Raw genomic sequence first — 72,089 nt, forward strand, 5'->3', positions numbered from 1 at the left:
AGTACACTGAAAGAAGCTAAGAAGCTGGGCGTGGTGGTGCACACTCGTAACCCAGCATTCGGGAGGCCAAGACAGGAGGATCACGGTTCACAGCCAGCCTCAACTACATAGTGAGAACCTTTGCAACTCAGTGAGACCCTGTTTCAAAATAAAGAATAAAGAATAGGGCTGGGGGTGTAGCTTGGAGGTAGATTAACCCTGGGTTCATACCCAGTACTGAAAATAAAAAAAAGAAGAAGAGAAATAAAGAAAGAACAAAAGAAAGAAAGGAAGAAAGAAAGAAAAAAAGGAGGAATGAAGAAAGAAACTAAGAAAATATATGTTAGAAATGAAGTCTAGTTTTAACCTAATCTCAATGAAATGTATGGGATACAAGATACAAAGTATGCCCCCTCGATTGCCTCTCGGTTGTGGTTAATTGTATATGTAAACTTCATTGGGCTGAGTAATCACCAGGAAGCTGGTAAAACAGTACATCTGATGAAACTGTTAACATGTTTCTAGAAAAGATTATCATTTGAATAGGTAGTCTCAGTAAACATCCCTCACCAATGTGAATGGGCTTAATCTGCTCTATACTAAGTTTCTAAAAAGAACAAAAAGCAGAAAGACAAATCCAGTCCCTGCTTGACCTAGAATATTTATCTTCTTCTACCCTTAGACATCAGCCCTCCTGGCTGTTAGACATTTCGTCTCAGGTTGGGACTCTCAACATTGGCTCTGGTGACCCTCGGGCTTTATTTATTTATTTATTTATTTATTTATTTATTGGTACTGGGATGGGATCCAGGGGCATTCTACACCTGAGCTACACCCCCAGACCTATATTTTATTCTTTATTTTGAAACAGGGTCTCACTGAAATGCAAGGGACCTCACTAAGTACCTGAGGCTGTCCATTAACCGTGATCCCCCTAGCTCAGTCTTCTGAATTCTGAGATTACAAGCATGAGTCGCTATGCCTGGCTCAGGCCTTGATGTTTGAATTAAATTCCACACTGGCTTTCCTGACTTTCTGGCTTTTACATGGTGAATAGTGGGTCTTTCTCATTCTTCCATATTCATCTGAGCCAATCACTCATGGTAAATATTCTGCTTACCACTAAATATATTCTATTTGTTCTTTTTGTTGTTGTTGTTGTTGTTTTTTAGATAAGCTAAATCTTATTTACTCAGTCAGTTTTACAATGAAAATAGGTAACCAGAGACTGGTCTTAAATGTCCACAACTGTACAAAACTCCTGTTGCAGGCAGTTGTGATAAGTGAGGCCTCCATGTCCATGTCCATCTCTCTCTCACATTTCCTGGCTACTGCCTGGTCACCTCAACCTCAAGGCAGAGGGGGTTTGCACTAGCATAAAAAGTCCTCACTCTGAATCAGTGGAATTTAAGAAAAAATTAAGAAGAGAAGAGCCAGGCATGGTGGCACATGCTTGTAATTCCAGTGTTTGGGAGGCTGAGACAGGAGGATCACGGTTCATGGACGGCCTCAGCAAATTAGGGAGGAGGTCCTTTGCAACTCAGTGAGACCCATTTCAAAATAAAAAATGAAAAATAGGGATGGGGGTGTAGCTCGGAGGTAGGATAACCCTGAGATTCTGTTCCCAATAAAGCAAAAGTCAATCAATCAATCAAAGTAAATAAATAAAAAGATAAAAGTCTAACAGGCTCTAAAATTAGGAAATTATAACTTTTTTGGTTAGCTTTACACTCAGAAATGTAATCCAAAAAGTACCTTAAACTGCATAAAAAGTAACCCATATTAACATATAAAAACTAAGCCCAAAACACCCCACAGAAATGATCTAAAAGTTAAACAGGCTTGAGCTCAGCACAGCATGTGGGCAGTCAGGGTCTGGGACCTCGCCTTGCCCTTGTCTTCTTTCTGGTTGCTCAGCTAAGCCAGCAGTGCCGTTTGTCCTTGGAGCCCCACAAGGTCAGGCTCAGCTGCAGAGGAGGGCAGCCCTTAGGACACCTTGGTCATGGGCTTGTACTTCTTGAAGCGTGTCCACTGGGTCATGGCATAGTTCATCTTGAATAGGGTATCCACCAGCATGGTGGTCCTGCCCTGGTCATCTGCATTGGGTAGGTCCTCTGTGTGCCCTTGAGCTTGATCTGGGTCACATCTCCCTGCTCCTGGCATGGGTTCCCTTGGGAGCCAGCCATGAAGCCCAGGATGAGGGCTTTCTCCAGCAGTGTCACTCTGTTGGGGGTCTTGTGCATCTCCTGGGCAGTGAACATCTGCTCTCTCTCTTGAGGGACAGACAGGTTCTTAGACTGTTGCTGGGCAGCAGGAGCTATGGTGGCCTCTGGGAGCATGGTGGGCATCAGTGGTGAGGTGGGTACAGCAGGCCTCTTCATGGCGGGGCTCAGACTGCTACTGTACATGGGCGCCCTCTGCTTAAACTGTGCTGGCAGCATGGGTCTTGGCGCGCTGGGCTCCTCCCTGGGCCGGAGAGCCCTGATCATATACTCCTTGAGGCTAGGGATTTGGGTTTTCATACCCCCCTATCCAATACTCTGGTTATTAAACATTCTTCATTGGGTCAGGGTGTAATTTTCTATGTATTGGAGGGGTACAGCTCTTGTTAGCTAAATGTTATGCTCTGAGGATGGCAGGAAATAGATGCTCCTTCTAGAAAAGAGGGACCGCACTGTGCTCAGCCTCATCTCTTCTACTAACGAATCCTTGCTGTATTTTCTGCCTTGTATACTGACTGTGAGTGAAAACTCTCCACATTCTTATCTCTAACTCAGGCCATTAACTCATTAATGAACCTCTTTATCTCACACCTCTGAGTCAAATCCAATATCAGCTGCTGCTGATGCTATTTAAAATATATATCTTAAAAGTATATTGTGAGATGTAATATTTAAGTCCATTCTCAAGATCCACTTTGGAGATTATATATATATATATATATATATATATATATATATATATATATATATGCCCCCATATATATCCACTGCCATATTGGATTTCCTGCTAAAGCCCATCTTAAACTTCACCTGTTATAAGCTAAATATAGTTATGGCTCTCCCAGAAATGAGACATTGAAATCCTAATACCCAATGTTACGTTATATAGGGTACACATTTGGGGAGCAATTAGTTTATTAAAGTGGATCGTTCATGAATGAGATTGGTGTCTTTTTAAAAAGGTACCCCCAGAAGACTGGGCTTCGTGGCACATGCTTATAATCCCTGCACTTGGGAGGCTAAGACAGGAGGATCACGGTTTGCGGACAGCCTCAGCTACTTAATGAAGCTCTTTGAAACTCAGTGAGACCCTGTTTGAAAAAAAAGTAGAATAAAAATAGGGCTGAGGGTATAGCTCGGATGTAGAATGCCCCTGAGTTTTATCCCCAGTACCGCAAAATAAATAAATAAATAAATAAATAAATAAATAAATAAATAAATAGTATCCCAGAAAGCCCTTTTGCTCACCTATTACTCTGTGGGGATAGAATAAGAGTGTAGTCTACAATCAGGAAAACCCTCACTAGAACCCAGCCAAGTTGGTACCCTCATCTTGAACTTCCAGCCTCCATTCCTATGGAAAAGACACTTCTGTTGTTTATAAGCCACCCAGTTTCTGGTACTTTGCTGTATAGCAACCTGCAGAGATTGAGACTTTACACCTAGCAGACAAACTTTTTTTAAAATAGAGATGTAACGACAGGGAGTAGGTATAAGGTTCAGGAGAACTTAATCTGTATTTTTGCTTCTGCTGTGTCACCAATTTTAAAATGGTGTCTACCACCTGATGGGTGCTCAAGAAATCTCTTTTTGAATAAAAAAAAATAAGTGTAGGATCATTACTCTGTGGTGCCACGGAGCATAGCCTGATGTGACCCATTCCTAATATGATATTTATTTATTTATTTTTAATTTTTTATTGGTGCATTGTAGTCATTCATTTTGCCTGAGTACAAGAAGGTAGAGGCATATGTGCACAAATCTCTCATTTAGCCCTACCCCAGTTCCCACTCCATTCCCTACCCCACCCCTCCTTCTCATGCTTGGCTTAGTGATTGACTTGGGTATATTTGTGAATGTACCTCATGTACTTTAGGGACTTTCCCTCTTCCTCTTTCTTTCCCCCACTCTTAGATCACCTTACTTGCTCATATATGGTTTCTTCTTCCTTCTTTAGAGTTCCAGCTATAACCCTTTTTCTTCTTAGCTTCCTCAAATTAGGGAGAACAGTTGATTTCTTATTTCTTGTGACTGACTAATCTCACTTAGCATAATGGTCTACGGTTCATTCCATTTCCCCACAAATGATGTAATTTTATTCCTTTTTTATGGCTGAGTAAAATTCCACTGTGTACATATCCCATAGGTTCTTAATTCATTCATGTGTTGATGAACATCCTGGCTGGTTCTATAGTTTGGCAATTGTCAATTGTGTGACTATGAACATAAATATGCGTGCATTAGCTTGGTAGTTTGGTTTTAATTCTTTTGGGCAGATACCAAGAAATGATATTGCTGGATCATATGGTAGAATGATATTTATAGAAATTTTTTATGCAAGCAATCTGTAGGCAACTTTTTATTTTTCTTGTGCTTAGCATTTAGGAAGTTTGTGTTTACTATAAATAGTTGCTATTCGTTGGAGATCATGGGAGCATGTAATGGATCACTTGGGGATTTTTAAATCTGAGCAAAAATACTTCCTTGAGTTTTCACAACATCATTAACCTCAAGGAAATACAAATCAAATCCATAATGAGGTAGCACTTTACTGCAGTTTAAATGACTATTACTAAATTGACGACATATTTATTGTTGAGAGTGTGGAGAAAGAAGAAAACTTATATGCTATTGATGATAATGTAAATTAGTACAGATGTTAGGGGAATAGTTTGGAGGTTTCTGCAAAAACTAATCATAGATCTAACATATGATCCAGCAATTTTATTTTGGGGTATGTGTCCAAAAGAGTTAAAATAAGTATGTTAAATTGATAACTGGCATGCCAGGATGTATTTTAAGAACTCTAAATAAAAAGGTAGCACCATTGATAAATAATAAAAATAACATTCTCTCACTAAGTTCAGAAAACTATTTCATCCAACTGAATGCTAGGAGAGTGCAAACATTTTTAGGAATATGATAATGCAATTAGGTAGAAAGTTGGTGCTTTAACAATTTGTAGTGCAATTTTGTGAAAGTTGCTGTCTAGTGTTTTAGAAAAAAATACAAAAATATATTTGTAATACTGCAATACTATGGACTGTGAAACAGCATATTTTAGGGAATGAGAGAGAAACACTAAGGGAAAACAAAATTATTAACTTCTATTATGATTTTGAGGCAGTTTATAATTTATTTTCTTAAAGTAGATCTAAATATGCACCAGATCATTATTTACTGAAATACAGTTAGACTGCCCGGGTACTGACATGGGAGTAATTGCCTTGGTTATGAGGTAATAGACATCTAGACCGAGAACAAGGGAGACATTCTAACTATGTAAAACAAAACTTGAGGCACTCCTGATGGTTCATTGTCTGATGTGGCAGAGTTATTAATGGACATCAAGAATTAGGCAAAGACATCTAGTTACAGAGTAAAATATGCCATTTACCTAATTAATGTAACACATCAATGGAGAAACCAGTATTAACACGAGCAGAACCTGTCTATGTGTGACATAACAGCTCAGGTATGGAAGCACATTGCCAAAGCATGCACAAGGACATTTCAGTGGCTGATCATCTGTCTTTGTGCCTGTCAGTCTTGGGGAGCCCGGAACAGTGCTTAATATACACATTAAAGTAATAAACTGGGTAAATATATTTTTTGGAGTAGAAAGAGTAGTGAGTTTACCCCCAGCTATAAGTTAAAAATAATTTCATTACATAATTAGTTCTTTTTAGCTAATGGGGTCAGAGAGAAGGTACTAGAATCCCCTAGGGGGGGAAAAGTGAAATCTCTAGGAGATTCTTAGAAAGTGTAAATTACCGTGAGAAAATGATCTGGTTGTAAAGTCTCTTCATCTTGTACTCTCATTTTTAGGGTTCATGGGGTATATTGAGAACAAATCTGTCTCTCAGGGACTGACTTCCCTCAACAGCTTCGGGTTGGTCATCTATAAAAAATAACATCAATTTATTAATACGCAATAAAAACCATTGTTGCAGGAACTGCAACCTTGGTATTTTGCTTGATATTTGAATTATCCTCATAGTTAACCTACATGACCATCCAAATTATAATCAGATTACTTTATTAATTTGCAAAAGCAAATTGCTGTCACAGGGCAATGGAAATGCTCAGAACCTATCTTGTCAGCATGTCATGTCTATTTGATATGGGAAATGAAATAACAATCAGAGGACAATTTATTAATTTATCCTGATAAATCACTATCCAGGGTGAAGAAAGGCCAAGCTCAATGTAATCAGCTTGCTCTTTTCCAGTAAGGAAAGATGAAGCTCATAATCAGAAAGTTGTATGCTGGGCCAAGAATCAGAACATGGAAGTTTGCTTTAACTGAATGTTTTATGAGATCAGGCTGAGAAAACTTAATATATCTGTTTTTTGATTCATTTAATCATCTCAATGTAACCAGAAGTACTTGAAGTTTTATATTAATGTCACTTTCACCCTGAAAACTATTTGTGTCTACCAGTGTAAAGCCAACATTCTTCAAACCTCACTGACATCTTGATATTGACTTTTCCAGTCAATATTTTGACCCCACTAAATAAACGTTTTGCACTATAGACCTAGGAAACTAGGCTTTCTTGACTGACTAGAGTTGTACTGAATAAAGTTTCATTCCTAAAGAGAACAGGAGAGAGAGAGAGAGAGAGAGAGAGAGAGAGAGAGAGAGAGAGAGAGAGGGAGAGGTTTCTTTTTCAATAATAATGATTTAGGTTTTTAAATGACTGGTCAATGCACTTATTTCTGGAAGTAATTACATATCTCAAAAATTGGCTGTTAAAATATGTATGAGGGTAAGAAAATCGGAAATAGGAAAATTAATGCATTTTTCTATTTAAAATCCTTCAGTCTCAGATTTTTAGTGATTTGGGCATCACATGGTAGTCATTAAGAATGACAACTGGTCTATAAAATCATCTAACTTAATTTTTACTAACTTCATGTAAATATATATCTTACGATTATATGTAAAATGCCATGAGCATATTTTTTCTGAGACTATCCATGGTTTTCAATGATTCAGCTCACCGAATGAATGATATGACCCCCATAATGTAGGACACTGCTTAAGGCATCATTGTTCTGGATGTAATGTGTATTTAATTAGTAATAAGTCTAATCACTAAGATAATGAGTTCATGTCTTGAAGCTATGTCCTCTAAGGTTTAAGAGTGGTCATTTACTGTAAACACACATAGGAAGTTCAATGATCAAAGATGTACAAGGCAAAAGAAAATGAAAACAAGTACAAGAAAAGTTCTATGAAGCGAGTATGAATGAAAAATATTTTATAGCTCAAATTATAGTTTTACATTTCTAAGAATGTTCTGGTAATAAGGTTACAACAGCACTTATCAACAATAAGCCAATAAAAGGAGCCTGAAATAAACAGAGCTTGAAGTAATTGGAGGAAATATATTAGAAATAAGAAAATACATAGAAATACAATTAATGTTATATATTTTATGACAGAACTATGAAGTTTGGAGAGATTGTGTGTAGAAAAATCATAGATTTCTTGGCATGAAAAATCAATGCTATAGAAAAGTGTTTTTAAACATGAATCACTCTAACAATTTGTATATTTAGAAAAACATCAAACATATTGTATATTATAGAAGTTTAATGATTTATGTACAATTTAAACATACTTGTATTATCAATCCATGAAGCTGTAAAACTGGGATTTGTTTTAATAACACTATATTGAGAAATGCATCTTAGCTAAGGAGAGAGTGGAAGAAAAGAGTATAAAACAAACTATAAAATAAAAATAAGGACACTGCATACTAATGTTTGATTTTCATCTCAACATGAAAATCAAAATGTATCCAAACTTAAAAATATTTATCATTTAACAACTAAAAGTATGAAATTGAAGATTTATTTATGAAACCCAGAAGAGTCAAAAAGGCAATTACAAAATATATATAAATAGAAAATAGTAAAATGTAAAACAAACACCAAAAGTTTCTAATAAAAAGTAGAAATAATAAATTGACCAGTTTGTTGGAGGAATCATGACAAGAGACATTTTGTGATGCAACTTGTATGTGTGTGTGTGTATGTGTGTGTGTGTGTGTGTGTGTGTGTGTGTGTGCATGTGTGTGTGTGTGTGAGAGAGAGAGAGAGAGAGAGAGAGAGAGAGAGAGAGAGAGAGAGAGGAGAAATAGATATAAAACAAAACAAAAATATGAGATTTACAAAAGATTTTTAAAAAAATTGTATAACATCAGATTGTACGCAAAGATATTAAAAATGTCTGAAAAAAATCATTCATTATTTTGACACTTTAAACTACCTTAAATGTTTCAAGAATGAATGGAATATATTATTAAAGCAGTAATAAGGGAGTAAGTTAAAGTATTTTAATAAATCTTTCCAATGTAAATTTTTCTAGATTTTCAACAATAAACAGATCAATATGGAAATACATTTTACAAAAGTGAGCATTATTCCTGTACTTAGATTTAGAACGAACAGATAAATTGAAACTAAACTGCCTCTGTGTATTTGTAAATTTTTAAAATAAAAGTATAGTAAATAAGCAAACATTATGACAAAATGGACTTAATATGTTTAGTAATTTTAAACAATAATATAATGCTATTTTCTTTTACTATATTTTAGTATCTTATGTAGAATATTTAGAAAGATATGAGAATATTATACATTTCAAATATTAAACTGTGATCTTGATTCAAATTCTATTATATTTATGAATTGAAATGAGATTATGATTATTACAGTTTAATCATTTTAAAACAATAAAACAGATGGCATAACTCTTCATTAAACTCTTTATATTTCAAAAATATTTTTCTCAATGCTAGACAAAGTTTCTGGTAACAATAATTACTCTATTTGGCTTTATCATTAAAAATAGAATAAGCTATTATTCAATTATATTTTCTGAAGGGGTTTTTTTTTTTTAGTATTGCATGAAAGCCTTTAACTTAGTAATGATTATATAATAATTGTACATCTATTTGTATTTCTTTGTTACCTGCACTGGTAGTTGAGTAGATTTTCTTGTGTTTTCTAAGTTTGTGAGAATTAATTTTTTTAATATTTAAATCTTTTATTCAGTAATTTTATACAGAATTACTGTATAAAAATACATAAAAGAAAAAGAATACATAAAAATATACTTTATATGTACATCTTTTTTTTTATTGGTGCATTGTATTCATACATCATAATGGTATAAAGAAAATACTTTTGTAGACATACATGCACACATCGCCCAGTTAGCCCCTACCCGATCCCCACCCCGTTCCCTCCCCATCCCTCCTTCCCATGCTTGGCTTAGTGGTTGACATCTAGTTTTATAGCAATTTATCCAATATGAACGATGGTACTCTCATAAAACAGTTTCATTTGTCTGATACCAAGCTTTTGATAACTAAAAGATAACAGTTCAATATTTCTTTTTGCTTTCTTTCTTAGCAGAGAATATTTTTTTCTTTTTTTTTTTAGGTGAAGCTATCATACATTTATTTATTTATTTTTCAGAAAAAAATCTATCCTGATATGGAATATGGACTCTAGATACCCAAAACAATCTCGAAGAGGAACAAAGCTAGAAGATGTGTATTTTCTGATTTCAAACCATATAAAGCTACAATAATTGAAACAGTGTAGTACTGTTCTAAAGGCAGATATATAAACCATTGGAGTTAAATAAAAGCCTAGAGCTAAATTCTTCCATATATTGTCAAGTTATTTTTGACAAGGTTTCCACGAACATTTGGTGGAGGAAATAATAATCTTTTAACTAAATATTGTTGAAAAAGAATAATTACATGGAAGAGAATAAAATTGGACCCTTACCTAACACATATACAAATATTAACTCAAAATAGATAAAAGACCTAAATATAAATCTTAATACTATAAACTTTTAGAAGAAAATCTGGGTCATAAAATCTCACAACATTGAAATTGGCAGTGATTTATTGGATATGATCTCAATGGCACAGGCAACAGAAGAGTATACAAACTCCCTAAAAAATAAAAAAAATATTGTATATCCAAAGACAATGTAAACAGAGTTAAAAGTTACTGATAGAATGGGATAAAATATTTCCAAATGCTATATCTGAAGGTATATTAATATTCCAACTAAAAATCCTAAAAATTAGCAATAATAAAAGCAAACAATACAATTTAGAGGTAGGTAAAAGACTAACATAAATAATGAATCTCCACAGATAATCAATCTTAGTTGTGTGTTGGATGGAAAATCTTATTTTTGGCCCCTTTGTAAAATATCAATTGGCTGTAAGTGTGTGGATTTGTTTCTGACTTCTCTTCTGTTCCAATGGTCTATGTATCTGTTTTCGTGCCAGTGCTATGCTGCTTTTATTAATGGCTTTGTAGTATAGTTTAAAATCAGGTATTGTGATACCTCCTGCATGGTTCTTGTTGCTGAAATCTATTTTGGTTATTCTGGTTTTTGTTGTTGTTGTTGTTGTTCCAAATGAATTTAAGGGCTGATTTTTCTATTTTCAAGAAAAAAGCAAAAACAAACAAAAGCAATAATTAGTTGAACACAAGAGAAACATAAATCAAGAAATGTTGACTTTAACACAATAAGTCCTCTTAATCTTACTCATAATACCCTAGAATTTATGTACTTTAAATCTTCAGAGGAAAAATGTTATTATTTTAAGGCAAGATTACATAATATGTGTGGCTTCCATGCTGTGCAAACTCACAAAACTTGGTTACAAACATTGAATAGGAAAGAAAACCCTTTTTAAAAAAATGTTATTAATCGCATGTGGTGGTATAACATAAGGACTTTGGAAATAGCAAAAAAGGCATTTTTAGAATTAAAAGTTTGGGGGACTCTCCTCCAAATGAACAGATGCTTATGAAATATTTTTCATGCATGTTGGTTGATAAAATGCAAGGCTTTATTTGCTTATGGTTTGCCATTATCTCTTTAGGGGGTAGATAACAGGTGCCTTGAGAGCAGACCAGTTCATATTCCCAATCAAATACTTTCAACTATATCTCCAGTGCTTTTAACAGGAGCTATTACTATGGCAACTACTATGGCGGGCTGGGCTACGGCCTTGGAGGTCTGGGCTGTGGCCATGGCTCTGGCTTTGGTGGTTATGGGTAGGGATGCTCCTACCCGTGTTACTATGGAAGATATTGTTTGTCTGGATTCTACTGAGGAACCTGCATGGGGCTGAGGACATCCTGCTAATTTTCCTGCAGCTGAGTCTTTATTACATTAGAGCACCTTTTGAATTTAATGATGATTAGTCAATCCTAGGTTACTCTGATGGGACGTCAGATTGTAGCATGCAGGATCTGACTTGAAGAAAGCTGCCTAAACCTGAATCTTTAGTTTTGGGGAAATTTGTAGTTTGAGGAACGATGCTTTCTTCGGATACATATTTTGGCACAACTCCACTTTCAAACTGATCGCCTGAGAAATGCGGAACATCAGTTTACAGTAAACTTACTTTGGCACTGTAAGTGTGTCATGGTTATCTTTTCTACCCCTCTTAAGTAGCCCTTTCACAGGCGCATGTTCTGTGTGTGAGTTCATGCAAGTCTCTGCTTGCGACCTATGTCTGTGTGCTTTGAGGAAATCTCCTGATAGCGGTGTTATTTATATCAGTGGTCCTGAGTAACCAGGAGAGTGAAGCACAGCAGTTCTTTTCTCACTAAGCCAAGCCAGGAGTATACTGAGGTAGCTGCAGTCATTCTTTACTAGTCTCATCTGCCCAGTGGGATTGCTAGGCCAGGCTATTGCACCATTTACCATTGTGTACTCAAAGGCGTGCTGGCTTTTGCTGTTTTTAAGTGGGAAGCAATGCTGCTCTGTGCTTTCAGAAGTGGTGTTCTTAATGGATTTCTTTCACTGTCCTGGCCCTTTTGGTCTCTCAAAAATGACAACTGAAGGAACTCGGATGCCCTGCAGAAACAGTAGCTGGTTAACTAAGTGGCCATTTTCTTTTCCTCATGTCTTAAGTTCTACACTAACACTTACATGTTTAACTCCTATATCCTTACATTGAGTGCCCAGATAGATATGTGTCACGATGAACATTTTTAGTGTACTTTTATTGGCACATTATAGTCTCGCATCATAATATAAATCATGTTGATAGTAACAGACATGCATATAGCACTTGGTGGACTTGTTTTAAAATGTCTGATTTGATTAGCTTACCCCATTGATAATCAAACTGATTATATATATTTAACCTAGTTTATGAGTCTGTGCCAAAGTCACAACTCCTAGGCTTTGTCCATAACTTTTATAGCCTCTTGGCTTTGAGAAATGACTGCATTGTCTTGGTGGCTCAGTTGACCTATTGTTTGAACTTCCAATTGGAATTTTCACCTTTTATTCAACTTTTAGTATTATGTACTTACTTCACTGATGATAAAACTCTGTACACACGGAGATTTATGGAACTCTCCTGTCTTCTCAGAGTACATTTATCTTTCAGTTGTCAAGAGGAACATTCTCTTAAGATGCCTTTCCAATGAGTGACAGGTTTTAAAAGACAACTGCACTCTGGCTGTCACCACAAAATAGGCCAATGTTTGTCCTACTTCCATATTAATTTATGAGAGTGATGTCCTTGGATTCTAAAATGCAAACTGATCAAAAATAGAAGCACATGAAATCCAGAGAAAAGGAGGAAACTAGTCCCTGAAAGATGCCACATTTTAAAATTTCATATAAAACTTTATGATCATGGGATGATCATAAGTGAGGTAGTAGCTCTGCTTATAATGCTCAACCTATTGGCAAAAATGACAGCCTTCAACTGTACACTCATAAAATGATTACATGTAAATATAAGACATAGTATGTCTCAAGCAGGGGAAAGAACATCAAACTTTCTATGAACTTTACAAAATAATTGTATATTTGTCCTCCTTTCATGAAATACCATATTGTCTGACAGATTGGATGTGGGCAGAATCTAAGAAAAATAACTAAGTGTGTTAGCAGGAGGCTCAGCCTCCTCAGTTTTGCTGTGCTTGGTAACACCAGTGTGGGTGACACCTCCTCAGATAAATTATATTATGTGCTTATTCAACCATACACATAGGAGCAATATATTATCACCATGTGCCCAATCTGTAGTAGGTATCAGAGGTTAAAAGACACAAACCACTGCCTTGGATCTTCATGAGCTTACAAGCCAGATGGAAACCCAGAAGTTTCTTTGTTTACTTTTAAGTAAGATTCATGTATCACGTAAGACAGGATTTTATAAGAGGGACATCTAATGAAGCCTATTGTGGTCAGTGTTACACCCCCCTCAAAGATGCTGTCTGAGCTGGGTATTAAAGAAAAGGAGCGGAAGGGAGAAATGAGAAAATGTTGGTTATAATGCCTGTTTTAGTCTGAGGGCTCTAGACAGTCCATTTCCTCATAACCTAAAAGTAGATGCAGGTTTCTCTAGAACATATGTACTAATTCAGGATTTTCCACAGAGACCTATTTAGAGGCTATAAATCAAGTAAATGCACTTGAATTTCCTGGGAAGTTTTTACAACATCATAGGTGATAACTGCCATTAATCAATCATTAAATGTTGGCCATTATCCCATACTTATTGGAAAAAGGGAGGTGAAGTTAGAAGTATCCATGCCCTGGTTTACTATTAGAACTCTAAAGAAGATTAATTTTATAGGACCAATTTTATCAGAAGAACAGTATGTATTCCTGAAGGTTTTCATTGTGGTCTCTTTAAATAAAACTTACTTAAGAATGTTTGTGTGTGTATTATACACACACAAAGAATGATATGTTTAATGATAAATATTAAAGATTTTTTAAAACAAAACATCACTTTAGGATTTTGTGTGTGTGTGTGTGTGTATGTGTGTGTGTGTGTGTGTGTGTGTAATCGAATCCAGAAGCATTCTATCTCCAATCTATACCCCAGCATTTTTACTTGTTAGGTTGTTGTCTCACTAAATTGGTGAAGCTGGCCTAGAAACTAGATCTTCCTCAGCCTTCTAAATATTAGGATTACAGGCATGTGCCACTACACCCATCGGGGCATTTTTATCTGATAAAAATATTATGCATTTTTTACTATTTCTAAAACATTCATATATATATTTAAAAAAATAAATTAAATGGGTGAGAAAAGGGAAAGATGGTGCCCACTGAATAGGACATGCATTTCTCTGATAAGCCCTGGATACCAGATTTTGGTTTAATATCTGACTGGGACAACTTAAGGAGACATTTCCAGCCATGACTTCCTATCTAGAATATAAGAGAGAAAATGGATAATGGTGGAATTAGAAGCAAGATGACAACAAGGCACCCAACATACAAGAAAAGTGATTTTTGGAAGAACATCCCAGAAGAGATTAGAGAAAAGACCACTTCAGCCATGCATGCTGGGGAACTCTTAACAACATACCTTGTAAGAAAAATGATCTGGGTATATTGAAGGAAGCCAAGCAGTGCCAGGCAGGAAGCCCAGCTGTGTATCCTGGGAAACTCGGTGCCTGGCTGCTGTGCTCCTCTGTGCTGTGCTGGGGGCCATGGAAGGCTCCGAACAGCAGATCCTGCTCTATGCGGTGAGGCTGTGGGCCTCTGCTTTTGGAGGGGAGATAAAATTCATTGCTCCTGAGTGCTCAACCTCACAACCTCTTCAAAATACACATATTGTCTTCTTTTATTAAAAAATACTGAAGAGGGGTCAACACGGCGGCAGCGGCGGCCAGTATTCAGGAAATACAGACAAATCCTATTCAATCCACCTTGAACTTTTGAAAAAAATCTCTGCAAAGGGGGACTGCTCCTGCCGCACATGCTTAGGAATTCTGGACATCATACCATGTAAGAAAGGTGCTCAGGGGAGAACCAGGAGGACAGCGAAAGGGGCGGCAGCGGCCAGTATTTGGGAGAGGCAGAGATCCAAACCAATCCACCTTGAACTTTTGAAGAAATCACCCCAAAAGTAGATGGTTACCACTGTGCATGCTTGGGAATTCTAGATAATATGCTGTGTTGGAAAGTTGTTTGGGAGAGAATCCAGATGGTGGCAGCAGCCAGTAGTTGGGAGAGGCAGAGATCTGATCCAATACACCTTGAACTTTTGAAGAAATATCCTCAAAGGTATATGGTTACCGCCCCACATGCTCAGGAATTCTGGGCAACATGTTGTGTGGGAAAAGTGTTTGGGAGAGAACGGAGATGGTGTTGGCAGCGGGAATGGCAGCAGCCAGTATGTGCGAGAGGCAGAGAGAGATCTGATCAAATCCACCTGGATCTTTTGAAGAAATCTCCCCAAATGTAGAATGCTATCACCACACATACTAGGGAACTTGGGATAACATGCTGTGTAGGAAAGGTGCAAGGAAGAGAACCAAGATGGCCGTGGCAGTGGCAGTGGTGGCCAGTATTTGAGAGAGGCAGAGATGCAATACAATCCACCTTAAACTTTTGAAGAAATCTCCTCAAAGGTAGACTGCTATTCCTGCACATGCTCAGAAATCCTGGAACACATACTATGTGGGAAAGGTGTTCAGGAGAGAACCGAGATGGTGGTGGTGGTGCCGGTGGTGGCATAGGTGGTAACCAGTGTTTGGAGGGGCAGACAGATCCAGTCCAATCCACCTTGTACTTTTGAGGAAATCTTTCCAAAAGTAGACTGCTCCTGCCCCACATGCTTGGGAATTCTGGACAACATGCTAAATGGTAAAAGTGTTTGGGGCATATCAGAGGGAGCCCCATATAGTCAGGTTGGGCCACCACACTGTGTGTTCTGGGAGACATCATCTCTCATGGCCCATGCTCCTCTGTGCACTGCAGGGGGCCAGGGTGCACCTGGAGCAGCAGAGCCTGCTCTCTGTAGTGAAGCTGTGGACCTCTGCCTTCAGAGGGGAGACAAAATTTATTGCCACTAGGTATTCAGGGTCTCAGCTTTTGCAAAAGACACATACTGCTTTCTCATATTTAAAAATAAATAAAAGAAAAAAGGTAACATCTGTAGACAACCTGATCACAGTGACAGAGACCAGAGCCTGATGCACAGTGCAGCTGGTGCTGGGCCCTCTGAGGTCAGGATAGGAGCCTGCAATGAGGCAAGGCTGGTGCCAAGGCCAATGAGGCTGGGATCAGAGCCTGTCATGTGGCAAGGACAGTTCTGGGGCCTTAGAGGCTAGGATCAGAACCTGCCCTGAGGCAAGGCCGGTGTCAGGGCTTGCAAGGCTGGGATCAAAGCCTGTCAGTAGTGAGGCTGGTGCCAGAGCCAGGGAGGCCGGGGTCGAAGCCTGTCATGAGGCAAGGCCGGTGTCAGGGCCTCGGAAGCCAGAATCAGAGCCTGCCGTGTGGCAAGGCCAGTGCCCGGGCCAGTGAGGCCAGGATCAGAGCATGCCATGCAGCGAGGCCAGTATCGGGGTCTGTGAGGCAAGGATAGAAGTCTGCCATTTGGCGAAGTTGGTGCTGGGGCCAGCGAGGCCAGGATCAGAGCCTGCTATGAGGCAAGGCTGTTGCTGGGGCCTTAAAGGCTGAGATTTCAGCCTGCCTTGGGGTGAGTCTGGTGCTGGGGCCTCTGAGGCCAGGATAGGAAAATGCTGGGTGGTGAGGCTGGTGCCAAGGCCAGCAAGGACAGGATCAAAGCCTGTCATGCAGTGAGGCCAGTTTTAGGGCCAGTGAGCTCAGGATTGGAGCCTGCAGTGTGGTGAGGATGGTGATGGGGCCTGCGAGGACAGGATTGGAGCCTGCCGAGTGGCGAGGCCGGTGCCGGGGCCTTCAAGAGTGGGATCGGAATCTGCAATGCAGCATCCACCGGGACGTATCACAGAAAATAAAAAGTCAGATGCTTTCCCTAATATGCAAAAACTAGGAAGAAATGGGTAATAGGAGGAAATCTAGTTGAAGAAAGGGTCCTATGGAGGAGCAATTAGGGTGACCAATCAGAGGGGATCAGAGGGGGAAGATGGAATCTCTTTAAAATACATCATGTACTTAAACAAATATATCAAAGTTAATCACTAAATCAAGCATGGGATCGAGGGAGGGGGAAGGAATGGGATGGGGATCAGATAAAGGCTAACTGGGTGATGTGTGCTTGTATATCCTCATAAGTCTTGTATTCCATTGAGATGTTTGGCTACAATGCACCAATAAAAATATATTTAAATAATAAACAATAAATAAAATAAATAAAAATCCAATGGATTTTTTAATTACAGAAAATTTATTTTTATACTTTTTGTAAGATGAGGCTAAACATAATGACCTGTTCCATGTCACATTAATGACATATTCAGAACCAGAAGATGAATTGCTTACCTCTCTTTTTCTGATGTGTTTGGAGAAGATGTGTTTAGATAAAGAGCAGCATGCCTCTTTGAAAGGGTACAAGTGAGGTATGGCATTAAAGTAGCATCCCTATGTCCATGTGAAAGGTTCATCCAGCAATCTAGAAAAGTTTAGCCTTTTCTATATTTACTTCTGAGATGAATATCAACCTTGTGTTCTGCATTGAATGTTGAGATCAGTTTATCAATTCTCCTTGGACCCCACCTAAACTGTAATTGTGTGACATTATATGACAAAGTTTAGTAATATTACCAGAGATTGAATTTTATGAATTTTAGTGGTGAGAATATTCAGGATAGAAAGGATAAGAGACTCTATTCATTTTCTATTGCTGTATAAGAAATTACCATAAATATATTAGGTTAAAATACACATACTCTCATAGCTCATTCTTCTTTAGGTCATAGGTCTATCAAAGTATAATTGGCTGCCTGCTCAGAGTATCCTAGGCCTTAAACCAAGGTTTCAGCTGGTTTGAGATCTGCAGAAAAAATTTCTTATTATTGGTCAATTCTGGTCATGGGCAGAATTCAGGTTCTGGTTACTCCACCAAGTGTATATGAGGGAGAAGGGCAATCCTGAGGAGTATCTTTGCATGTTGTGTAGCACAGACACATTCTAGGACTCCAAATGACAACTTTCCATCTGATTCAGAGGAAACTCAAAGCCCTTTCTGTGACATGGTAGTTTATGTAGTGAAACGGTTTGTATGAATAGTCCTGCCGAGAGGAAAAATGCTCATGACAGAACTACATGCTTTTTTGTGCCTGGTGAAATCTTCCTTTCCTCTCTGCCGGCTCATTCTACTAGAGGGAAATTGGCCCTGCGGGGACACTAGTACACCCTTCAAAGTCTCTGTGCCTTCTGTTCCTCTGTCTGACCTACTCTTTCTTCAGGGAACCTCATGGGCATGACGTCACCTTCCAGGTCTTTACCCACCTGTCCCATTTTTAAGGAGGTACTTCCTATCCATCCATCTACAATCTCAACACCTTCCAGAAGTGATCAAGTGTCTCTCATTTGTGCTTCGTATTTTCAATTTTCTTCCTTTTATCTCTATATAACATACTTTTGGGTTAATTAAATGTCCATCCTTCCTATTAGAGTAGGGGAGACAGGTTTCTTTCTTTTTCTGTTATCTTTTTCTTTTTTTTCTTGCTTCACTACCTTGAGTTATTATCACAATGTCTTGAGAAATTTGTAGCCCTTATTTGCCATTCAGTAAATATTTAATTTGTTGAATAGCTGAGTTAGGTTTGTATTGGTTTATGATCTGTCTCCTCAACTAACATGTTAGTCCTGTGGGACTGGGGGTTTGTTTTTCTTTTTAATAATTTATTTCCAGGTAAAATAGACAAATGTTTTTATTACTTATTAATAAATACATCAGAATAAACTTGAAGTTCAGGGGAGGGGAAAAAAGAACCTTGACTCAGTTGTGAATCCACATTCATGCTTTGAATAACCAGTGATTTTTTTAAGCTCTTTGCCACAAAGGGAATTTTAGGGACAACAAAATTGTTAGGTGTTGGTGGGATAAAGTCAAAAAATAAAGGTAGTTTTTTAAAAACATTTTTTTAAGTCGGGTGTGTTGGCACACACCTATAATCCCAATACTTGAGACTGACAGGAGGCTGACAGAAGGAGTGTAGGTTTGAGGACAGCCTCAGCAATTTAGCAAGGCACTCCAGAATCTAGTGGGATCATGTTTTAAAATAAAAAATAAAATATAGCTGGAGTGTAGCTTGGAGGCAGAGTGCCTCTGGGTTTAATCCCAAGAATTACAAAAATAAGATAAACTAAAATTAAATAAAAATACAAAAATTAAAAAATGCACACTGAAATTGAAATAAATCTCAGAACAAGTACATATGCAGGAGAGAGAGAGAGAGAGAGAGAGAGAGAGAGAGAGAGAGAAAGAAAGAGTGAGTGAGAGAGAAATAGAGAAAGAAAGAAAGAAAGAAAGAAAGAGTGAGAGAGAGAGAAATTAAGAGTTACCAGTATTGTTGTTGCCTGGTGGTTCCTATTTTCTGTTAGAATCAAAATTGAGAGAATGGCAAATAATCCTTTGTTCATATATGAAGCCATCTGTACTAAGGTAAATATTATCTATGGAGGGAGGGAACGGGAAGGGACCCAGAGTGAAAGACAACAAATTATGTGTACCTGCATATTTTATCATTCTGAAACTTACTATGATGTATAATTACAATGCACAAATAATATTAATAGTAACAATAATAATAATAATAATGGCAAACTAGTGGAATGACTGTGGGAGATAGGGTAAAGAAGTAACTTAGGGGAAACTGTGGGTTTATGGGTAATGTGGAAGGCTCAATTATCATGGAAGGCAGTGTATTTTGAGGGGTTCAATCCTCAGTTTTATGAGTATCTTTTGTTTTTTCATTTATGCAGAATATTTCCAGTATGGTTAATTTGCAGGTGCATTTTATATTTACCAATATGACTTTTTCTTTAAGTGCTACTTATTAAGAATGTGTGTGAAACTTTAAAAAAAAATTTAGCCAAGGGTAAGACAACAACTCCCTCTGAGGTTAAATCTAGTAATTGATACAGAAATTCCAAAAATTATTGTGTAGTCTCTAAAGGGATGATATTTTGAAAGGTTCATGGCAAGCAGTTCTTAAAGCACAGCAGAAAATGGTTTCCTTCACTGGTAGAAGCCCCAGCGTCTAGACCATATTAGGCACTCAGTGAATGTTTCTACAAGACAAACATACAAGTTGATTAGATCAAATGTATACCCGAAAAAGGATGTACATTTTTTGGACTGGTCATATCTGAGGGGAAAGATTAGCAAAGTCAAAAAGAAAAGGAACTGAGGATTTTCAATGGGGATATGGGTGGAAAAAAATTTGCCAAGAACAAAAGTTTGAAGAAGTAATCAAATCCTTTAGAAGTGTGACTAAAAGACAACGAAATTGCAGTGTATTCTTGAGAGAAGTAGAAACATATGGCATTTCATAAATTTCAGCTGAAGGATAACCCTATCTTTCTACAAGTCAATGCCCCATGATGATTTCATAAGGTACAGTACAGATATACTACAGGTGAGACAATCATCAAGAACTCCAAGCAGATTTTTTCATTTTATTTTCAATCTATTTTTCATATACATTTCGTAGTTATATGTTACTTATATACTATTATGAAACCTCTGCAAAGTTCATGACTTAGCACTGAATACCTGAAATACAGTAATAATAGTATTGCCTGAAATACAGCAATCATTCAGTAAATTCTTGTTGAATTAGTGAGTACACAAATGCATTCACTGCTAAAAATTTTTTTAATGTTAGAATAAATGCAATCCACTTTATTCATACTTGTTAAAATAGTGAACTATTAATTCACTGTTAACCCAGAAAAATAAGACAGTAATGATTGCCTTTTCTATAGAAACCAGCATGTGTCCTGGGATGACCAGGAGAGTCTAGTCTTTTCTGTCTTGGAAATGAGGTTGTATGGGCTGAGAACAAGAAGATGCAGATGACTTTATGTTTCATACACAGGGAGAGAAACTTAGTGAGAATCTCTGCAACTTAGTAAGATCCTGTTTCAAAATAAAGAATAAAAGAGGACTGGGTATGTAGCTCAGAGGTAGAACTTTCCGGGGTCTAATCCCCAGCACCACACACAAACAAGCCTTTAGATTTTTTCAAGTGTCTTTAATTCTGTATTTATACTGTCATATGATCTTACAAAACTTATAATATAAAATAAGAATAAATTTATGGGCAGGGAGGAATTTGACTTTTTTAGTGCAAACTTTCATGCTATTTACTAACAATGCTGTATTTACAGGAAATATGTTACTTGGGAAATTCCTTTGACATGGTTGCGTGGCTCTTTTAATAATGGCATTGCAAAATGTGATTCTCAGCCGACTTTAATAAAAGCATATTGCATTAAGAGGCCCATCATAGTTCAGTGCCATTTTTAAATAGGGGTAGCACCATGGGGAACAATCATGGTTCAATTTATATGAATTTTCCACAGGACAAAGGTAACACACTTGGCTTAGCAAAGAATCAACAACCGCAACCATCAAAGCAGAGAGTGCAATTAGAGGCAAAAGTAATCTTGTGATACCATGTGAATACAAGACAAGATCAGGATTTGTTTATGGGTTTTGAAACTCAACTCAGAAACTCAAAGAATGTAAATACCATCATGCTATATTAGAGGCAAAACTGTTTTTCGAGGAATTCAAATAAAGAACATCAAACATGTTGCACGACTTTTAAGTACCCAGTTGCATAAACAGGTGGAATATGTTTGGTTGTTAGAAAACAAATAGTTGGCATAGCTTTCAAGTAATTTTCTCTAAGGGATGGTATTTACAGGTGTGGCTTTCCACACCTTCCAGAGTATATAAGGAACTCCCTGTGCAGTTAGAATCACAAAACTACCTTACAACACCAAACCAAACTCACCTCTCCTAACACCATGTGTCACTGCGGCAGCTACTACGGAGGCCTGGGCTACGGCTACGGAGGCCTGGGTGGCCTGGGCTACGGCTACGGCTGTGGGTGCGGCAGCTTCCGCAGGCTGGGCTGCGGCTGTGGTTACGGAGGCTACGGCTACGGCTCCGGCTTTGGAGGCTACGGAGGATACGGCTATGGCTGCTGCCGCCCATCTTGCTACGGAGGATACTGGTCTGGCTTCTACTGAATAAATGCTTGAAAATATCAAAGCAGGGATTAGTCTCCTGTAAGACCTTGAGTCTCTATGAATAATGTGAAGAAAACTAGATAAACTGGGTATGGGAATTTGGTCAGTGATGTTCTTCAGGGATCAGCTTTTGTACTGGATGGAAAATTGCTGAAGTCCTGCAAATGTCTGCCTTATAATATCTGATATCTAATAATAAACTTTTTTCATACGTAATAACTTTGTTATGAACTTCACTTCTTTTTATCACAATACATTATCTGTGATAAATTAATATGATCACCAACCATGGAAAGATTTTCTTATTCTATATAAAAAATAAAGTGTCTCATAATTATCTAGTCCTCTTTCTTTCCTTCTTTCCATTATTTTTTTCTCCTCCATCTTTTTCTCTTTTTACTTTTTATTCTCTTTTCTTATTCATATCCCCTTTTTATTTCTCACTTTCTTCTTTTCGTTATTCACATCTATATTTTCTCCTCCAGAAAGGTAAAAATTTTATATCTAAAAGCTCAAAGGCTTTTAAAGTGATAATATAATGTTGCTTAAATCTTTATTTTTCTATAAACAAACAAGGAGATATACACGTTTTTACCATCTTAGTTCTTTTTATGTATATTTAAAATATTTTGCTATAAGAAACTAAAACATTTATTAAAAACATTTCATTGTGCTCTCAAAAATATGACTCTTTAAGTTAAATTCATTAAAATGATCCAAGATGAAATAAATACTTAAATAGTTTTATTAATCACATACAAAATAGAATCCAAATTTACTAACGTACTGGGACAAAAAAGGGCTAAGAATTTCAGGATGCAGAGAGCACCGCAGCAAGCCACACATCCATGTATGTATGATTGGGAATTTCAGTGTCATGTATCATTACAATGCACCAAAAGTGTTTTATAAATTAATGACATTTGTTATACACTCATAGAAAACTATCTGAAATAGAAGTAAAATGATCTGATTTAAAATAGCTACCAAAGGGTAAAGTATCTAGAAATGACTATATTAATGAAAGAAATTAAAGAAACACAAAAAATGAAAAGATTGTCCATGCTCATGAATTGAAAGAGCCAATGCGATGAAAATGCTCACAATACCCAAAGCAATCTACAATATCAATATAACCCCTATTAAAATGCCAATAGTATTCTTCATATGTCTAGAAAAAAACATTCTTAAAATCTGTACAAAATGACAATAACAACTAAAAACCTAAATAGCTAAAGTTATTCAGAGAAAATAAGTAAAAAGCAAGAGATTATATACTACCTGAATTCACATTAGTCTACAAACCTGTAGTCATTAAAATAGCACAATACTGAGATGAAAACAGACACATAAACTGAAGGAATAGAATGGACAGCCTAGAGGTCGATGCGCACACACCTATAGCCAACTGATTTTCAACAAAGGTGCTCAGAGAACGCACTGTAGAAAGGACAGTCTTTTAAATGAAAGGTGATGGGAGATCTGGAATCCATATATATGAGGGTGAAATTAGACCCCTATCATGACTAGTTAGAAAAATCAACTCAAAATGGATTATAGACTTAAATGTAAGAACTGAAAAATAAAAAAAAGGAAACTCCTAGAAGAAAACACACGAGAAACACTTCGGGACATCGGAATGGGTGAGGACTTTTTGGAAAAGTGACACATGCTTTACTGATTACTTGGAACTGAGGCACATACATAGGTCTTTTGTGAGAGTTTCTGTTAAATTTCTTACTAAGCAGGGAACATTATTTGTTGTTTTGTAGGGGCCAAATAGGCGTATTTCCTTCTGACCTTTAGTTCTAAGGACTTCTCTTTAGCAATAGTCTGTGTTTTACAGAATCTTTTCCCAGTGTAATTTGCTATTATGTTGAAACCCTGCTGGTACAGGACTAAGAGTCAAGAGAACATTATAATTTGATAATCATACAATTAATTATTTGTCTTTTAGCAGATTTGTGTCAAAAGGATAACATATGCAAGTGCTTCTCCAGTGGCATATCAATGATTTCCCTCAGCTTTTACTGCCTTTTCTATATACAGGAATCCTCATATATTTCACTGAACCCTAGACCCCTGTCTATCTATATGACTGTGATTTCCAAGATCAGAAATGAAGTAAGAAAGGAGACTGAAAGGAATGAAGTGGAAGTAATTGAAACCCCCAGCTTAGCTTAAACTCTAACTAGGGCTTCTCTCCTGCTGAGAAAGTCTCTTATAGAAATGACTCTGGGATTAGTTTTTAGTATTTGTTATTGCCAAAGGAATAAAGGGACCTTTTCTTGGTTTTCTTATAATGACAATTTAACAAAATAATTGAAGGTAAAGCCCAGTAAAGTAGAGCTATACCTAAGACATGGGCCCTGGGAGATTTTTATTTGCATACCATGGCACACTAAAACTCGAGAATTTATCAAAATTATTATTTAAGTATTTTTAAAGTATTTTTAAGTTTAGGTTATAATGACTTCTGTTACAAGTAAGCTCATCTTGATTATGATTCTAGAAGTACCTGTCCCTCTCCATTTTGAGTGGTGATTCAATCAACAGCCTCAGTTATCATTTGTTTTTTATTTTTATTTCTTTTGTGGTACTGGGGATGGAACCCAGGGGCATTCTACTTCCAAGCTACACCCTCAGCCCAATTTTTTATTTATTTTTGAAACGGTCTCACTGAGTTGCAAAGGGCCTCACTAAGTAGCTGAGGCTGGCTTTGAACTTGCTCAATCCTCCTGTCTCAGCCCCCTAAATGCTGGGATTACAAGCGTGCGCCACCACAGCCAGAAAATTCATTTATTTTTAATACATTTTTTCTTTTTAAATATATTGGTGCATAGTAGTGAAACATCTTAATGGAATAAAAAAAAACTTGTGGAGATATACATGCACACATCACCCTATTAGCCTTTATCCAATCCCATCCTATCCTGTCCCCCTCCCTTGCTCCCATGCTTGATTTAGTGATTGACTTTGATATATTTGTTTAAGTACATCATGTGCTTTAAAGAGTTTCCATCTTCCCCCCTCCCATCCCCTCAGATAGTTCACCTTAGTTGCTCCTCTATAGGACCCCTTCTTCAACTAGATTTCCTCCTATTACCCATTTCCCCCTAGTTTTTGCATATTAAGGAAAGCATCTGATTTCTTATTTTTTGTGACATTTCCCTTAGATGCCACAATTTTGTTCTCCTTTATGGCTGGATAAAATTCCATTGTGTACATATCCCATAGTTTTGTAATCCATTCATCTATTGATGGACATCTTGGGTGGTTCCACAGATTGGGAGTGATGGATTGTACATCTATGAACATGGATACTCATGTGTTGGTTTGGTAGTTTGGTTTTCATTTTTCTGGGTAGGTACCCATAGTTGGTATTACTCAGTCATACGGTAAGTTTGTTTTTATTCTTCTAAGGATCTTCCATGTTGTTTTTCAAAGTGGTTACATTAACTTATGATGCAACCAATAATGTATTCGAGTTTCTACTTCTCCACACCTGATCAATTACAGCTTATCTCTTCCTTGGAAGTCCTACTTATATTTTCACACTGTTTCCCATTTGTTGAAATCATGATTGTCAGAAGGTGAGTGACTTTGAAGAGATGATCCACTCACACTCTCCAGGGACACGCGGTGCACTGGCTGACCTGGATATGCGGGGCTCCCTCTGACATGCCTTGAACATTTTTCTTACATAGTATATTGTCCAGAATCACTGAGCATATGGAGCAGGAGCAGTCAACTTTTGGGGAGATTTCTTCAACAGTTCAAGCTGGATTGGATTGGATCTGTCTGCCTCTCCCAAATACTGGCCGCCGCCACCGTTGCCATCTTGATTCGTCTCCTCTCTCATTTTAAATAGGAAGTCATGACTGGAAATGTCTCTGTCTGTTGTCCCAATAAGATATTAAATAAAAAATCAGTTGTCCAGGGCTTCTCAGAGGAATACATGTCCTATTTGGCTGCTGCCAACCGCCGCTGCAGCCACCATCTTCCACGCCCCCTGAATCTAATACACATTTTTCTTACTGCAAAAATGATAGCATGATTTCCAAGTTCTTTATTTATTGGAAAAATCCTGCAAATTGATATAGGGCATCTAATGACAGAAATGAAGATAAAACATAATTCTGAGATGAAACTTGGTGGTAAATAATGAATGCTTTATTCCTGAGATTGAATAGAATACATAGATTCATTCTTCTGCTTCAATCCATCACTTTCTTGGAGTTTCTAACAATTTCCATTAAGTAAACAGCAGCAGCAGCAGTAGCAGTAGCAGCAGTAGTAGTAGTAATAGTAATAGTAGTAATATGTAGTAGTAGTAGAAGTTATTATAGTAGTAATGATGATAGTAGTAGTTATAAACATAATAATTGGAAAAATATTTTAACTAATAAATCAATTATTTCAGTATACATCGATTTGACAGAACCTAACTGTATTTCTCTTTATAAACATAATAGATATTTAAAAATCAATACAGTAATTTGCAATAGTGGAAAAATATTAAATATACAGTAGGAAAAATTGGTCAACAGTCGATATCTAACCTCTCCCTTTCTCCTAAGGACATATCTGAGGCAAGTTTGACCCATAGTATGTGATGGAGTTCATTTACTGAAAGTGAAAATGAGCAAATGAGGATTTGGAAAGGCTTATTCTGTGCACTGGTTGATCATTCTAGAAATGCCTTTTTTCAGTATTGGTTTTCTCTATTTATTAAAAATAAAATGAAATTTTATGGACTGTCCTGCTGAAGATTGGAAGTTTGTCATGTAGGCAAAAGAAAGACATGCAAGTTCAGACGCTAAAGACTCTGTCTTGTCTTTTTTATGACTTGACTTTGCTTTTATTAGTTTTCCTGACTTGGAAAGAATATAGATCTGTTTTGGAAAATACTGTTCTGAAAACTCTATCTTAGAGTATCAGGCCTCTAATTAATGCAGAGTTCTATTTATTCTAAGTATTATCTTTTGCTCTTTGTTTGTAGTGTTTGTGCTCATTCATTAGACCCTACTTACCAATTCAATCCTTTATAATCACACATCTATTAAACCCACAAAAATGTAGTTTCTCTGAAAAGTAAACCTTAAACATTACTTAGATTAAATAATTTCAAAATATAGAAATGATACATCAGGATTTTTTTAAATTTGAAGAATCATTATTATTGATGATTTATAGATTCTACTTAGTTAAAACTGAAAAGCATAACTGTTTATGGACATGAACAAGATGATTCTAAAATTTATTTAAAAATGAGAAAACTTCTAATGACCAAGATGATTCTCAGAAAACAATATAAAACCTTCTAATATCCTATTTGCCATAAAAGTTGAAAAATAAAAATTATTTATTATCAAAAACTGAACCTGTCACAGACAGAAATATATTTGATGTTTATGTATGTGGATCTGTTTTACATTACATGTATAGATATCTCACAAATTCAATACAAATCTAATAACGCATGTTAATTTTTCAAAAGACTCAAACATTCATTTGATATGTGAATTCTAAATGGCCATATAGTAGATATAAAGATTGTCGACATTATTATCATAAATATATACATTAAATTAGGCATAGCGGCGCACACCTGTAATACCAGTACTTGAGAGGCGGAGACAGGAATAGTGCAGGTTTGAGGACAGCCTCAAAAGTAGTGAGATTATTATCAACCTAGTGAGACTCTATTTAAAGTCAAATATAGCTGGGGTTGTAGCTCACAGGTAAAATGGCCAAAGTGATGGAATAAATTCACAATGTTTTATTGAGGTAGAGAGGAATGTAGAGGAACTGTAAGCTTTGCAAAATACCACTTCAATTATGAATTAATAAGAAGAGTTGAGAAAACTAGCCATATGTATTAAAACTGAATATATTTCCTTTGACACAGTAATTCCACTCCTGAGAAGGATCAAAAATAAATGAATACGTTTGCTCACCAAATTAAATCTGTGAGGCCATTCACAATGGCTTTTACTTGAGTGTTACCTGGAAAGATGCTAATGCCCAGAACGGAAAGGACATAATAGTTAAACACCTGGTGGAATGTTCCTATATAGCAGCTGTAAGCAACAAGGTGGCCTATATTCATCAATGCAGGAGAAACTCACAGGCGAAACATTCAGCTAGGTAAGCAATACAGAAGAGTACCTACTACACAAATATATTTCAAAAAGACAGAAAAACCCATCATTTTAGCTTAGAATACATCTCCTGTGCTCTCTTGCTATACTGCATTTTACCTTTTACCAAGATTTTCTCTGCAGGTGGCCAAAATGATTGGTTTTCGGCTTATCTTTCCTTTTCTCTCCCTCAAAAATGATCAGATAAATGTACATTTTCTTATCTATCTTTATACTTCTTTCACAAAGGATATCAATTTACAGATGTTTTATTGCATTTTCTTTTTCATTTAACAGTGCTTTCTGGAAATCATTCCATATCAATTCCAAGATATGTTCCTTTTTCATTAAATTTATATAAATTTAAGTTGAATAATATATTTTATAACTATGTCATATTATATTCAACAATTCCCTTATTCGTGGGTAATTATAAATAATGGTGGGGTAAATAATCTTATAAATATGTAAATTTCCTTTGTTAGAAGTATAACTTCAGAATAAATTCTGAGAGGCTATTGATATTTCATGTGTGTACATTAGTAACTATTGCCAATTTCTATTATATATCACTTCCTATTGCTCCTTTTATAAGTTACTATAACTTGATGGCTTAAACAACACACATTTATTATTGTATAATTCCATTTGTTAGATGCTAAACAAAAACTTTGTCATGATACACTCCTTTTGAAGAGTCTACAAGATAGCCTATTTCTTTACCTTTTCCAAATTCTAGAGGCTACTCACATTTCATGGGCCATGAATCTTTCCATTTTCAAGGCCAGCAGTTACATGTGGAGTCCTACTCAGGTTCTATCTCACTGGTTCTCTGAACCAGAGCAAGGCTCTCTGGTTTTAAGGTCTCATTATAAGGTTGATTCCACCTGGATAAACAAAATATACATCCCCTTATGGCTAAGTTCCATTACCATAGTCATATCTGCAAATTCCCTCTGACAATACAAACTAACACATTTATAGATTACGAGGACTAGATAATACAATTTGGATCTTCAAAGTTCCCAAAGGTCCGTGTGTTAAAGGCTTTCTTCCTCAAGGTGGCGCTGTTGGAAGGTGTTAAAGTCTTTGAGATGGAGCCAAGTGGATATGTGGTGTATGTCTGTAGTTTCAGCCATTATGAAGCCTAAGACAAAAGGGCCTCTTGAGTCCATGAATTTGAGACCAGCCTGGGCAACACGGTGAGACCTCATCTCAAAAAACAAAACAAAACAAAAAAAACCCACGAAAAATAAAAAACATTCAAGGCAATAACAACAATGACCACAAGGACCATAGCCTGCTCCTCTTTTTAACTTCCTGTACATGAGGTTATCAGTTTTTCTCTACTACACATTCCCACCATGATCACAGGCTCAAGGCAACAGGACTAACTGATCATAACCTCTAAAATTGTAAGACAAAATAAACCATTTTTATAAGTGGATTATTCCAGATATTTTTTTATAGTATCGGGAAGCTGACTAACACACTAGGTATGGTCACTTAAAGGACCACATTTTTTTCCCCAGCCACAGATTTCACGTAGATTTTATCCATCTGCATACCCACCAATAATGTACCAGCATGATCATTACCTAAGATCCTCACCATCAAAAAACACTGTCATATTTTCATTGTCTGTAAATTATAGGCGAAAATTGTATATGCTAGTTAAAATTTGTATTTTTAGTATTAGGAGTGAGGTTAAAAATCTTTCATTATAGTTAATGGTTAATTTATATATTTTATTGAATTATCTGTTCAGTTATTTGCCCTTTGGATTTTCATTTCAATACAATTATATGTTAAGAATAAGATCATTTTATCTTTTTTTTTTTTCTGTACTGGGAAAGGAACTCGGGGGCATTCTACCTCCGAGCCACATGCTTAGCCCTATTTTACAGGGTCTCACTGAGTTGCAAAGGGCCTCACAAAGTAGCTGAGGCTGGCTATGAACTGCGTTCCTCCTGTCTCAGCCTCCTGAATGATGGGATTAGAAGTGTGAGCCACCACTCTGGGCACATTTTATCTTTTATGTATGCTGTATATATTTCTCTTTATTATTTGTTTTTAAGCATTAATTGTGGTGTGTGGCCAAATACATGCACACATACATAAGAATACACACACATATAGTTATATAGAGGTACAGAAAGAAACATAAACATATATACTTTTATATAAATTAAAAGCAGAACTTCCCAATTGTTTATCTATTACTTCTAGCTTTTGAATTAAAGTGGAAAATCTTTTTCGATACTATTTGTATAGGAATTCACCTATGCTCTTTCTTTTCACTGTGTGGTTTCTTTTTTCTTTTCTTTTTTTGGTACAGCAGATAGAACCCAGGGGCATTCTACTTCCGAACAACCACCCCAGCCCTATTTTTTATTATTTATTTTGAAACAGGGTCTCAAAGTTGCAGAGGGCCTCACTAAGTAGCTGAGGCTGACTGCAAACCTGTGATCCTCCTGTCTAAGCTTTTCAAGTACTGGAATTACAAGTGTGTATCGACACACCCAGTCCAGCTTACCATGTGGTTTCTATTTTGAACTTTGGTAGCATTATTTACTCCATGACAAGGATGTTTTCTTTTTCTTTTTTGGGGGGGGGGTACATGGGATTGAACCAAGGGGCATTATAAATATGTTTTTCTTTCTTTCCTTTTTTTCTTTCTCTTGTTATGGTTTGGATATAGAATGTCTCCTAGAATGCATCATGTATTGGCAATGTAAAAATGTTTAGAGGTTAAAATTGGTTAAGGAAGATCCTAACCTCACTGGTAGGTAAATCCATTGGTAGATTAATAATGTGAATGGATTTACTGGGTAATAAGTAGGGAGGTGGGTCACTGTGGGTGTGAACCTGTGCGATCCTCCTGTCTCAGCCTCCCAAGCGCTGGGATTACAACTATGCGCCACCACACTCGGCTTTTCTTTTTTAAACTTTTAATATTTAATCAATTTTCATCAATTAGGTAACTTTTTCAATTTCTCCCTCTCTCTTATTTCATATTTCTTATTTCAGTTTTATAACTGAGTTATGGATACTTTCTCATACCACAAACTGTTCATGTATTATTATTTTATTCTCATCCTCATCTTTGGATTAGTCTTAAACCGAAAAGTAAATATACTGCTTTCAATAGGAGTCCTTTGTCAAAGTTTCCTCAGTTACCACTGTATCAAGAGGAGCTCATAAGTCCAATATTTCCTAGGTTTCTAGGTTCTTGCAATATTTTTTTTCTTCCAGAAACTATAATGCTTAGGTATGAAACTCTGGCTTCATATTGTGTGTGTGTGTGTGTGTGTGTGTGTGTGTGTGTGTGTGTGTGTGTTTTATTGCAAGACAGTTGTCGTTTGTGATGCCTTTGAGAAGTGTGACAAAGGCCTAATTCTCTAGTCACTCTTGGGTTTTTTTATATTTTCCAGGATGCCCTCAAGATTTTTTCTTAGGCCTTAAAGACTTTTTCATTGTGATATAATACGTAAAACATTGAACTTACAATTTTAACTATTTTTAGGTATACGGTTTTGTGACATTAAGTATATGCACGCTCTCATTCAATCCTCAGTACTCTTCATCTCCCGGACTTCTTACTAACTGTGGTGACCACTCACGGGAGTCAGAACTGAGAAACTGAGAGCAAGGAAAGAGAAGAAAGTAAAGAAGGACACAGGGGACCTGAGGCTTGGGAGCGCGAGAGCAAGGAAAGAGAAGAAAGTAAAGAAGGACACAGGGGACCTGAGGCTTGGGAGCGCAACCGATGTTTATTATGTACTCCGAAGCATATTTATATCATACAGAAATACCAAGAACTCTTTAACCCACGTCACCAATACACTTAGGCATGCACAGCGCGTAACCACATAAAAGCATTCCTGGCACCACAAAGTCTTCTCAAAGCATGAGCAAGGGTGGAGGTTCTCGAGGCAGAGTAAACGGCTAGGCGCTTACCAGGCAGAAGATGCACAGAACTTAAGGATGTGGCAAATAGTAGACAAAGCAATGGGAAAGTGAAACTAGACAACACGCTAAACCTAGCCAGAGTAATGAGGTCTAAGATGAGCTCCCGAGAACAGCTGCTCTGCATGCACCAAAGGGCTAGGGAGTGACCTCAGACTCCCAGGACTGGCCTGTCAGCACTCTGTCCCCAACAGCTAACGTCCTGACGTGGTTAGTTATGAGTCACTTCTCTCAGCTTTATGAATAATGACATCAGTTTGCACAATTGGGACTTTTAATTATAGAAAATCTGTAACTTATTCTGAATACTATTCTGACCCATTTATTTCCATCAAAAACTCCAGTAACATGTAAATCGAATTTTTGCCTGCTTTCCATTTTACTCATTTTTCTCCAACCCTTTTTATTTCATTCTTAGACCCTTTTATTATTTTTATATGTGTCATTTATTATGCTTTTATTTGAATCCTTTCTGTTTTAGTTGTCTTGAAAATTGTTCTTTATACAGATAAAATGTTATTCTTTTATTTCCTCAATTTTTCAATTTATTTTGTACTTTTATTCATTTTTCCTTCTTTATTTTTTAATTTCTAATTCATAAAGTTCTTTTTCCTAACATCTCCAAATTTTGTTTTATACTATTTAACTCAATGTAATGCTTTGTTAAAAATTTCTCTCTCTCTATCTCTGAGTTTATCAACTTAATATTTTACTAATCTTTTAATACTTCATGATGATAAAGGCACAGTTGTGAATTTGTACACAGAGCTTGTAATTATAAGTTTATAATACTACTCTTATTTTAGGATTTTTTTTGTTTCAATGGATCAAATACTATTTAATTTCTGTGGCTTGACTAGGGGGAAAGGGGAATTGGTACTTTGTCTCTTGATTTTTTTTTTCTGTCTTTTAGAGTCCTACACTATATATTCACACTTTGGTTTCTGTACTATATCATTTGCAAAGGCCATCCTCTGTACTCCTTAAATTACTCCTTCTAAAATAATTGTCTCTCCAAATTTCACTGGTACTATTTTTCTGCATCTTCTAAGCACTTTCTTGTCCTCTAGTTTGATCTACCAATTTATTTTAAAAAATGACATTTATAGCTATGGGAAACATTTTTCTTGCAACAATTTTTCTTTCTTAAGGCAATTTTTGTTCAGTCTTCAGAACTGTTTTGCTGCTCTTCCTTCTGGCCGTGAATTTATCCTGGACATTGCTTTGCTCTTCACACAGGGTTAGGAAAAAAACTAAAAATATTTGGCTACTAGAAATTGATTATTCTTTTGGCTACATTTTTAAGTTAAAGTTTGGAGTGCCCTATATCTTATAGTTATGTTGACAGCATAGGATTTGTGTGTTTTTATAATTTTTTGTTTTGAGTGTTTATATTTGTTAGGGAATGTGTTTGAAAATTTAGCTATAAGGATCCATTATTCAGGAAGACTAAGATATCAATTGGTAACAAAAATTAAATTTCCAGCATTGTTTTTTATTTCAGTTTAGATCACCTAATATTTTAGTTTATAAGTATACTGACATACATATAAATATGTATTTATACATGTAATATATACATACATACTTATGATACATATATTAATTTGGGCTTTTTATGGAGAATGAATCAGATGAGAGCCATCCTCTGAGGCAGTAGGACCCATGAGAAGCTCTTACCTTAATCTAAGAGAAAGTGATAAGAGGATGGAAGTGATAGCAATGAGTACAATTATGAATGTAAATGGTATAATTTGTAGAATTTTGTTTCAATAGGTAATTTCAGCTTATTCACATGGATGGAATTGCTATTTTCTTTTTGTCAGCTTTAAGCAATAGTTATGATTTTAACTGAGTGAATATTGATGGAATAAGTGGGATAAATAATCATAAACTATGAGAGAAAACACCTAGATCACACACATGCAAGTACCTGGAATAACTGATTCATTGAAAAGGGTCTGCTTTGTGTGTCTGATTCATTATTATCAGATGAGTGATTTGAATGTAATTCAAATTGGAAATTGCCAATAAATAGATCAATAGAGATGATTTTTACAGAGCTCTTTTAAAAGTTGCTAGTATAAATACTATTATTAAAAGCAATATTTAATAAAATCCCATGGGGAAAAGGTTATACGGTTATGCACGGAATGAGAAGGAGAAGTTCCACCTGTATGAGTAGAAATTGCGAAGAAGACCAATGAGGAATTGCAAAGGAAGGTAATCGAAGGTTGGCCACAGAAATTAAGAGAACTTCCACAAACTAATGAGAGGATGACAAGGTTAGCCATGTCAAATGCCAAGGAATCTCAAACGAGTCCATAAGTGAGGTTTCCTCGCCACCTGACTATCTGGAAATCACTAATGACTTTGCTATTGTGGCCTGACCACTGGGGAGCAGAGACCTTGCATTCTGGGAGTGATCAGTAGCTGAGACAATGGCATGCAAAGTAAAAAGAAAAGCATCCCGAGGTAACACAATTACAGGGTACTGAAGCTATCAACCAATCAGGCCATTTTGTTTAGAACACTAGCATAGCCTTTGAAGAGGCTGAAATCATCTCTCATCTCAGAAACATTTTGTTCTTAGGAATGCAAACTCATTAAAAAATAATTATTGCTAGCAATCCTGTAATAAGAGTTTTAGTTTTTGTTTAGTAAGAAAGGAACAATTTGAAAGAATTTATAGACCTGAAATGTTTCTGTTATTTGGAAATGAGATCACCTGTCACTGATGTTTACCACGCCCCCCTAGGGAGGGTATAAAAATACTGTGAGAAACTAAAGACACACACACACACTCAGAAAAACCTTCAGTGTCACACCACTCCTGACACCATGAGCTACTACGGAAACTACTATGGAGGCTCCTGCTGCAGGGGCTTCGGTGGCCTGGGCTATGGCTATGGCAGACTGGGCTGTGGCTACGGAGGCTACGGTTATGGCTCTGGGTTTGGAGGCTACGGATATGGCTCTGGCTTTGGAGGCTACGGATATGGCTGTTACCGCCCATCATGCTATGGAGGATATGGGTTCTCTGGATTCTACTAAGAAGTTAGCCAATTTGCAGATTCGATCTCCACGCTCTTGTCTGTATCCTTCACGTGATTGACTACTATTCTTGATGTATAGTGGACATCATTTGTTGACTGCATGCTTCAGGAGGAGCCAGTCATCAATTCCTCTGGTAGAATCTGGATTCTATCCATTGGATTGGTGTTTCATTCATTACCTAAACTCTAACATTTGTTGCTACCATGTTTGATCTATATTTTATAATAACTTCTAATAAACATGTTTAACTGACTTAACAAACATGGCTTTATCACTTACTTTTAGTATATTTCAAATGGGAATATGGGTTTCGGTCAGGATGTCAATATCTTTTTCTGAATTGGTGTTTTGGTTCAACAATGTTTTCATTCAAACAATAAGTTTAATTCAACATATATTTACTGCATGCTGAATAGCAGTTTAATTGCTAGAGATTAGGAAAATAAGATTGACAGAAACACTGTTACTTTCATGTAACTTACTTTTCCTTTGTTTTCAGTTATTTTATGTATTTTTATAATATAATCCTGGACACTTATGATTTTATAACTTGATTTAAATAAGTGATTTCAACCTTTCTTTCAATAAATGTGTTTTTGTTCTAGGACTTATCATGAAAGGGCAATGAATTTGTGAGAACCCAAAGAAATAAAATTTAAATGAAACATTAAGTGGATACAAAACAATATTTGTAATGACAATTAAGTCAAATAAAGAATGTTATAAAAATTTCATGTACGCAACATTGTATTTTCAAATTTTTAATTTCATTTATGTATAATCAGGTCAGTTTTATAATACTGAACATGTGAACAACTGGTCTGCCTCCTTGACCAGTTAGTTACTTGACTTAATTGGCTTTCTATTTTCCTATCTGTAGATTAAGGGCTCTGCTTCCCAGCTTCCCACAGAAGCTTATTTCTCAGATATAAGACTGAGATCAAGTCAAAATAAAAAAAATCCAAAGTGTGTTTACTGATTTACTTTCCTGGGGTACACACTTACATAGTTTTTCAGTAGGTTTACTGTAGTTCCGTAAACTTTATGTTTTGCAAAAACCTTTGTGGGAAGCCACTGTCTTGAGTGACATGCTTTCTTACAGAGGAGTAAGGCTTGATGTCCCGGCCTCTGCTCATCCTCTTCCCAGTAAGCAAGATTTCCCTCCCAACTATGATGCTTCCCACTCTCCCGAGTGTGTCTTCTCCAGGTTAGCACAAGGGCTCACAATACTTGGAAGAAGATTTGCAGGAGTTCTGGTGTGACAACTTCATCAAAAAAGTAATAATACCCTGAAATAGCCCTCTGTCCCTCGTGATGTTCAGTTTTTATTTCTAATACATTTTAATCAAGGTGGAAATGGTTACTGTGCAGTTTGTGTGTTATGACGGCTTCTTGTTTAACTTCTTTTGGTTTCTAATTATGGTCATTTGAAGATTTCTTGGAAACATCTACTTGATATTAATGTTTGTATTTATTAGTTTTAATTTTATTTTTGGATAAAAATAATTGTATATACTTATGGGGTACAATGTGATGCTTGGGCATATGCTTATATTTGAGAATAATTAAATGAAGTGAATTAGCAAATATATAGCTTCACATACCTATTTTTTGGGCAAGGAAAATGTTTCAAATCTACTCTTTGATGATTAATTTAATATAGCATCTTTTCTGGGAAAACCAGACTGCAGACAACAATGCAAATTATTTAATCTTCAACTTCTTATCTTATAGAATTGAGATTTAATTGAGCAAAATAATTTGTCATTAAACAAGTCTTCCTATTACCACTAGTTATTTTCTTTCAAGTACAAAGATTGAATATTACTTTGAATAAAAATAAACAAAACTTTCACTAAGGCTTTAATATGATGAAGAATGTATGCTATTAAAAAATTATCTGGTTGTGGTGTTGCATGCTTACAATACTAGTACTTGGAAGCTGAGACAGGAGGATAGCACAGGTTTGAAGCCAGCCTCAGCTACTTAGTGACACACTGTTTACAAATAAAACATAAAATAGAAATAGGTCTGGGAGTAGAGCCCAGAGGTAGAAAGCCTTCACCCCCAGTAAAAAAACAAACCTATAGTTAAATGTGTCAAGTTATGGAAAAATTTAAATTATTATGTGAAAAATTAATTCAGATCTAATATGAATCACTGCAAGTTTATGTGCTAGATTGAAGGAATATAAAACATGTTACATGTGTAGCTATGTTCTCACCCATGATACTGATGATGGGTCAGTGGTGTGGATTGCTACTTTCTGTATCCAGTTGTATGGGCTTCAAGTCAGAGTCTGTATACACTCCTTACATTACTGCAGTGCCCAACACAGAACATATGTTAAGTGAATGTTTGTTAACAGAAAATATAATTAATATAATGAAATAATTTTGTGGACCATAAAGTTATTGGTCTTTCAATGAAAGAATTAAAGTACTAACTAAAATATGGGCAAAGTAGTGACAAATTTGTTTCCTAATCCTCTTCAGAGACCAAAATTTATTTTCACCATTATATTTCTGATCCTTTAAGATATTTTAATACATTCTTTCCATCCAAACTATTGGAAATAAAACTATATGAGTTGCACAAAATCTCAGTAATTTGATTATATAATTTTAAGAATATATTCTGCCTTTAATAAGTGATTAAGAACTTTAAAAACTGTACTTCAAAATTCAACCCTAAATTCTACAAATAAAAAAGTTTGTCTGCAAAATATGGAAATAATATTTTCTGGTGAATACCCAAGGAATTTTTAATGTGCTGGAGGAAGATATGTATGTTAAAGTGCCTTAAAACTACTAAATTCATTGTAAGTAAATTATTTTACAAAACCGTATTTTGCATTTGCTCACTTAGAAAACGACCTGGTTATTTTAAAATAATCATGAGCTGTGGTTGTAGGAGAGTGATGGAGCACTTGCCTAGCATTTATGAGGCCCTGAGTTCAATTGTCAGCATCACAAAAATATTGTACTGAGTATATCTTTTAAGTGAAATCATTACCTATAATAATGGATATTCTGACTTCACTCTTGGGTCTCTAGAAGGTCAAAGAGACGTTTTCTCAGATATGCATTTCACATTGGGTTAGTTCTGTGTCTGAGAGTTCCTGCAGGTGATAGCATAATTGGTGTCTTTTTAGTACACTCCATAGTAGAGGCTCAAAAGGTCAGAATTGCTTGAGGGTCTGGCTCACAGATGTCTAAGATAGGTGAAGTCTTATAATACTCTCACTTCTTTCATTTGAAGAGAAATGCACATTCACTGCATCTATAAATTAATTGATGCATAATTTCAATTCCTATTTTTTATTTGAATGTAAAAATCCATCATTAATAAAATTGTAGATTCGTGTTATCTTTCTAGTAATAATGATGAATATTTACTAGAGAACTCAGTCCACTGTCTTGTTGATTTTTTTTTTTTTTATAAAATAGAATCTGAGAATCAGGGTCCATTTGTTGGCAACCAGCAGAGGAGATCTATCTAGCTATTGAATCTTTCTCATTGATATAATTTCCTTTCACTCAAATATATCCAACAGGTTCCAGAAAAATTGTATGATATGGTAAATGGACAGATTATCCCAGCTACAATTTCCAAGCAAATAATACAAGAGTCTGGTGTTGATGAGAAATTTTCATCAATTTTTGTTTGCTGATGATTCTGAGGATTAAATGCTATAAGTTGAAGGGAGAAATTGTGCTAAGTTATCAAATAATCTAGACCAGTCCTATAAATTAAATGTAGATATTCAATGCTACATTCACTGAAAATTCTTTGGGAAGATACTACTTGATTAAGCACATTATGAAAAACTTAAAACAATGTCTGAAATTTTAGATCACGATGATGGTCAAATTTTTTAAGCACCTCAATTTAAATAAGAAAAATTAAATCTTTCAAAATTCTTACAAACCATAAAAGTGACAGATTTGGGAAATTGGAACAAGTATCTCCAATTTTATTTCTCATTTTTTGTCTTAATGAAAATTCAGCTCTAGTTTCCCATGATATTGACCTCATTCAATAAAGAGTACATCCATTATTGTGAAATGCAACTAAGTGCTATGATGCCTGGCTGGAGGATTTTACAAGTGAAGTTACATCATGAGTGGCCTTTCAAGACACCATGTTATTGTCAACATAAATACAGTGCATTGCAGTGGAATCAAGGCAAATGGCCCTGAATGGAAGGCCTGGATTACATATCTCACCGCTGAGGCCATGGAATGAGTATTGTAAAAGCTTGTTTTTATTGTCGCACTCTTTTCTGAGGCATGTGAGTTCTTGGGCAGATGGTGGCACTGCTACTTGGGACACATGCTTTCATCATCATACAAAATGCCAACTCCTGACACCATGAGCTACCATGGCAACCTGATGGTGGCCTGGGTTGTGGTCATGCGTCAGGCAATGTTATGGTTGTATGGATGAAGAGGACTGAGGTGTGGCTGTGGATTCCATGACCCTGGATCTGGCTGTGGACTTTACTGACTTGAAGAAGGCTTATAAATCTTGATATCTTCCTACTATTTTCTTTTCAATCTCAACAGTGGCATTTCATTCCATGAAGCAATGGAGAATTTCACAAATGAGGTCACCTGTGGCATCTCTGTTGTCAATTTTCTCTGAGTTATTATCTCTGGATGACAAAATTTGTTTCTTCTAATTTTACATTAAAATCTATCAATTTTCATGTTATCCTGTAGGATAATTAATAGGCTTTAGAACTTTCCCCTTCTTTTTCCTCCTCTTTCTTTCTCCTCTCTTCTCTTTTCTCTCTCTCCTCCTCCTCCTCCTCCTCCTCCTCCTCCTTCTCCTCCTCCTCCTCCTCCTCCTCCTCTTCCTCTCCTCCTCTTTTTTTGCTACTGGTAATTGAACCCAGGGGCATTCTACCTCATAGCTACAAGCTCCCTATTTTATTTTTTATTTTGAAACAGTGTCGTACTAAGTTTTGGAGGGCTTCACTAGGTTTTGGAGGCTGGCTGCAAATCTACAATCCTTCTATTTCAGCCTCCCAAGTACATAGATTACAAGTGTTCATCACCATGTTTGGTTTAGAGATTGTTTTTTTTTTTTAAGGAATGGTCTCAGAACAGAATTTTGCATTTTATTTTCATTCAAAGTATAGTCAGTTTTTACAATGTTGTTTTAAAAAGTTCAACTCTTATATGTTTTCTTAAACATCCACATTCCTATTTTATAACAAAAATCATCAAGAAAATAGAAGAAAAACACCTATTTTTCTTAATTAGCTATAGAAGGCTAACTTTTTTAGGTGAAGCCAATTAGAAGGAGAAGGCACCAAGCACGGTCTGAATGTATGCCATTTTCAATATGATCCGCATAAAATAAAAAATAAAGAAACAAAAAAGAAATGTCTAATTTCCAGATGTTGGATTTCAAAGGAGCTTAGAGTGACGGGGAGTTCAGCAAGGAGCAAGAACACTGACTTGAAAGAGATCATCCTACTCTTTGGCATAATATGTGACTTTATTTATCCTTTTCTCTAAGACACAATTAAGGACACAGAAAAATGAAAGGGACTTTTTTTTTTATTCTCCAAAGATTTATGCATAGTTAGTTGAAGGGTAATTAAACTAAAAAATAAATAAAACAGGCTAAAGCAACACGTTTTGCATGTACTTTGCGGTTAAGCTCCTCTGAACCTGCAGCGAATCATCTCCTAGAACAATACCAAGCATATAACAGGAACTTCGTAAATATTTAATTAGTGAGAACTAGTTACTGAGAAAACGGAAGATAATTAAAATTTCACTACTTTGTATCCAATATTTTTAAAGATTTATATATGTATATATATTATTTATGATTTAATTATCATAATACTCACAAACAGAAATTAAAAGTGTGTGTGTGTGTGTATGTGTGTGTTTGTGTATGTGCGTGTGTGTTACTAGGGACTGAATTGAAGGGCATTTTTTCACTGAGTTATATCCCTAGCCCTTCTAATTTTTTATTTTGAAGCAGTAGCTTCCTAAGTTACTCCACACTGTCCTCCACACTGAGATCAGCCTGTCTCAGCCTCCCAAGTACTGGGATTACAGATGTGCGCCACTGTACCCTGCATATAAAGAAGTATTTTAAGTCCTCAAACAACCTAAGAAGTAGTTAGAATGTTAGAACAGTGAAGAAAATACATGAGGATTTGGAAAGCCAGGAAGACAGGGCTTGCATTTCCTTTTCACTGTTGATTTTGTGATATAAAATATCTCCACTGATACTGCCTTGAAATCACTGAAACCTTGTGATAATTTTTATTTTGAAGAATCATTGTAAAAATATCCTACCCTGCACACATGTGCATCCCAATATGTCATGGGGTAAAAGACACAGTAGGAGACATAAGGTCCCAACAAGTACCAGAAGATGGGTGGATCAAAACAGGAGCCTTGTCTCAGTTCTGGAGCCCAGGAGTCCAAAATCACAGCATCTTCAAGCATCGCCTCACCTCTACCACCTACAGGGGAACCTTACCTTTCCTCTGCCTAGCTTCCAGTGTTTGCTGGCAGTCACTGGCATTCCTGGAGGTGGCCTTGTGTGACTCCGATCCCTTCCCTTCTCCATCACACAATGTGTTCTTTGTGTCTTGATACCTCTTCTTCCTGTCTGCTCAGTCTCTCTGTCTGCTTTTGCTGACCATTTTACAATGACACCAGTTGCACTAAATAGTTATATTAAGACCCAACTTTAATAACCTCACTCAAATTGATTAAATCCGCAAAGACTGTTTATAGATTAGGTCACATTCACAGGAGGAGAATTAGGATTCCAACGTGTAGTTTTTTTACAGGCTTAGCATGGTGGTGCATGCCTATAATCCCATTACTTGAGAGGCTGAGATATGAGGACCACAGGTTAAAGGCCAGCCTCAGCAACCAGTGACACACTCAGAAACTTAGTGAAATCCTGCTTCAAAAAATATCCCCAAATACAAACAAACAAATAAACAGAAGTCTGAGGTGTACATTGGAGGTAGAATGTCCCTGGGTTTATTTTTTAGTCACACACACACACACACACGCACACACACACACACACACACACTTTTCTTTTCTTTTCTTTTCTTTTTTTTGCATTACTGGGGATGGAACCCAGAGGCATTCTAGCTCAGAGCTACACCCTAGCCCTATTTTTTAGTCTATTTATTTATTTATTTACTTATTTTGGTGGTACTGGGGTTCCTGGAAACCCTTCTATCTCTGGGCTACACTCTCAGACCTATTTTATATTTATTTTTATTTGGAAACAGGGTCTCTTAAACCAGCAAGGCTGACTTCAAACCTGCGTGATCCTCCTGTCTCCACCTTTCAAGCAGGGAAATTAAAAGCGTGTGCCACCACGCTGGACTTGTCTTTTTTATTTCTGAAACAGGGTCTCACTGAGTTGCAGAGGGCCTCACTAAGTAGCTGAGGCTGTCCGTGAACTGTGATCCTCAGGTCTCAGCCTCCCGAATGCTGGGATTACAAGTGTGCACCACCACACCTGACTTCAAACACGACTTTTTTGAGGAAGAGATAATTTAACCTATAAAAGTAACATTTTTTGTTTAATATTATTTTGTTTATATCATATAATTAATAGTTAATGGACTAAAATCAGGTAATTTGATAGAAAGCTTTTGATTTTGATTTTAGTCTTGAAATTCTTTCTGCAATCCTAATCATGTCTCGCTACATGTGAAAGAAATTTGGTTAGACAAAATGATGACTGTTTTTTATTTTTTTTATTATTTTATTATTATTATTATTATTATTTTTGGTGGTACTGGGGTTCCTGGAAGCCCTTCTACCTCCAGGCTACACTCCCAGACCTATTTTATATTTTTGAAACAGGGTCTCTTACGCCAGCGCGGCTGGCTTCGAACCTGCGCGATCCTCCTGTCTCCGCCTCCCAAGCGCGGGGATTACAAGCGTGCGCCACCACGCCCGGCGATGACTGTTTTTTAGAACGGATTCTGTTTAAATTGACACTTTGCGGGTCATTTATACTTGTCTATTACAAACTTTGTAGTTTTTATTTATATCCTCTCATAAATGTCTACAACCAAACAACCACATCATCAAAAACAGAGGCAATATCTGAAGGCAGTTTATTATTGATTCTTCAACACTGGTGTGTGACTTTTTTTTTTTTACTATCTGTTCAAATTGACTATGCAAATCAAAGTCTTTCTGCAAATATCCATTGCCATGGAGATCCCATCTTTAACGTCTGCTTCCCTCCATATTTTTCTTTCACCTCTTAACACAAACCTATTTATCTAAAAGCCTATCTCAAACTTTCTTCAAATGTCTGTTCATAAAAATAATGAAATACATATTTGGGTCCAATTTTTTACTTTACTCACTTTCAGAAGAAATTCTCAATTTATCTTTTGATTTTTCAACAGGAAATAATGAGGTCAAGCCATGTTTTAGGCTTTTGAGTAAGATAGAGAACTCACTTATACTTTAATGCCACTTATATAATTTGGAAAATTAAAATGAGTGAATTATTATAGTACAATCTTTCAGTTAAATCATTCTATATTCTTTCAAGACAATAAAAGCAATTAAAAACTTCAGTTAAATAATCTTTTTATGGTTATGGATGCAGGAGTTAAAATACTGAGTTTTCTAGAACAGTAGTCTTGTCTCTTTAGGCCCAAGCATTACTATTTGTTTTAGAAATGTTCTGATAGGTTTTGCTATCAGATTGATGAACTACTGCAAAGCAATCTTGCCCTGCCTTGTAATAAAAAGAAAAAAAGAGAGAAACTTTCAACTTTCAATGTACAAGGCCATTGCTATTTCCAATTTGCATTCCTTCCAAAAATTTTGTCACTCAACAGAATGACTGTCCCTAAGAACTTATTATCTTGTGTATTGTTCTTTTATATTTTCTAAAGGTTCAGAGAAATATAATCATATAACTTTCAAGTGAATTAAATAGACATTTCATGAAGGAAGAAATTCAAATGGCCAATAAACCCATGAAAAAATGCTCAACATCATTAGCAATCAGAAAGATGCAAATCAAAACTACCCTGAGATTTCCAATAACTCCACCTAGAATGACAATCACTAAAAACACAAACAATAAATTTTCGCAAGGATGTGAAGAAGTGGGAACTCTAAAACATTGTTGGTGGGAGTGCAAATTAGTGCAACCACTTTGGAAAGCAGTATGGAAGATCCTCAGAAGAATGGGAACGAACTTACCATTTGATCCAGCAATACCACTTCTGGCTATCTACCCAAAAGAAAGGAAATCAAACTACCAAAGGAATGCGTGCCTATGTTCAGAGCTGCACAGTTCACCATAGCCAAACTATGGAACCAGCCAAGATGTCCATTAACAGATGAATGGATTACAAAACTGTGGGATATGGACACAATGGAATTTTACTCAGCCATAAAGAAAAGCACAATTATATAATTTACAGGGAAATGGATGGAACTGGAGGACATTATGCTAAGTGAGATTAGTCAGTCACAAAAAAGAAGAAATCAAATACTTTCCCTAATGTGCTAAAACTAGAGAGAAATGCGTAACAGGAGGAACTCTAGATGAAAAAGGAGATACTATAGATGAGCGAATAAGGCAGCCTAACTGAGGGCATGGGATTGGGGAAGAGGGAAACTCTCTAAAGCACATGATGTACTTAAACATATTAAAGTCAATCATTAAGTCAAGTGTAGAAAGGATAGAGGGGGAGGGAACTGGGCAGGAATTGGGTAAGAGCTAATTGGGTGATGTGTGCATGTATGCCTCTACCATCTTTTATCCAATTAAGATAAAAATTAAAAAAGAAAAACCTTCTTTTTGTCTTTTTTTGGAATCTGGGATCGAACCCAGAGCGCTACACCTGCAAAGCAGGCACTTTGCCACTGAGCTACATCCCGGCCCCTGACTGAATTCTATTCAGCCATAAAGAAGAACAAAATTATGTCATTTGCAAGGAGATGGAAAACCCTGGAGAACATTATGTTAAGTGAGATCAGCCAAGCACAAAAGAAGAAGATACATATGTTTCCTCCAATATGCCCAAACTAGGAAACACAAAGAATACCAGTGGGACTCCAGTTATTGAAGGGGAAATACTAGCTAAGTTTGGATGGTAAGATAGGAGAGGAGGAAGGTCGGTCTTGATTAATGAGGGTCTACACCTGAACATGTGTAAAATTATAAATAAATCATGGTTAACCTGGACAGCCATTGGTGGGAGGGGGGAAAGGAAAACGGGGGCGGGGGGGGAGGGCATCAAATATAGTGTAAATGTATACTATTTACGTTCAATAAAAAATTGTTTAAATAAAAAAAATAAAAAAGAAAAAAAAGAAAAAAGAAAAACCTTCTAATTATTTTTGTTGCTCTATTGAGAAATCTAAAAAGATTTTCTTCTTGTAGTCCTGAGGATTGAAACCAGGTCATTTAGATAGACCATTTTTAAGTGCTCCCATAATTAAGAAGAGTTAAATGAGGGGTATGCATATTTAAATATCAAGTTAGAATATTTGAACATGCATATTATAAAAGCTATGGCAAGGTAAAAGTATTTTTTTGTGTGGGTCTGAGGATGGAACCCAGGGGCATTCAACCTCTGAGCTATACCCCCTGCCTTATTTTTTATTCTTTAATTTGAAACAGTCTCACTAAGTTGCAGAGGGCCTCACTAAGTAGCTGAGGCTGTCCGCATACCACGACCCTTCAGTCTCAATCTCCCAAATGTTGGGATTACAAGCATGTGTCACCATGCCCAGCTAAGGTAAAAATATTTTTAAAAACATAAACTACAGATCAATAAAGGAGATAAAAAAGGCTCATGAAAATAAGGCAAAATAGGTAGCAACTAGTAGCCAAAAATATGCAAAAATTATAATACAGCTAATTGATTATTTTATTCAAAAAGTAGTTAAAATATGAATGGTATAATTATACTACTTACAAAACGGTGATGCCATGGTACATAGAAAAACAAGATTATATACAACCTACAAAAAGGGGTAGAGGAAATATTATGTATACACTAAACAAAGGAATTCAAAGCTGGTCATATTAATTATGAAAAAAGCAGAATTCAAAGTAAATATGTTTATTAGGGATAAAGAAGAATGTTACATAATTGTAAATGGGTTATTTATCTCCCCTATCAGAAGCATATACGTGTATCTTTTCTCCTTAAATATTTTTTTATCTATCAAGATAGTTTCAGAATGTTTGAGACAAAACTTGACCAGTCTGAAACTAGATACAAACAAATGCATAGAGTTGGAGACTTTAACACTCCCCCATCGGTATTTTATAGATCAAATAGGCAGAGAATCAGTATCCAGCAACTTGATGTAGTATTTATGGGACACTTATACATTTTTACGTGTACATATCCTATTTACTAATACAAAACATGCTATAGGCTACTAAAAATCTTAAATTTATACTTAAAAGAAAATAAATAATAGAAAATAGAAAATCAACCATCAATTAATAACAGAGTGAAATGGATAACAAAATATATTCAATATTAAACTATATACCACTAAATAAACCAGGGGTCAGAGATTAAGTCCCAAAGTTAAAAAGTATTTTACTATAAATAAAAACAAAACTACAATATCAACTTATGGGATGCAGCTATAGAGAGTATTTAGAATTTATGTTTACCATTAAATACTTATATTAAAAAGAATAAAGATATAAAAATAGGTAATCAATGTTTTCACCTAAAGAAACTGGAAAAAGAAAAGCAAATTAACCTCCCCCCAAAAAATTAAATTGAAAACAGTAATACAATAATGAAAATAAAATAAACCAAAAGATGATTTCGTTTTGGAAAAATATTAATAAATGTTTAGGCATGCTAATCAAGTAAGAGGAAAGAGGGAACAATCAAGAATACAAAAATTGAGAATGAAATCACAGATATCTCTACAGATATCATAGATGTAAAAGGGAAGGGTAGACTGTTCAGTTTGTAAGAACAACATTAACCTGTTGCCCAAATGGAAAAGGTGTAAAACAAAACTAAACACCAATGGCATACCTCATAAAAACTGATATAAAAATCCTCAATGAAATTTTAGAAATTCAAATCTATCAGTACATTAAAAGAATAATACTCCAAGGCAAATCATATTAAGTCTTTTTTCATATGTTAATCCAGGCAATCAAAACCATTAACTAATTAAAAGAAAACAAGTTTTTTTTTAAGTTGCTACAGAAGAAAGTGAACGAAAATTTAACATAGGCTTATAAAAGAGTGTCAACACTCTAACAATAGGACACTTGAATCTGATAAAGGTATCTAAAAAAAAAAAAAACCTGGTTAAAATTACACTAAAATTGAGAACAAGGTAAAGATGTCTACTGTTAGTACTCAAAATCAACATCCTATGGGAAGACCAGCCTGTGAAACAAGATGGGTGAAATGCATTAAAAAGGTAGATGTCAATCAGAGTAAAAAAAAAAAAAAATGATAAGAAAAATAGGTCCCTATTCACAGTGTACATGATTGTATATGTTGAAAAATCTTAATGTATCTACAAAAAAAAAAAAAGGAAACAAAAAAGCCCAGAATTAATAAATGAACTTAGGTCTAAACAAAAGCAAATCAATGAAACAATCAAGACATTAATTCTGCTATAAATATTAGAAAATGTGTTCCCTAAAATCCCTTTTTACAGTTTTTTAGTATCCCTGATTAAAAAGATGTTAGCATAACACAGAAATAGTTAAAAATGACTTTATCCTATAAAATAGCTAAGATGGCTTAAACTAGGAATAGAAAAGAACTTGGGGGATTTATCTTGAGCTTATTTATTGTAGAGGGTTTGTAAAACTGGTCCAATGTCCCACATTTTTGAGGGAGGGGGCTAGCCTTTGAAGGCAGGGGGCAGAGCTACTCTACTTTTACTGCTTTCCAGGTGAGCCACCTAAAAGTCTTACAAATGCATGATACAAGGAATGCATATATATATATATATATATATATATATATATATATATATATATATATATATATATAACAAATAATAAAAAAAAAGCAGGATGCTCTGTGTCAATGTGACAGATTCCCTGACAACCTCAGAATACCACAGGAGTCTGTCTGAAACTCCTGGCACTCAAAAACTTTTAATTTAAAATCCTATTCTTATAAGCATCCACATTGATTGCCCCTGTATCCCTTGGCCTCAGTCTTGGGGATTCTGAAAGCCTATGTGTTTTTGTGGGGTTAGAACTGGCTACACTGACCATGGTAGATTCAGCTAGGGATGCCACTACTTTTTATTAAAGATATCGATTCTCTGGTTTCTACTGAAAAATGTGTGACACACTAAATACACTACAAACTTTTCTATTACTCCAAATGTTGAACTTAATCTTTTATTTTTCCTTCTTTGTCTTCAAAGTCAAACATATCGTTACCCTCATTAACTAAAAAGCCTTCTAAAGTCACACGTCATTAAAGAAGGTGCTTTGAAGAAAGGACACAAAAAGACACATTGTTCTCGGGAGAATGAATGTCTAAAGGAAAATGGAGCTCCTTTTAAAATGGCTGCATTTTGGAATTGCAGATACTTCTTTAATTTCTCTGTGACAGCTCTGTTACTATTTCCTAAAAAAGTGTCCAAATTGACATAGTAAACTTGCTTTCATTTTTATTTATGTGAAAGATTTTTATAGGTGCATTTTTAAAACCTAAATAATAATTGATATATATCAGTAATCGATATAATTGATACATATACATCAATAAATATAATTTTGTTATTAATATTTTTCCTGAGTAATAATTTTCATACATACATAACTATATATCAGTGAATGTTTTTAATCTTATTCATATTTCTTTAAAATTCATGCCCACAGAAGTTTTTAAATTAACACATGTTCTGTATGATTTACTTAGAATGATGCTCTCCATCTGATTTGGCATTCAAGAAAATCAGTAGCCCTAGATATTCATACTATCTTGTGAAGTTTTGCCCTCTACTTTCTCAAATATAAAGTTGAATGTACCATTCACTTTAATATAATTAGTTTTTATTCACTATCTTCTATGTTATATCAGAGAGAAATTGTCTTTTTGTTACATTCCTTTTTGACTTATCTATATCTCTTAGCAGCATGCCTTTGCTCTGTGTTCTGGGACTTAAGGTGTTCATGTTGAGTATTGACGGAAAATTCACTTGTTCACCAAACCCTGCCCAGGGCTCTCTCTTTGTCTTATTGGGTAGAGAGCCTGAGATTTCTCATTGAATGTTTTTCTCCCCCCTTATATTTGGACTTAGCTACCTAGTCAATTCTCTTCTTATTCTAAACTTGAAATGAACGCCTCCCGCTACACTTCATAGATTTCTGATATGCTCCTTGTCTTCTACCTTCAACCGTTGTTGTTTTCTACCTCCCAATGTTAGGGACTTTATTTATTTATTTATTTAGGGACTTTTATTTTATTTATTTTATGACTACCTTTACCTTTAAAAACTTGTTTCCTTTAACTACAAACCAAATACCTCATCAGATACTTACCGTACCAATCCTCACTCTCATTTCTACCTTTAACAGGTACTTTAATCATACCTCTGCGTATATCCTAATATCCCATGCCTTTCTGGACAGTGGTCTTTTGAAATTCCAACTTTTAGCTAAATCTAGCTTTTTGCCAATTACATCATTGAACATATGCAGCAGATTTGGTTTGGAGAAGTAAGGCTTTGTTGAATTGCCTTAGGCTAAATATCATTGCATTGCAGTAATGGGGGTGGAGCCCAAGGGCATTCTACTTCTGAGCTACACCCCCACCCCTATTATTTTTATTCTTTATTTTGAAACAGGGTCTCACTAAGTTGCAGAGGGCCTCAATTAATAGCTGAGACTATCTGCAAATTGATACTCTTGTCTCAGCTTCTGGAATGCTGGGATTACAAGCATGGGCCACTACGCTTGGCTTTAAATATTTTATTTTAAATCTCATTTAGGAGTCGGGCGTGGTGGTACACCTTGTAATTCCCGCGTTTGGGAAGTGGAGACAGAAGGATGGTGCAGGTTTGAAGCCAGCCTCGCTGGCTTAAGAGACCCTGTTTAAAAAAAAAAAAAAAAAATATATATATATATATATATATATATATATATATATATATATATATATATATATATTATAGGTCTGGGAGTTTAACCCGGAGGGAGAAGGGTTTCCAGGAATCTCAGTAACACCAAAAAAAAAAAAAAATCTCATTTAGGCATCAAATCCTATCCAGAAATTCTTCCCCATTTTCCTATTAAAATCATTTTTCTGCTCACCATAAATATTTATTTCACACCTTAACTTTTTCTTCAAACTTCAACACAATCTGCCTTACATTTCATCTAATTTGACTTTATTTTTATTTTGCTAAAAAAAAAATATATATATATATATATGATTAGAAAAAAAGACATGCCCTCTACCAAACATCATTGTATTTGTTTCCTGTTGCTTTTAATAGAAATCATCACCGAGTTAGTGGATTAAAACAGAACAAATTGTTCTTCAGTTTCTGTAGGAAGAAAGTCTAGGCACGAAGTGGCTCTGATGGTTTTGTTTACAGCCTTTGGAGGCCAGAATCCATTTGAGAGCCTGGCTACATTTCCTTCCGGAGGCTCTGGAGGTGGATTTGCTTTTATGTCTTTCTGGTCATTATCAGCATTCACTATCACATGGCTGCATGTAGAGGTGCCCCTTACTTTGCTGGCTTTCAACAAATCATTCTCAGCCCTACTTTAGCTTCTGGTCTTCATTCCCCTACCTCAAATAATGACAACAGGCGGCCACATTGTCCCCACTCATCCAATGTCTCCAACCTGAGCTTCTCCTTTAACTGCTCTGAATTTTTCTTGTGACATATGTGACTTATTTGCCTTTCTTTCTAGCATGTAAAGTATTATCTGGTGACATTGATTTCACTTGGATAATCTTGGGCATCTCCCTAGTGTAAGAATAATTTATTAATAACTGTAATTTTATCTGCAAAATCACCTCACAGCAAGATTTAGTTTCTTTCTTTTTCTTTTTTCTTTATTTCTTTCTTTCTTTCTTTCTTTCTTTCTTTCTTTCTTTCTTTCTTTTTTCTTTCCCTCATGTTTTCTACTTTCTGTTTATAAATTATACAGAACTATGAAGACTGGTACTAACTTATGGTAAACACTATTATGTAATTTATTCTCTTAGTATCTTTAACTAAGAGGCTGATTTACTATTTCTGTCACCTTATTTACAATGCCTCCCTTCAATATCTTGCCATATTTCTGGAAGTTCTATTGGAGATAACTCTTATCAAGTAAATTTGTTGCTGCTATCTTCAATTAAAGAAATTTCACACCTGTTTTTAAGACCTTTGATTATATAGAATGAATTTAATCCAGTTAAATCCTTAACTACCTAGTCTTTCACTAGAAAACATTGTGAGCTGAGAGCTGACGCAGTTTTCCGGTGCTTGCTAGCATGCTCAGGGCCCTGGGTTTAATCCTCAGTACCACAACCAAACAAAACATAGAATATTATTATCATCACAGAGCCATGAACACAGAGTAGTCAGCATTATTTTTATAAGGTCAAATAACAAGGCTGCAGCAGCAGTAGACTTGGAAAGACCCTGCAAATGGAAATGCTACAATGAAAAACATTAAGGTCTGAGAGTGTAGCCAAGGTAGAAGGCCCCTGGGTTCCATCCCCAGTAACACACACACACACACACACACCACACACACACACACACGCAAAAAAAAAAAACCAACAAAATAAAAACAAAACATTAAAAGTACTGTGTACATGTATGTCCACACAAGTTTTTTACCCCAATATGATGTATGAATATAATGCACCAATAAATTTTTTTTTTTTTGGCTGGTACTGGGGGTGGAACCTAGAGGCTTTCTACCTCCGGGCTATACTGCCAGACCTATTTTATACTTTATTTGGAAACAGGGTCTCACTAAGTTACTGAGAGCCTCACTAAGTAGCTGAGGCTGGCTTCGAACTTGTGCGATCCTCTTGTCTCAGCCTTCCAAGTGTGGGGATTACAAGCATGTGCCAGCACGCCCGGCCTACCAATAAAAAATTTTAAAAAAGCACTGTGATAAAACTTAAAATCACAAAGTAGTGGAATCACTTGTGTGTGTGTGTTCATTTTTGGTCTTAGAAAAAAAAAAAACACAACACTGGTAATATTGTCCACTCTTTCCAAGGATGGATTATAAACATCTCCCCGCTCCCCTCTCTCTCTGTTACTATTGACCACAGGAATCTTATCCTCACCAGTGAAATGGATCTGTAATCCCTATGAGCCACTCTGCTCACAACTCTGGCAGGAGGGACCATGGCTGGTCTTGATGGTTTGGTGGCCTGCACTTAGGTAGGATCAGGTAAATGTATTGAATCACTACTTTCTTTCTATAGAAACAATTTGTTTTACAATTTGTTCAAAATTTTGTTGATTTCGTATTCTTTCAATCTTCATTCTTGCAGTCTGTTCTGTTACTTCATCTGTCATCAAAGTCATGTACAGTCCTGACCTTCTTAGTGGCTCTTTTCTGATAGCTGAGCATGGATCAGTAATGAAGCAATCAGACCACAGACTGCAGAGTCAAGACCAAACTGAAATAATGGCCTATTTCCTTGATTTAGAATTTCACCAGTCTAGATGGAGTTTCATTGCTGTTACACTATGGTCATTGTGATAACTTTTTTATGACATGGAGAAAATACCTACATGTTTCTAGCAAAATTATCTCACTGAAAACATGAATTCTATTCATCTAAATGGTCTTTTCCTCAGTTAAGTTTGCCAATATTTTTGTACTGAACAGTATGTTTCTTGAATTACATTTTTATTAATGCTTACTTCTAAAAGACAAACCAAGTTTTCTAATAAGACGTAATCTTTCCTTCTTAGAGTAACACACTTTTACTATACTTCAAAGAGTTCAGAATTCATTAAGCCCGGACATTTTTTAAAAATGGTAAAGACATTGCCCCTTCTCTTAAATAAATCTGTATAGGTATACATTTTTTTCTCCTTTCAATTTACTTGTGCACCTTTATGGATCTTCAAAGCTATGTAAAAGGAGAGTTTTCAATGTTATTGTATTAATTCATTTGATGGAATTGCTTTTGTGAGCTGAGAGAAGAGTCCAATATGCAGGCTTGTTTCTCTATGCCTAAGTTGCTTAGGTGTAAGGCTCAAAAACAGAAATTGCAATTATTCTTTTGCACATATGGGAAAATTGGTATTTTATGAAATTCGGAGGCACTGAACACTACATTACATGCAATGCATTTGCTAAAATTTGAAGCAAAGTCCTGTGTGGCTGCTCATACCGAGCTCGCAATAAATTTTTTCTATCTAACATATTTAAGCTCATTAAACAGATAGATACGAAAAAGAATATCTAGCTTAGAAAGAAAATGAGAGCCAAGGACTAGAAACATTAGACATGATGCAAGAAGATGACAGATTGCACCCATGAATCCAGTTAAGTTATTATAAGTGCAGTCATGGGCTTTGAAGACTTGCTGGTAATTACCTTTTATTAAAAGATCTGGCTTTAACAAGTGCAAATGAAGGAAATAAATAAACAATGTAGGAGTGGCATTAAAACTTCTCAAATCACAAAATAATATTGTAATTCGGCTATTTGCATATTCTTATGAAAAAAATAAGGATGAGATGCAGCTCTGTAGGGGGTGCCCTACACATTAGGAACCCCAAAAACCAGGTATAGGTAGTGACTTCCATTTGCGGGAAACTCACCTTTAATAGCAAACCTAGCCTCAGCCACTGACACATTTAGAAAATACTACAGCAACTACTACGGTGGCCTTGGTGGCTTCGGAGGCCTGGACTGAGGTTCCAGCTTTGGCCTTGGGGGCTCTGGTGGTTAGGGCAATGGCTATGCCCCCATTCTTTGGAAGATACTGGTCATCTGGATTTTAAAAAAAAAAACATAGTCCATTGTATAAAAATGCAGAGGTTTTATATTATTTTCATCATAGTTTTCTTTTGTTTCCCTCATTGTCATCTGTGATGTGTCTAAGAGTCTAATGTGGACCATGGAAGAAGACATTCCCAAAGTAGACTAATGTGCCCAACCCGTGGTGGAGATTTGTTTCTCTGATACACAATTTCATCACCAAAGCTGGCTGTCCTCATTCTTGTTGTCTCATTATTGACATGAATATTTCTTCTCTATACTTTTGATGATATTTCTGGATTCAATCGCTAATAAGCTTCAGTTATAAAATTTAACATTTTGTTTATATTTTCATGGTAGATATTAATTCTCTGGATTCTACTGAAAAAAAAATATGACCTTCACTTTCAAATGTGGAATTTGTAGGATTCTATCATAGCTTCTCTTATGTCCTCTGTCATTATTGGTGGTCATTTTGGTAAGTTGTTTTGGGCCACCAAAGAAGAAATCATTATGTAAAAGGCACTTTAGTTTCAATATGAACTTACATATGTAATCAAGAATTTCATCATTCAAAAAAGGTATCATTATCTCTGCTACAAAAACAATATGCCATGGTTTTCCTTAACCCCTCTGACATTTCTGGAGATACTTTAAAATAAATGTTCTTCATGTATTACACAACTTGACTTCATTTCTTTTCATTAATTTTGTGCATTTTGAGTTTTGTATGTTTTTAGAAGTAAAATGTTTACTTGATTTTTTTATATTTTTATTAGTGCATTAGAGTCTCACATCATAATGTAGTTCATAGCTATAGTGACAAACACACGCACAGCGTTTAGTGAACTTGCCCCGGATGCCTCCCCACTCCTCCTCTCCTCCATACCTGATATTGGAACTGACATCGGTCCTCTCACATAAGTATAAGTCAGTGCAAGAGATTCCTTCCTGGATTCTCTCTCTCCGCCCCCTTCCCTAGACCACCTCCACCTCCTCAGCTCCACTGGGGTTTCCCATACATCTAAAGGCCCTGCTTATATCCCAGTTACTCCCTGGCTGCCACACATGAGAGAAAACATACGACCCTTCACTTTCTGTGACTGGTTAATCTCACTTAATATTTTCACAAATATTTCTTTTTACACAGGAAAATATACACCTATGACCACTGTCTCCTTAGATATGTGTCATTAAATTTTAAAGAAGATAATTGTGGTTTTCAGTAAATTAGGCTTCCATTATTATCCGACATTCAGTGGAGCTAAATAATTTGAACATTTCAAATCCAAATAAATTTGACATTTCCTTTCATGTACATAATTTTTGTTGGTGTGCTAGAGATAGCTAGCATCAGCTCATAAGAGCTAATTTTGAGCATCTCTTTCCAATTCTCTGTTTATTAGCATAGCATTGCTAGGTTGAAGAGGTTGTAATGAGAGTGTATTGTAAAAATTAGCAAATGGTATGCATTAAGCTTCTTTTTATTTTTAGAAAGATTTTACCCCTCACTCATGACATTTACTTTAAACTAGGTACAATATTTACTAAAAATCTTTATTACATATGAAAATGTAAAAGTAAAAATGTAAAAAGTAAAGTAATATTAAAAATTAATATTTTATTTAGACCTAGAAAAAACTAAAATTCAATCCAGTTAGATAAAACCTTATTGAATAACAAAGGTAAAAAAGGTGTATTTCATGTGGGTAAAATGAACATTGCAATAATGTAGAAAAAAAAGAACAGAGCTTCTAGAGGTGCTAAAATATTAGAGTAAACACATTTTAAGGTACTTCAACTATATGCAAATTAATTTTTCTTTCATATTGTCCATATTTTGAGGAAAAGTGTAGCAAAAAAAGAAATATTCTTGTCAAAATAACATCTGTTAACTAGAAAAGGTGCATAAATCATGACAACCTGTAAGAGGACACATCTCATTCTTTCCGGGAAGGTTTGTTTCAATTTTATTTCAATAAAATTGAAAGCATTTTTATTTTATTTTAGCAGCCATTTTCATTTTATTTTATTTTATTTTTAAATTTTTTATTAGTGCATTATAGTGATACATCTTCATGGGGTACACAATGATAGAGGCACAGATGCACACATCGCTCATTTATCCCTTCCCCAAGTCCCATCTCAATCCCTCCATCTTCATGTTTGCCTTTATGAATGTACTTCATGTACAATAGGGAAATTTCCTCTTCCCCCTCCCATTTCCCTCACTTAGGTTCCCTTATTTGCTCATCTGCAACTTATAGAAACCATTTTTAAAAAGAGCCATTTCAAAATAGCTATTGGGTCCAATCATATGAGTGATGAGAAGAAAACCTGAAAATTTTGAGGATCAGTGAGTTAGGAGAAGGTCGTGATGACTGTGTGAAGCAGGCTTTCTGTGTGCAGGTTAACAGGTTGAGCCCAGAAAGAGAGAACACCCATTTGTGCAACAAGTTCTGTGAAATAGATTTACTACTTACCCAGGGGCAGCAAGACACAACAGAAGCCCAGAGTTCCTGTGAGCCAGTCCTCAAAAGTTCAGAGACACTCTGAAGTTGGGGGTGGGGAAGGGAAGAGTCTTGACTGTGTGTATCCCACTTGCAGGGCAGGTGAAGAATTCTGAAAAGCATCCTACCCTGCACTTTATACTCTGGGGCAGGCAACGGGTCCCCAAGATAAAGCCTTGAAGGACACCCTGTTTCTGGAGGGCTAGGTCACAGGAAGGACTTTCCCTGTTGGCCCCCTTGTCTAGGGATGCTATACTCCCTGCACAGTCTACACTTGTCCTTGAGAGCTGCAGATGAAGAAGGAAGAGGGCTAGATTGATATATGGCCACTGCACAACTGCCTTGAAACCAAGAATAAGGAGGCTATAAGAATAAACACATTTAGAATGAAAGAAAAAAATTAGAATTTAGAAAACTTAGATTTATATTGTATATATATAAATAAACACATATGAATTCATTTGTAATCCAAATATATATACATATATGTATGCATGTTTATATATATATATATATATATATATATATATATATATATATATATATATATATTTACATGAGATATCCAAATTAAATGTTTTTGGACAATATTATTTCTTAATATTTCAACAAAATTGCAATTTATATATATTCTATGTAAAAATCTCAGAACATATTAGAATCATTCCCCAAAGTGCCTCATGAGCAGCGAAGAAAAACATTTAAATTTAAATTGTGGGGTAACAGAGACTTTGCAAAACATGATTGATGACCACCATTCACATTTAGTTGTGTTGATGATTCAAAGAACACTTTCAGTACCTTCTGTTCTAAAATGCTTTTAAGCACCAAACGTGTATATTTAATTGTTTCAGTTTTTCTTCCCTAAGTGATGATGAATGGAGTATATTTCAAATGCAATGGAACTAAGTGTATCTATTAAATATTTATGTAGGCTTTAAGAATTTTAAAAAATTTAAAGAAAAAAATCACAGGTCATTATATTATTTACAAGAGGTCACAGCAACTTTAAAATGTTTAAATATTATGTTTTGATAGTATTTTCTGTATAATTGGATAATTTTTCTAATTATATATATATACATGTGATCTTATGTGCAATATATACTGGCCATTAATTTTACTAAAAACTTACTTTTGGCTTTTTTATTGGCTTTTTATTCAGACACCATGACAACTTTCATAGTCACTAATCTTAATCTCAAAATCTCTCACTGGATCTATCCTAAACACAAAAACGCAATTCTAAAATACTGCTTCGACCATGCCACTCCCTTTGCAATAAAAATAAACATGACTCAGTATAAAAGCAACTTAAAAATTGTCATGTCCTCCCTGGAATGTTCCCAGTATCGTCACAAGCATCAGTTCCATCCTTATAAGTGCTCTGCTACATCAACACGTCTTTGCTTTTTGGAAGGCCTTGCCTCCTCTTACCTTGGCTCATGGCCTTGTGAACATGTCTCCTCTCCTCTTCCTTTCTAATTCCTGTCCCTCAAAACCCTACCCAGTGCACCTTATTTAAAATTATTTCTATGTCAGTGTAAACCCCAGTAATTTTTTTACTTTTTTGATATCATATCAATTATAATGATATATAACTGTTTTATATGATTAATGCATACAAATATACATGCATGCACTTGCCACACACACATCACAAACAGACACACAGCACATACACACACACACAAGCATGAACACTATTAAAAAGTACATTTCTTAGGTGAGAGAGTAGGTACTTATATATTTTTAACTCATCATCCACTTGACCAAATGCATAATAAATTATTTTCACATAACAGGCAATCAATAAGAAGGTATTTAAGAATCATTCTGCTACTTTGAAACATAAAGTCTGAAGTATTCTGTGTACAATATCTGTTATTTTTAGCATTTTAAGTCTTGGTGTTAACAGTTTCTAAAACATGTACATAAAAATAAAATATAGTGGGAGCCCCCTTTCAGGAATGAGACTCTATCTAGGAGTCTGTCACGATGCTAGTGCTATCAGAGTCTATAGGATACTGGATCCAGAATCTCACTCCTCACAGGCAGCTTCTACCCAGTGACAGGACACAGCATCTCTGTCCAACATGGGCCTCCAACAAAACTGATCTTCGTTGCAGAGGTACTGCTGGCTAGGAGAAATTTTATAGGGACAGTATTAGGGTTTTGTGGCTTCCCTGCCTCATGCTGCTTATTTGCCGTCATTTCAAAAGTGTTACACCTCAGTGTCACCCCTAACTCCATCTCAGTGTCAAGGTCTCCAGAACCAACATATGACTTTGGAATTGGGATTAAATAAACAAATAAATAATAATAATATTTTAATTTTGCCACTAGGTGTCAGTATGAAATGGGCAAGGAACACAGAACCATACAGAAGCACCCCCTTCTATAATTTTGCTTTCTGAGGTTGCTGTCACCCATGGTGAACTGTGGTCTAAAAGTATGCACATTTGTACTGATTCTTTTGAGAGGGAGCAAAAACACACTCACAGAACTCTCATTAAAGTATATTGTCTTCATTTTTCTGTTTTATAATAGTTATATTTAATCTCTCACTGTACCTAATTTATAAGTTAAACTCTATTATAGCTGTATTTTGATAGAAAGAAAACCATAGCATATGTAAAGTTCAGTCTGCATGGTTGCAGGCCACTTGGGGGTCTTAGAACATGTTCCTTGTGGATAAAGACTCCCATAGTAGGCCAGCAGAATTGTAAAATAGAAAGGGTAAAAATTACATAAAGACAAAATAAAGACATTGGGACATCACATCGGAACAAGAGGAGGAATTTTTTTTTCAAGAAAACTAAGAAAAAATTGTACTATCTTACATCTATTCTCATAATTTATTATTTACAAGGATAAAGTTGATTAACAGTTTACCTTAAAAAATTTCTGGTAAGGAGGATAATCAAATATTATTCACTTTTTAAAAGTAAATGATGACTTTGTCATTAATTTATTGTAAACACCTATAATTTGTTAATAATTTAATAAACTTATTATTCTAAAAGGAAGAAAAATATGTTACTTAGAAAAAATAAAATTGTCTAAGTAAAAAAAAAAATCGTGACAATTGTGAAAATTTTCAGAAAATGCCAAAGCATACTCTTCTCATGAAAGGAAGCTTGGAAGATTCAATTTAATGTAGACATAGATATTTGAAATCAGCTTTGAAATATGAACATAATTACAACAATTTTATAACAATCATGAGCTATGAAAATTAGTCTACATTAAAAGACAATCAATCTGTTTTGCATAACTCCAAAACTTCACTTAAGCAATACACAGCTTACTAGTTTCGTTTATTGCCAGGGATAAGTATTCAGAGAATGGCACTCCTTTGTTGTGGTTTGCACTGAGAAAGTATAAAAGCCCAGGAGCAGAGGGTGACATCCATTCTCCAGACACTCACGTTCAAGAGCAAACCCGATCCTCAGCCCTCGACACAATGAGCTACTACTACGGCAACTATTATGGCGGCCTTGGCTATGGCCTGGGTGGCTTCAGAGGCCTGGGCTATGGCTACGGTTCCATCTATGGTCTTGGGGGCTATGGTGGCTATGGCTACTTCCGTCCCTCTTTCTATGGAGGGTACTATTCTTCTGGATTTTACTGAACATATTGATCATCACTTCAGGACTCAGAATTATTTCTAATTTCTTTTATTTTCTAAAGACGAGATCACCATGCATGCATGGTGACTATTTGAATCAAGGAGGGTCAGTGTCTCTGGCCAAAGATTCAATTGCTTGACTTGAAGGTGATGATCTTCTTTTGATCATAATGTGCTGGCTTCACTTTTCCCTTCTGTGACATTTCTGGAGTTATTATCTAATAAAGCTTCATTCTGAAAATAAAATATCTGGTTTCTGTGTTTTTTATTTTCCAATTGATTACAGTAGAATTTTATGTATTATAAGTTCACAATAATATTTTATTAAAGCTGTTTTCCTCAGGTAATGTTTAATTTGTGCTTCTATGTCTTAGAAATGACCATCAGTGAAAAATATAAAGAGATAACTGTGTCAGATTTGCCTTGCTATGTTATTATTCTCTTCTTGATATGATATTCCACAGTCTTCCTAATACATGTAAGAATACTGTCCTTCATAATATTTAATGTTTTAAGTTGCATTTACTGTTTTCAGTATAATCACGAATTAATACTTTTCTGATACACAAGGAAGATGTTCTTTTCCTGTACTCTAATCATCTATAGAATCTTCTATTGTTTTGAACTGAACAAGTGAGCAAGTGTTCTTAAATGTTTACCAATTCTTTTAAATGCCTTGACTTAGGATGTATCCTCAATAGTTAAAGGTATAGATATCTACTTCCTCTGTTTTCTTCCCATAGCCATACATAAAAAATAGCCTGTATGAGTTGAATAGTGTTCTTTCAAAATTTGATTACTTCACAAACTTGTGAATGTGATATTACTTGGAAGTATGCATCTTGCAGATCCAACTAGTTAAAATTAGATCATTGTGGAGAAAGATGAGCCCTTAATCAAATGTGACTAGTACGCAATAGTTCTTCCTTATCTGTGGAAAATACATTTCAAGGTCTCCAGAGGGTGACCAACTAAAGATAGCATTGAACTATATACTATGTTTTATCCTATACAGGCATACTTATCACAAAATTCAATTTATAATTAGGCACAGAAATCAATAATAACTAATAATAAAGCAATTGCAACAATGTACTGTAATAAAAGTTACACGGATGTGACATCTCTCACTCTTTTTAACATTTCCTGTTGGATTATGTTGTATTTTCAGATGCCATTGACTGTGAATAGCAAACTACAGCTAATGGGAGAGGTCCATTGTCCTGTAAGAGTAGAGGCGGCAACAACAATAAGGCACACACAGAGTATCATGAAGGAACTCCATTGACAAAAGAAATAGACATTATTCTAATGTGTCCAAAAGCCACAGTGGCCTAGGCTTTAGGCTAAAGAAAGATATAAATAAATTCGCCTGTTAACGTTCTTGCAGAGAACATTGTCCTTCTGAAAACTTAACTTCAGATGTCAAGATCTTTTTTCAGATGTAATTTATTTTTTAAATTTTTATAGGTGCATTATACTCATACATCATATTGGGGTAAAAAACTTGTGTGTACAGACATGCACACCTCACTGATTTAACCCCTACCCAATTCCCACCCCATTCCCTCCCCTTCCCTCCCTCCCTTGCTCAGCTTAGTGGTTGACTTCAATATGTTTAAGTACATTGTGTGTTTTAGATTTTCCTCTTCCCCCTCCTTTCTCCTCCTTTAGGTTGTCTTGTTTGCTCCTACATAGGATTTTCTTTATCATCTAGAGTTCCTCCTATGACCCAATTCTCCCTAACTCTCACATATTAGGGAAAGCATCTGACTTCTTATTTTTTGTGACTAACTAATCTCACTTAGCATAATGTCCTCCAGTTCCATCCATTTCCATGAAAATAATATAACTGAGGGTTTTTTTTTTTGATGGCTGAGTAAAGTTCCATTGTGTACATATCCCACAGTTTTGTAATCCATTCATCTGTTGATGGACATCTTGGCTGGTTCCATAGTTTGGCTATGGTGAATTGTGCAGCTATGAACATAGATACACATGCATTAGTTTGCTAGTTTGGTTTCTTTTTTTCGGGGGTAGATACCCAGAAGTGGTATTGCTGGATCAAATGGTAGATTTGTTTCCATTCTGATGAGGATTCTCCAAACTGTTTTCCAAAGTGGTTGCACTAATTTTCAATCCCACCAACAATGTCTTAGAGTTCCCATTTTTCCACATCCTCAACAGCATCTTTTGTTGTTTGTGTTTTGAATGATTGCCATTCTAGTTGGAGTTAGGTGAAATCTCAGGGTAGTTTTGATTTGCATCTCTCTGATTGACAGTGATGTTGAGCAATATAGTACTAGAGACTCTAGTCAGATGTAATTTAGATCTTTTAGAATTGTTTTAAGGATTTTTTTTGTGTGTTTTCAAGCTACTCATTTTGTCATACTTTGTTATAAAAACCTCAAGAAGCTAATGGAACCCTGGTGTGGTGCAGAAACCTGTAATCTCAGGTTTTGGGACTCTGAGACAGGAGGGTTTCAGGTTCAAAGCCAGGCTCAGCAACCTAGGGAGACTTTCAGCAACCTAGTGAGACTCTCTTTCAAAACAAAGAATAAAATAGGGATGGGTTGGTTGTGTAGCTCAGAGGTATAATGCCCCTGGGTTCAATTTCCAAAACACATGAAGAAAAACAAGAGGAAGAGGAAGAGGAAGAAGGAGGAGGAAGAGGAGGAGGAGAAGAAGAAGAAGAAAAAGAAGAAGAAGAAGAAGAAGAAGAAGAAGAAGAAGAAGAAGAAGAAGAAGAAGAAGAAGGAGAAGGAGAAGGAGAAGGAGAAGGAGAAGGAGAAGGAGAAGGAGAAGGAGAAGGAGAAGGAGAAGGAGAAGGAGAAGGAGAAGGAGAAGGAGAAGGAGAAGAAGGAGAAGAAGAAGAAGACAGGAAGTTTTACAAAAGACAAGACAAGAAAGGCTAAAATTTCTCTATCTTGTCTATCATTCCAGAATATTTCAGGATTGGAACATATGGTAGGTGATTTGTGAAAAAGGATCCTTTAACTTCCTCTTTATAAACTTAGAAGTTGAGCATGGATTAATGTTTCTATGTTTTCTTCCAATTCTGGTTGAGTACTGGTATTTCTTATTTATGTCTTGCCTGGAAATTTGCCTCTTATCTAAGCCAAGTCTTCACTGCCCAGTTTTACCTGTGAATGATCCCTGCTGTGTCTCAATCAAATACACAGGTTTCATGTGTTGTCCGTGTACTAGAGATAGCTAGTATCAGAACATCCTTTTGATAATAAAATAAGTATAGGGAATTTTAGAAAAAGGTGGTACTTTGACTCCAACTAAGGCAGCCTACTCTATGAATTCAAAAAAGTGTTTATTCAGCACCAAGTAAATCCAGAAAAGAACTTCAACTCAGGAAGCTGATATTTTCATTAATAAAAAATTTTAATATTTTAGAAGTCCATATCTTATAGAGAAATATTTAAAGTTGAAATTATTTAAAAAATCTTAAACTATCTAGAAAATAAAATATATAGATGAAGAATAGTGCTTGTATAAAGAATACCTGTCATTCTGGTAAATTTGAATATGATAATTATGTATATTATGAGTACACAGTATATTTTATATGCTCACATATATTAAAATTTCAATTTTATTTAATAAAACATGACTATAATTAATTGGCATAATGTTTGGGATAAAAATAAATGTAGTAGAAAAATAATAGGAAATGAATCAGACATGAATTTGAAGACAGAATATTATACAAATCATATAGACAGAAAAAAATACTTCTCATAATTTAGAATCCATTCATCTGTTGATGGATACCTAGATCAGTTTCACAGTTTGACTGCTGTGAATTGGACTGCTATGAACATAGGTCTGTGTGTATTACTGTAGTTCTCTGGTTTCAACCCCTTTGGAAAGATACTAAGTAGTGGTATGGCCATATTATATGGTGGATCTATTTCAAGTTTTCTAAGGACTCTCCACACTGATATCCATAGTGGCTAGACTAGTTTGCAATCCCACCAACAAAGTAGAAGAGTGCCTATTTCTCCACAGCCTCTCCAACATTTATTGTTATTTGACTTTATGATTGCCATATGCACAATGGAATTCTCTCAGCAACAAAGGAAAAGAAAATTACATCATTTACAAGAAAATGGAAGGACCTAGAGAACATTATGTTAAGTGAGATTAGCCAATCACAGATATTGAAGGATTATATGTTTTCTTTAGTATGTGCAGGATGGAGGGTAGTTGGCAAAGTTGGAGAGAGAATCCAGATGGTGAGACAAAGTCTCGGGGGAGTCAGGGAAGAAATATAAGGGTTGGGGTGGAGTAAGACTTAGGTTCATTAACAGAAATGCTACCATCAACTATGTGTATACACATGAATATATATCAACGTCAATCTGGGTACTCCGTATTGAGAGGGAAGGAATCGGGGAGGGGTCACCAAGAGCTTGTGTATGTATGCCATTGTCAACATAATTTACACTATGATGTGAGACTATAGTATACCAATGAAAGCACAAAAAAAGAAAATAATCACTTCAAATTTGAACTTTTGGAGGAAAGTTATAAAAAGGAACACAATGTTTTCATTTTTGGTTTCTGCGAATAAAGAAGAGAAAGAAAAATTTATTGAAAAATAAACAGAAATTAGAGAGATAATATTTGGTTAATTGGAATAAACATAAATATGAAGATCCAAATATAATAAATGAAAGCATTTTTATCTTATGCTTATTTAATTAACAAAAATACTGAAGAATAAAAAGTGTATTTAATAATAGCTGATATTCAAATAAACTATTGTTTCAGTAATATTAGCCCACAATAAAATGGAAGTAAATGATGTTCTGCCTCTGAATTTGGTAAAATGATTAGAGATAAATTGATGCTGAGTTTATTTTCTTGTATATTCTTCATAGTAGTCTACAAACCTAAGAGTACATTATGTGTTATTAAAGTAGCTATTTCAGTTGGGTGTGGTGGCACAAGCTTGTAATCATAGTACTTGGGAAATTTAGACAGAAGGATCACAGGTTTACAGCCAGCCTCAGTTACTTAGTGAGATCCTGATTCACAATAAAGACTAAAGAATAGGGCTGGGGGGCTGGGGGTGTAGCTTGGAGGTAGAATGCCACTGGGTTCCGTCTCCAGTACCACAAAAAAGAAAACTACTTCAATTTTCTCTTGGCAGAAATTTATATCTTATATCTCTTCTCCCTGTTTTTAAATGTACATATGCCCTTATACTTAAGGTAAATTTCTTAAAGACAGGATATAGTTTTAATTTTATTTTTAAAATCAAAAGTGATCATGTGTTTTTATATTTCTTTGTTTATTTAATTATTTATTTTTTGGGGTACTGAGGATTGAACTCAGAAGCATTCTACCTTCAAGCTGCCTTCCCAGGCCCTTTTTATTATTATTTTGAAATAGGGTCTTGCTGGGTTGATGAGAATCTCACTACTTGCTGAGGCTGTCCTCAAACCTGTGGACAGCCTCCCAAGTACTGAGATTACAGGCATATGCCACCACACCCCGTTTTATATTTAGCATGTTTAGAATGTTCAAACTTATTTATATTGAGGCATTTGTGCTAAAATCTATCTTGGTAGATAGTTTTTCTTTGTGCCATCTGTTCTTTTTCACATACATCCCCTTACCAATATTTTTAATATTTTTCTGTCTTTCTGATAGTGTGATATTTCCTCTTTTCTTCTGATTAAACCAATTTTACATTTTTTAAAAAAGTAATTATTGTCTTAATATAGTACCTGCCTATTAAAAAAATATACCTTCAATTCCTTTCTGCTATTGTTGCCAAACATTTTACTTTTATGTAAGATATATACAATCAATACTTTGAAAATATTCTTCTGTTAATGAAGAGTTATAAAATGATACTCCCAGGAGATAAAGGTTAAGAAAAATAAAATCCAGACACCCCTAAGAAAGAAGGTGTTTCCCTCCTGTTCATCAGATCCGAACACAATTAAGTGTGGAAGAGTGAAGCCAAGATGTCAAGAGCCAAAGACCTATGGGCACCAACCTGAGACCTACGGGCTGTTGTTATGAATAGACCAGGAAACAAGCATGCAGAATGATATTATTTTGGGGAATTAATATCTATAGATGACAAATTAACTAACTAAAAAGGATAAAAAATAAAATAATTTCTTTTTTGGTTTATGTCTATACAAAGGGGATTTATTTATTTATTTATTTATTTATTTATTTATTTATTTATGGTACTGGGGTAGAACCCAGAGGTTTTCTACCTGCGGGCTATACTACCAGACCTGTTTTATATTTTTATTTGGAAACAGGGTCTCACTGAGTTGCTGAGAGCCTCACTCAGTAGCTGAGGCTGGCTTCAAACCTGTGAGATCCTCCTGTCTCAGCCTCCCAAGTACAGAGAGTACAAGCGTGCACCACCAAGCCCAGTTTACCCGAAGGGAATTTAAACAAATATAAAGCCCTATGCTCAGCACCAATATTGGTTACCCTCTCAGGAGTCCTCAGCTGCATGGATGCTATAAGCCTACTCCCTTTGGTGGATTGAGTGGACTTTGGGAAATGGAGGTGCGCAATTGATGGTGCTTAGTCTGGGATACACTTGGGCAGTACTAAAAGGCCCTGCCTGACTGTGGACTGTGCTAGGCCCCCATAGTCCCACCGGACTTCAGACCCAGTCAAAGGCCCCAGCAGTAATCTGCCTTTCTGCTGGCTTCCCTTTGATGGGCCAAGTGGACTTTGAGGAAAGACAGTATGAAATGATGCTGCTTGGGCAGGGCTACACACAGGCAGTGCTAGACCTCACTGAACTCTGATGTCTGCCAAGTCCCCTAAGGGTGAGCTACTGCATGGCTTGCTTACATTTATAAAACTTCCAACTTGAACTTTCCTGGTGCATTTTATGTTTTGAGTCTATGAGACAAGGACCCAGTTTTTAAAAAATGGTATAATTAGAAGGTCAATTTATTTAGACAACATACAGAAAAAATATTAGTTAGCTATCAGCTATTTTAATATAAAAGTTTTTATTTTTTTGTGTAAGTCCACAATTTTATCAGTTCTTCAGATGAGTTTCAAGAGATAGCATCCTTCAATACATACCTTCTCCTGTGTTGGGATTTACAAAAAGGTGAAGGAAACACAGGAAGGAGATATTTGTCTTTCTGATAACACACCAGAGCAGAAAAGGCAGAGCAGAAGCCAAGTGAACAGTCAGAAAATGATAAGTGAGCCTCAGCCGACACTGGGGCCCTGGACTAACTCTCTTCTGCTTTACATCCACTTTGCAAATCTAACTGAAAATACTTTGGGTGGCCTAATGCAACCAGGAACTACACCGCAAAGTGTAAACTTGGAATGTAGTTATACTTTTGTAGATATTACACATCCACTGCAGGAGGTAGTTCATATAAGGAAATATTGAGAATACCAAGGGAAAGAGAGTGTGACCTAAATTTAGAGATTCTTAGATTATCTTCCTGTGGAATTTTGCCTCTTCAGATCACGGTGGTTAGTTAGCATGCTATTCAGCAAGAAAGATAGGTAATAATTTTATATGCTTTGTCTACTGAGGACTGAACCCAGAGGCATTCTACCTTTGAACTACACTCAACACTTTTAATGTTTTATTTTGAGTCAGAGTCTTATTAAGATTCTGAGGCTTTCACGAAGTTACTGAAACTGATCTCAAACCAGTGCTCCTTGTGTCTCGGCCTCTCAGGGACTGGGATGACGGGTGTGTGCCAACATGCTGGGCTTTGTTCACTATTTTGTTTCTCTGATTATTCTGCTTTTTAATTCAATTTCTCATTCACAACTATGTAATAACTCATATGACAGTCTGTGAATGTTAAAGTCAAATAAAACATATATTTTGAAAAGAGAACTCTACATATTAAAAAGTAAAAATGGCAGAATTCTGAGAAATACCAGAAATGGTTTACCTGTTATTATGTAACCTTATATTTCCACATCAAACATAGAAATATATATATATATATATATATATATATATATATATATATATATGTGTGTGTGTGTGTGTGTGTGTGTGTGTAATTAAATTCAATAATTGAGCACTAGGCTGGTCCTATGGAATAATATTTAAATAAATTGAGAGATATATATCTTTATCCATCTTTGAAAATGGAATTTTAAAAAAGGGATGCCTTAATAGCACTTTTTCACCAAAGGAAGGTGTATTTTTAAAATTTCTTTATTGTTACATTGTAGTCATATATCATAATGGAGTATAAGACAGTAAAGGCATATATGCACACATCACTTAATTAGCTTTTCCCCAATTCCCACCCCATTCCATCCACCCTCCCTTTTTCTCATGTTGGGCTTAGTGATTGACTCTGATATGTTTGTGAATGTACATACTGTCCATCTTATTTGCTCATCTATTTCTCTTTCTTCATCTAGAGTTCCCTCTATGGCCCATTTTTCCCTAGCTTCTGCACAATAGAGAGTGCATCCAATTTCTTACTTTTTGTGACAGACTAACCTCACTTAACATAATATTCTCCAGTTCCATCTATTTCTCTGTAAATTATGTAATTTTGTTCTTCTTTATAGGTGAGTAAAATTCAGTTGTGTACAGATCACAGAGTTTTGTAATCCCTTCATCTGTTTATGGACATCTTGGCTGTTTCCATAGTTAGGCAATTGTGAATTGTGCAGCTAAGAACTTAGATATACATGCATTAGTGTGGTAGTTTGGTTTTCATTCTCTTGGGTAGCTATCCAGAAATGATATTGCTGGGTTATAAGGTAGGTTCATTCCCATTCTTCTGAGGATCCTCCATATTGTTTTCCAGAGTGGTTCAAATAATTTGCAATTCTACCAACAATGTATTAGAGTCCCCACTTCTCCACATTCTTGTTAACATTCATTGTTTGTGTTTTGAATGATTTCTAATTGGAGTTAGGTAATATTTCAAAGTAGTTTTGATTTGCATCTCTCTGAATGTTAATGATGCTGAGCATTGTTTCATTTATTAGCCATTTGTATTTCTTCTTTTGTGAAATGTTTATTTAGTTCACTTGCCCATTTTTTGATTGGGTTATTTATTATCTTAGTGCTGAGTTTCTTGAGTTCTCTATATATTCTAGATATTAGTCCTTTTTTGGAGGAATAGTTGGCAAAAATTTTGTCCCATTCTATTGGCTCTTTGTTGAGATTCTTTATAGTTTCCATCAAGATATATTTTTAAAGAAAACAAAGTTCATGTTTAGGGATTTCTGTACTCAATTGGGAACTATAAAAGTTCAGGTGCAGATGCTTACATTAATTTTTGGAAAACTCACAAACAGCAAACACTATTCTCAGCATTCTCAGCCCTCAGCAAAAACTACTATGGTGGCCTTGGCTGTGTTTTTGGCGGCTCCAGTTGCCTTTAGAGCCTTGGCTATTTCCTATCTTCTTTTTATAGAAGATACTTGATATCTGGATTTTTCTGAAAATACTATACAATGAAGATTTTCTATAAGTTTCATCAAGTTCTTCTGATTTTTTTCTCTATGGTCCCTGAGATAGTTGAGCATCTGCCTTAGCCATTGCAGAAAGACATTCAAGACAAATTTCTGTATCTGCAAAAATCTATTTCTTTGATCAAGAATTTTATCCTGAAGCTGGATAAACTTATTTCTATTCTTGTTCCAGTACTTGCACACAGCTTCCTTCTTTCTCCCTTTTGTTATATTTCTAAGTACATCCAACAACACATTTTTTTCTAAAAAAAACTAAAATTTGGTTTTACTTATTTTTATGTTACTGACATGTATTTATAATATTGGCATCTCTGTATCATATTTCACTGAGAGATCATTCTCTATGTTATTCTTTAGTTATAATAGAACCCTCATAGAATTTTAGCAAAAAATTGTATTTCACACAGAATTCACTTTTTTTTCTTCCTCAACACAGTAGAGTAAATATATCTTGGTATTCCTAACTTATAAGTATAATGTAACATTTGTTTTTATTTATGTAATTTGAAACACTATCTAAAATACTTTTTATAGTGGAGAATCCTTCCTTGGACATATAACCATTGTTACATGCGCTTAGCAAGAAGCAAATGTCCAAAGTTCATCGATCGGTTTCTAGGGAGTCCCTTTTATTGTCTCCTCAAAATCAAAGACAAAGATACAGCCTTGACCTTATGTTCCTGCTTCTGCTTTTATAAGACAGGTAGGAAACATAAGCATTTCATCTCAGTGAACATCTTCTTGATTATGTTAACCTTTCCACATATTCTGCTTAACTGTTTGGACTTTATCCCTATCGTTATTTTTATCTACATAAATAGCAATTGATTTAAATGAATATTTTTTGCTTCTTTTTCCTACTGAGATGATGTTATAGTATTCCTCACTTAGAACAATGTACTAAAGTTTTGTCTTTGAAGACTTAACTCATATAAGGCTTGTTTTTAACTTCTAACTCATGTTTTGTTTACTTTAGATCTCAACTTTTATCTTTCAACCTTACAGGATATGCTCCCTAATATAATCCTCACTTAATTAAGTGAATTACATAAACTTTGATGGATCTTACATGATTCCTACAAATACTGGTAACACTGTGTTCAAGATCTAAAACAGTTTTCTCTATACAGTGATAAATATCAATATATCATCCTTGATGTGACAATCTAAACGCATCAATGCATAATTTACTATATAAAAAGTTCTCATTCAATGGCACGTGTAGTACTTGGATGGCAGACACAGTTTTCATGCCAGAACCTGTTTCAAAGTGATAAATAAAATAGTCTGGGGTGAAGCTTAGAGATAGAACAAACCTATGTTTAATCTTCAGTACAACAAAAAAGTTCTTGTCCTTTAGAGAAAAAGAAATATTTATTAATAAAATGGTAAGCTATTAAGCACTTGCTTCAAAGTAATACAGGAGTGAATTGATAGAGACTTATATAAAACATAACTTATCATTACTTGTTTAAACAAATAGTAGAGGCCGGGCATGGTGGCGCATGCTTGTAATCTCTGCGTTTGGGAGGCTGAGACAGGAGGATCGCTCAGGTTGGAAGCCAGCCGCGTTGGCTTAAGAGATCCTGTTCCCAAAAATAAAAAAGTATAAAATAGGTCTGGGAGGGTAGCCCAGAGGTAGAAGGGCTTCCAGGAACCCCAGTACCAAAATAATAATTAATAATAATAATAATAATAATAATAATAATAATAATAAACAAATACTTATATTGTCCTTTCACTTTTATAGTCATTTAAATTTTTTAAAAAGTAGAAGCTTAGAACAGACTAAATAATTATTTTTTGGAAAAAAAACTACTCACACTACACATATTAACACAGAGAAGGCCCTACAACTTACCCAAAACTTAAACCAATTAGGTAAAAGTAGAATGAAAATGATAACTTCATATTCACTGCCATGGGTGGGAAGAAGTGTTGCCCTTAGAAGAACAAATTATATTTCAGACTTAGCTTTGAATTACTAAATAAAAATAATTTATGAACTTCCTCAAAGGAAAACAAATTTCATTTTTCCTTTCTATGTAATAAATATTGCAAATAACAGCACAGAAACAAATCCGGTTTGGGTAAAAGAAATTGGAAACTAGATAA

At 35.5% G+C, this 72,089-nt stretch overlaps 1 protein-coding gene across 1 annotated transcript; it reads left to right on the top strand.

Moving 5' to 3' along the window:
* Positions 1 to 35,165: 35,165 nt before the first annotated feature.
* Positions 35,166 to 35,378, top strand: LOC308263839 (keratin-associated protein 19-3-like; the record flags this gene model as incomplete). Its single annotated transcript, XM_080696932.1, has 1 exon — positions 35,166 to 35,378. One exon carries the CDS (start codon positions 35,166 to 35,168, stop codon positions 35,376 to 35,378), a length of 213 nt encoding a protein of 70 aa, XP_080553058.1.
* Between the last annotated feature and the right edge of the window lie 36,711 nt (positions 35,379 to 72,089).

Source organism: Muscardinus avellanarius, assembly GCF_963383645.1.
Source record: "Muscardinus avellanarius genome assembly, chromosome: 5".
NCBI lineage: Eukaryota > Metazoa > Chordata > Mammalia > Rodentia > Gliridae > Muscardinus > Muscardinus avellanarius.